The sequence below is a fragment of the Urocampus carinirostris genome, chromosome 1 (genome assembly GCF_059441175.1).
Source record: "Urocampus carinirostris isolate Australia breed hairy pipefish chromosome 1, RoL_Ucar_1.0, whole genome shotgun sequence".
In the NCBI taxonomy this organism is placed as follows: domain Eukaryota; kingdom Metazoa; phylum Chordata; class Actinopteri; order Syngnathiformes; family Syngnathidae; genus Urocampus; species Urocampus carinirostris.
Window position 1 is genome coordinate 21,120,238 of NC_142349.1, and position 57,314 is coordinate 21,177,551.

General features: G+C 40.1%; 2 protein-coding genes across 5 annotated transcripts; one reads left to right on the plus strand and one right to left on the minus strand.

The window, feature by feature from the left end:
* The first annotated feature begins 212 nt into the window (after nt 1-212).
* LOC148373873 (neurabin-1-like) lies at nt 213-15,795 on the plus strand. Of its 3 annotated transcripts, none has more exons than XM_088329795.1 (20): nt 213-374; nt 1,142-1,248; nt 1,364-2,914; nt 4,755-4,887; nt 4,955-5,075; nt 5,822-5,926; nt 6,054-6,144; nt 6,229-6,357; nt 6,514-6,567; nt 6,943-7,043; nt 9,713-9,841; nt 9,942-10,005; nt 10,067-10,127; nt 10,215-10,348; nt 10,408-10,631; nt 10,722-10,787; nt 11,757-11,952; nt 13,406-13,504; nt 13,665-13,850; nt 15,239-15,795. In XM_088329795.1, exons 3-20 carry the CDS (start codon nt 1,490-1,492, stop codon nt 15,452-15,454), a joined length of 3,534 nt encoding a protein of 1,177 aa, XP_088185921.1. In that variant the 5' UTR covers nt 213-374; nt 1,142-1,248; nt 1,364-1,489; the 3' UTR covers nt 15,455-15,795. The 3 variants fall into 3 exon arrangements, with proteins under 3 accessions (XP_088185921.1, XP_088185913.1, XP_088185929.1); XM_088329787.1 differs by lacking the exon at nt 213-374 and adding an exon at nt 791-841; XM_088329803.1 differs by lacking the exons at nt 213-374; nt 13,406-13,504 and adding an exon at nt 792-841.
* LOC148373874 (integrin alpha-6-like) lies at nt 15,697-54,282 on the minus strand. 2 transcript variants are annotated; one of them, XM_088329821.1, is made up of 26 exons: nt 54,041-54,282; nt 40,273-40,400; nt 40,116-40,195; nt 39,761-40,022; nt 39,499-39,630; nt 38,380-38,593; nt 37,090-37,283; nt 35,700-35,797; nt 35,481-35,608; nt 35,322-35,411; nt 33,158-33,219; nt 32,909-33,078; nt 31,550-31,690; nt 29,616-29,731; nt 29,386-29,542; nt 28,605-28,682; nt 28,334-28,413; nt 26,906-26,983; nt 26,717-26,819; nt 26,477-26,647; nt 23,729-23,830; nt 23,038-23,148; nt 21,148-21,246; nt 19,786-19,911; nt 19,642-19,717; nt 17,843-17,990 (listed from the first exon to the last, which is right to left on the minus strand). In XM_088329821.1, exons 1-25 carry the CDS (start codon nt 54,220-54,222, stop codon nt 19,649-19,651), a joined length of 3,171 nt encoding a protein of 1,056 aa, XP_088185947.1. In that variant the 5' UTR covers nt 54,223-54,282; the 3' UTR covers nt 17,843-17,990; nt 19,642-19,648. The 2 variants fall into 2 exon arrangements, with proteins under 2 accessions (XP_088185941.1, XP_088185947.1); XM_088329815.1 differs by lacking the exon at nt 19,642-19,717 and having other exon boundaries at nt 15,697-17,990.
* Between the last annotated feature and the right edge of the window lie 3,032 nt (nt 54,283-57,314).

Consider the following 57,314-nt stretch of genomic DNA (forward strand, 5'->3'; position numbering starts at 1 on the left):
TTCATTCATCTTTTTCATTGCCCACTATTTATATCATCTAGGTCCTATTGCCACCTGGGAGAATGCTCTCCATTTAGATCCAGGTCGCAGTGAGTGGAACCAGTCTCAGTCTGGTTGGGTCCATCAGCCACACAAATTTGCTTCACAAAGACACGAGAAGGTGTGCCAATGCACAGGTGGGTACTGACGGGGCCGGAGTGCGGTAACAGGAACGCCATCGCCGTTCTCATTCGTTTCAAGAAGCAGCTTGGTGGTGGATGCACAAACTAGCATTGATGAAAACACGTGTGTTTTCATAAAAAAGATTTCTTCTGAGAATATCAGTAAAAGAATAGAAGGTCGTCTCGACAATGGTGATGCAACATAACAATAAGGTAAGTAAAGGGACGATTGTGGAAAATGTGATGGATGGATGGGTGGGTGGATGGGTGGATGGATGGATGATTGGGCGGATGGACGGATGGCAAACTAGATGAAAGGATGCATGTCTTGACTCAAGCTCATGGATAGATAGACAGACAGACAGACAGACAGACAGACAGACAGACAGACAGACAGACAGACAGACAGACAGACAGATAGACAGATAGACAGATAGATAGATAGATAGATAGATAGATAGATAGATAGATAGATAGATAGATAGATAGATAGATAGATAGATAGATAGATAGATAGATAGATAGATAGATAGATAGACAGGCAGTTTTACTGGAGTCGTTTACACAGGATTACAAGGGATTATCCATTTACAGTCTTAAAAGGCATGAGTCGCCATCTGTCTGTCTTGGTCGTAGTGAGACGGACGCCTGCAAAGGTCTGCGGGGCAAAGGCGCTGACGGTAAGACATTAAAAAAAGTTTTTTATGTAGTTTTGAACAAAAACAGATAGATACGCACTGTATATCTAAATTTTGTTTTGGGCGTCTCTTGTGAGACGATATTGGTGATATGATGCTTTCACTGACAGTCGGAATTTCCGAAATCCTCAAATTAATGTTCGGGAATGGTTTTTGACTCTGGCTTGGAATGCATTTGGAGTTGTTAAATGTTATCTTGAACCTGCTATGCTATTCTGTGCATCGTGTATGGCATTTAAAGAAAATCAATGTTTTTGTAATTTCCTACTGTTTGGAATGCAGCATAAAAGCTAATTGCAGCAGCCGTCTACTGCCTACCTGCGTTTGGTTTGGACTTGGGAAATTTTACATATAACAAGCAAAGAAATGTTCTCGCCACCCGCTGCTTGGTGAGTCGAGTTATTCTGGCAGTTTCTCACTTTTTCTGGTTTAGTTACAAAAAACGACAACATCCTGAGTCTTATGTGCTTTTAACATGCAAATCGTTTGTGTCTGTCACTTTAGAACTAGAGCCTCTCCTACGCAGGACCTCGCGAAGAAGTTTCACCTTTTGCATATCGTTTATTACACCTGCACAATTTATGAACGCTACTTTGGAAAAATCTACTTTTAGCTGATTTTCACTCCCTCATGATGCGGAAAGACCCTAAAGCCCGAACTGCCTCTCTTCACACGATTTCATACGAGTCAGACTTCCACGCCATTAAATGCTCATTCGACAGTGGTACCGGTCCAAAGAATGCGTTGCGTTCTTCTTCAGTACAACAGGCAAGCAGCCTGTCCGACCCACTTCTGTCCATTCCCAGCAGTAGTCGAGGAAGAATTTGCAGCACCAGAGGTCCAAAAATTAGGGACAACATCTTCCTCCAAATGGACAGCCAACAGTTAAAACAAATTGGTGGTTCTGGGCAGTCCAGTTCCAGCACGCCAGAAGCTTCTCAGAATCCCAACACACCACTCCCAACATTGCCGTTTTCAATACCCAGCGGCTCAACACCTGAGACCTTTCTTCAAGATAAGCCGGGCCGATCAGACGAGATAAAGAACATTGACAGGGCCGCCCTCGCGCAAAAGTTCTCAGTGACCAAGAAGTTATTTGAGACTAAAGTGACTAGTGCCGGTAGTGAAGGGCAGGGTTTCAAATTCTTTTTCAGCAAAGATGAGAAAGCTGGCTTACGTGAAGACAAATTCCCTAAAAAACACTTCATGAATATGTCCTTGCCCAAAACCTCTTTAACGACGTGCCCCAAATCTCTTATGTCAGATATCCTCAGCAGGGAACCAACTAAATCTTCCTCTCTGGCGGCGGAGCATGGGCGCAACCCAGCGGGTGAATCAAAGGAAGATTGGGTCGAAAGAGCTGCTCTTGACTCTTGCTTGATCCCTGAGGGCCCACTCCGAGCTGAGCTTGTGCATGTGAAATCTTCAGAGAGTGATGACAGTGAAGAGAAGGATAAAGAATGGCCTGTCAATACAGAAGAAAGTCTGGCGGGCAAAGGGGAATATTTTAACGACCTAGTCGATGATGTTTTTGAGGATCCTAGTTTGGATTTGTCCCACACTTGTCTGATGGAACTCATTGCAAGAGATTGTAGCTTTATTGCGAACAAGTACGAGCAGGTGAATGAACAACGTTGGGAGGGGCTTTGCCTGCACACTGACGGCCCAAAAAAGCGGGGCTGCAACATGGGAGAGGTTGTTAAGAAAAATGTGGAAAAAGAGGACACTTGTAGGGTAAATGAAGTTGCAAGGAAAGTTTCCATGACAGCTGAGATCCAGGAACGTTCCAATTTGGAGACTCAAGTAAATGAGAGAAGAGAAGGAACCACCGAGGGACGAGTTGAGAGCAAAAAAACGCCTCTAAATGGATTTGAATCCTGCGTGGAGGGTGCAACCTTTGAAGAGGATGATTTAGAAAGTTCTTTCCACGCTAGCAATTTTCTTTCATTGGAAAATGAAGAGATTCCTGGAATTCCTCAACTGTCTGACCAGGAAAATGATGATGTCCCAGGTGGCTTAAAGAGGAAGGTCAGCTTCTCCTCAGCGCCAATCAAGGTAAACAATGCTTATTTGAAAAAAAATAACAAATCTGTTACCTTTTTTTGTGTGTGTGCTCACTACGCTGCTAAAAAAATATGACGCAACAGCCTAGTTTTTCATGCATCGATGACAAAAAGACTAGATCCCACATGCTTCACTCTGTCAAACTTCCATTTAAATGTAAGCCAGCAATGCATGTCCTTTACACCAGTGGTTCTCAAGTGGTCTTACTTGAGGACCCAGCATCTCAGCCCTCATTACAAGCAGTGAAAGAAATCAATAAAATTCCACTTCTCAAATATATTGTTTTACTGTTTAAATGAGAGATAGTAGGATATGTATATTCACATTTTAAAAAAACTAATCCCTAAATTAGCTGCATTTTTTTAAAGTAACCGTGTATTATTTCGCACCTCCTAGTGCTAAGAAAAAAACATTCCTTAAAACAACCAATGCAAATTTAAATAATAATCAAATACAGTCATAGTAAATATACATAGTTTAAATACTTGTTGGCCAGAAATTAGCATTTATTTTGCATAACAATAGCGTACCTTAAATGAGCTGACATAACTGTAAAACCTCAAAGACTGGGCCCAAAAAAAAATCGCTATTATTTGGCCAAGGGAAAGGCCTACGATCCACTTTAGGGTCCCGACCCTCCAGTTGAGAAACACTGCCTTACCAATATTGAACAGGCTTGCTGTTATAAAAGAAGCATGCTTATTGCTCGCATGTAACTTCAGGATGCGAAGAAATCAAAGGCTTAATATATTGAGATCTAATATAAATTTCAAACCACACTGGCGGCAGTTAAAAAAAAAAAAAAACAACTACTTGGTCAATCCATAGTGAGTATCTGTTTTTGTACAGATCATACTGAATTTGCTGTCAGTGAAGTGCAGTCCATATATTTGCATTTAAGGGTGCACCGATAGCAATATGGATATGTAATGAGGGCCTATCACATATCCTTAGTCTTTCCTTCCATTATCTGCACCGCTTATTCTCAGTAGGGTCAGCTATCTCCGAGCAGTGGGCAGGGGACACCCTGAACTGGTTGCCAGCCAATCGCAGGGTACACAGGGACAGACAATTCACTCACTCATTCGCACCTAGGGACAATTTGGAACGGCCAATTAACCTGACACGCATGTTTTTGGAATATGGGAGGAAACCGGAGTACCCGGAGGAAACCCACGCGCGCACGGGAGAACATGCAAACTCCGCACAGGAGAATTCGATCCCATGACCTTAGAACTGTGCCGCGGACGCGCTAACCACTCACGCACCATGCCGCTCCTTAATCTTTAAAAGAACACTGTTTTATTGACATGCAAGACAAAACCTCATAAATCTTGAACAATACATATTTCAAGCAATTAAATCAGTTTATTAAATTAGACTATGAATTGGTTATCCAAATTTATATTCAAAGTTGACACAAAAAGACGGTGGATGACATTATCACAGCAAATAAAAGGGAGATGAAAGTTGTTTGTTGAGGTAATCGACGTAGCAGACTGCCCCAAATCTGGAAAATTAGGGCTGAGAAATTGGTGCACCCCTATTTGGATTGTTATGTACAACATTAACAAGTTGACCCAAATCGCAAAGTATATCAAATCCCGTAACAAATTGCATATTTTGTGTGTTTTTGTTGGGAAAATGAGTGCAAAGAGGGTCTTGAGAAGAAATGCTAAGTGATGGGAAAAAATTACAGTAGTTTATCGCCATTCAGATCAAAATGTTCAACTAGACTAGAATTGAAAACGTAGTGAACTACAAACGTCCAATAAGCTTGCCATTTCTTTTTTCTAAAATGTTTCAATAATGTGTGCTTGTCATCTTTTAGGTTTACAGCACTTACAGTAATGCAGTGTACGACCGGCGCAATGATGACATTGACCCAGTGTCTGCCTCGGCCGAGTATGAACTGGAGAAGAGAGTGGACAAAATGGATGTTTTTGAAGTGGAGATCAATAAAGGTTTGTCTTTCTGCAGTTTTATACAGTTATGCATTTTAAAGCTTTACACTTGGTGTATTTCTTCTAGAAGACAACGGGCTGGGTATCAGTATCATTGGAATGGGAGTAGGAGCAGACCAGGGCCTGGAGAAACTTGGGATCTTTGTCAAAACAGTTACTGAAGGTGGAGCAACACAAAAAGATGGAAGGTGCAAGACTGCAAATATGGCTTTTTCCTTCACAGAAATGTCATTCAACATTGCTGGCGATCCTCCTTAATTTGGGGTGTATTTGTTTCTAAGGCACTCCCGTCCATGTTTCTGTGGTATTCTAATTGTGTGCAATGTTTTAAGTATGATAACCAATTCATGTTTGGTGGCCACCTCCAAACATGCGATGCAATATAGTTTGTTTTGTAGTTCTACACAAGATGCAACGCTAAGTCAAATGGTGATGGCTTAATTGGCTGCAGAGTAGTCCTTCTGAAGTCTGAAATGTGCAATAATTGACACTTCATCCTAAGGATTATACAACCAAACATAAATATTACTATATTAAAATTACAGTTCAAAAATGACTTTTGTTTTCATTTTTGGGGGGGAGACTGCTTGGTTTTTTATTTATTTTTGAAAGAAATGTATAATGTGTAGCACAGAAGGAAAATGCATTGAGATTATCTTTCTATCCTTCCTGTAATCGATTACGTACCATCATAGGAAAGCTCTTTTCAGAACAGAACCATGTTGTCTTTCGAATAACTTGTATCTTTTGGTTAAAAGAAAAAAGATTACTATCGGGGCTCAACACTTTCCTGTATTACAGTGGCAGAAATTTTGTGGAATCACTAAAACCTTGACTTTTTTTTAAATTACATTTAGGTTACTAGATGTATCAAATCTTAATATAATGCATTACAGCCCAAAATATAATTTGATTTGTTTGGGTTTCATTTTAGGATTCGTGTGAATGATCAGATTGTGGAGGTGGATGGTGTTAGTTTGGTGGGTGTGTCACAGCTGTTTGCTGCAACAACACTCAAAAATACATCAGGTCTGGTCAAGTAAGTTTTTTTTTTTTTTAAATTTCATCACTAGTGTGACAAAAAAAATCTACAATTGAGCAGCCACTTTGATTGGTCATTATGTTTAGCTAGATTTGTGTGCAATGAAATTTTCATCCCTCACCAGGTTTCTGATTGGCAGAGATAAAGAGGGGGTGGAGAGTGAGGTGGCGCGCTTAGTTAATGAAAGCCTGGAAATGGAAAAGGCTTCACAAAAGGTTCATAGTGGACATAAGTGAAGATCCAGAAGGTGATGTGATTGAGGAAAGTCGTTTCGAAACACTCTGATTTTTGGTTCTTAGCATCGTGTGGATTCAGAAGAGGATGTCTGTATGTCTGAGACCTTCTCCATAGAAGAAGAGGAGGAGGAAGAAGACATGTCTAGACTGACCTGTCTGGATAATGCACAATTCCACCTCATATACCATCAGGTAATAATGGAATACACCCTGAAATAGAGTTGGCTTAGAAAACTTAAAAGGTTTTGGATTACAAAATCAAAATGCCTACTCAAACTTTTCTCCTCCTTGGTATGACAAGAAATGTTTAACATTCGTTTTTTGTTTTGTTTTTTTTTGCATTTACAGCTTCGTTCAAAGTTGCAAAGAACATCAAAGGAGCTTCAAAGTTCCAGAGAGATGGTAGGTCCATTAGTGTAAGCACACTCACACATGCACAATATTCAAAAAGCATCTTTCACATTCGGAACATTCTGGCCTATTTTAACAGCCGATGGGATGGCGCTATTAGGGCAAGGGACACTTCTTGCTGCAACTTAAAAATAGGAAAGTGACTGGCTTGCGACCACTATCTCTCTGCTCGATTTTGACGGATAGCATCAAAGATTCTTTTAGTTTGTTGTTTTCCAATTTTTGAACCGGGGGGATATTGAGACAGTGTGCTCAAAATAGCACACTTTGAGCAGTGGACTGATGAAAGGATTAGCAAGTTCCTTTTTGTATTGGAGAGTGCCATATGCTGCACTCGTTACTAAATCAAGGTTGTTCTCCATGCAGTTGAAAGCACACGAGGAAGAGCAGGCGAGGTGGAAGCGCGAAAAGGCAGAACTGCAACAACAAGTGGAGGACGTAGCTGAGAAGGCTGCCAAGCTAGAAAAGTAAGGGTCAAGTCATGTTGCATTTTATTTGTATAGGCTTTGATCACAAAATGTCTCAAAGGACTGAACAGGTTACAAATACACCATCGCCTGATCTTAAACCAACATGCGGGCAAGGGAAAACTAAAACATCAGCACAAGGAAAATAGACCTTGAGAGGGGGCCTCACAAGTGGTAATCCCCCTTCAAGGATGACCAGTGTGTTATACATTTAGCATTGGGTAACGGTACACATCAATAAACTAAACCGATGAGTAATATGTTGCAATAACCCTATTCGCGTTCTTATTTATAACATGTTGATTGTGGGATGCATTTTTGCTCGACTCAATTTACAGTATTTTGAGGCTGTGCTAAAACGCAAGTTGATGACCATTTATCATTTTTATTCTAGTTATTTTTATTAGAGGGGGTAAGAAGTCACAGCCACCTGAAAATGAGACTGTGACCAATCAACTAGAGCCACTGTGGTGTCTTGTTTTTATTTATGTATTTATTAGTTATTTTTAAGCAGTAGAACTTAAAATTCCTACAGCAGATGATTTAGTCATGTCAAACATGCGCCTAGTGGGTTGAACCGGCCCGTTTGATGATTTAATGTCTCCTGCCATAAATTTCTGGGTGACAAAAAAGAAACCAGTCTCTAGGTCATTTCAAACAAGTAATTTTTTTTCTTCAATAAATGCAAACCAAATGCTCCCTCTGGCTGCTAAAGGTCAATAAAGCAGGAGTGCCTAATACGTTGATCACGATCTACTTGTAGATTGCGACAACAGTGTGGGTAGATCAAGAAGCAATGACTGATTGTTCCTTCGTTTGGTTGGAATGAAATAATAAATAATAAAGTGATCATTGCAGTCAAAACACAAAGTATGGTTCTCCAGAGAACAATACGGCTGCTGCGTGACTACAGCTGTGAAGCAATGCAAAAGCAGCGCAACGCGGAGAAACCTGGTGATTGCCCCGTCCACTTTCGTGGCAAAAACTTTACAAGTAACCGAACAGTTTACTCAAGCATTATGCGCAAAAATGCTCAATGTGTTAATGGATATGTCAACAAATATCACCTGTTCCATTCGTGTTAGATTGCTTTTTGTAAAGAAGGCTAATTGCTACACAATGATGCGAGATGGACGAGTAGAGAAATTCCTTCAAATTCAGTAGCTGCTCGACTTTTAAACAGATCTGACTAACATTCTGAAAAAAATCCCATTTCCTTTTGGGCAATTTTGCACAATTTTGACATACATTGACTACAACTTCTTCCCATTTCCTCTTAATTTGTCTTGTTGTGCATTTTCTGTTTTCAAGACACATGGCCTTTAGTGGTTTGCCTACATGTCTTCCTTGGCCTACCAATACGCTTGTCTTTAACAACCTTCCCATGCTGTTTGTACTTGGTCCAAATCTTCGATACAGCTGACTGTGAACAGCCCACATCTTTGGCAACCATACGAGTAGAGTTGCCTTCAAGAAGTTTGACTATCCTGTCTTTGGTCTTAAGGCGGCAATCCACTTAGTCCAGGTGTGATAAGTGTAATTGGGCTTGTTTTTAACTTCTGACTAACAAGCAGACTTGATCTAAACCTGGTGCCCAATTAAGGAAAGGAAATCGACTGAGTGTTTCCCTATTTTGTACTCAAAAGTAGCATTTACAAACCACCACAAAGTTTTTATTTATATATTTTACTGTTTCTGAATGCCGAGGAATTGAACTTTTTGGTGATAATTTTTTCATGCTTTTTATCTGAGTTTGTTCTGTAGAATAAAATGGTGGAGTGAGTACTTGTCCAACACTGATAATTCCATACTTTTTTGCTACAGTTTGTATATATTTAGTTTTTGAGGGCTAGCCTAATAGTTGTATTTGACGTGGTCTATTCTTATTGCCCATGCACTGCTCAGACGTTAATTTTGTTTCATTTTTATTCATTTCTAACCAGTATGACAAATAAGGCAAACATTACATTTTGTCCATAGCTCCTACTTCTGTTTGTACAGCGTGGTGAGTTGTGTCACGTGTAAAACTATTTATTTAACTGTTAACACAAGCCAGTTAACGCATTCAATGCAAAACATTAACACATTTTTTCCTGTTTATAAATCAATGTGTTATGCTAAGAAAAGATGCCTTATCATCTGTCATTATATTTTGTAGAGTAGGCCACTAAAGTAGGATGAATGATAAAGCATACTAAGACTATGGTTAGCTGAAAGTTTTAAGTTGACATTCTTTTACTGATCCGGTCCGCCTGAGAACATAGTCTGGATCCAGCTCCAGAGCCAAACTGAGTTTGACATCCCAGATGTAGATAAAGCAAAATGTTATCTTTTAGATTTGTGGACACCTAGAGTATATGATTGTGAAAACTATTTTGTTTCCTGATAACCGTAATATGGTCAGAAGCCAGTTAAATCATGTTACTTTGATTTGTAGGCTTTTTTTTTTTTTTACAAATTCACATTAGGATTTATTTTGAAAGAGAAAACGCATGCTCAAAGATGTCTTCACCAATGTTAATGAGGCTTAGCAATAATTCAACGAGGCTTTCGATCGGAAGTCAGAGCTTTAGTGATCCTTCCTACAAGCCTTTGTTAAAAGACTAGAAACTTTTACTTCAATCTAAATGACTTTCAAGGAGCAGCAGCAGCCTCTTTGTGTTTATCAGGTATTGGCAAGAGGCCCAGACGCTTTGCCAGGTGGTGAGCCAGCGGCTAGCTGAAGCCCAGAGCCAATCAGACCGCCTAGAAATCGAATGCAACAAGGCCAGGAGATTAGTCCAAGAGTATCAGAGCAGGTAATCATTTTATTCCTCTTCATTAGCCAGTTAGCAGCGCACTGCACAATATTAGGCTGGCTTCTAAACTGAGGAACTCTACTTCAAAATGTTTCCTCAGGGAGGTGAAAGCAGACGACAAAGATATGGAAGGAAAAAAACAAATTGAAAGGCTTCAACATCAGGTGAGGACTGCTGTTTTGCACTTGGCATGAATGCTAAATGTGAGCATTTCTAATATTCTAGTTGGAGGGAACAGATGCACAGATGATGGGGAAGTCTCAAGCAATGGTAGCTTTAGTTCCAGGTAGGTGCCAACTTTTGAACAAGTTTTACTAATTTCCGGTGCTGAATCTTGTTTGAAAATGCTTAATGGCTTACCTCACAATTTCAGCTCCAGAATGGTTTGTTGCCATTCCTCAAACTGAACGGCTGGACTGCAGTGCTCACATCGCTCGAGGGCAGCTGGCCCAGAAGTGCAAACGTCACCCGCCTTCACGAGAAAAACTGAGGGAAAACTTCAAAAAGGTGTGATTCCCAGTTGAACCTTGGGCTGGCATCATTGAATTAATTTTTGTTTCCTGCAGGAAGAGGATGAAAAATCAACGGATAGCGGCTCGCAGTCTGGAGGAACCATTCAGAGGAGCAGCCAAGTTGAACATTCCAGTTCTTCCTCCTTATCTGTCAACAGCCCTGCCGACTCGTCTTTCTTCACACCACCAGGCTACATTACTGACATCACTTCAGATGTCAACACCCCCACTAGCAAGTCCTCGTCCTGGAAATCTAAAAAAAAAATTCCTGACTTCAGGTGCAGGTTTTTTTTTTTTTTTTTTTTTGTTCAACTTAAGCTCATGCTCAATTTTTTTTTTGTTGCCTTCATGCTGTCGTCTCGTGCCAGTGGCCTTCGAAAATCTCTGAGCAAGAGGAAAAGTGAAAAACTGCAGAGGAGCTCCATGAACAACAGGTAGGGTACTTGTTAGCTCCTTAATCATGTCTGGCAGTAATTATGGCACATCAGCAATGTATGTTATTTTTAACCATGAATACTTTAAATGTAACGTATTTTCTAGACTATAACGCGCATCTAGAAACCCCAAATTGCCCAGAAATTTGAAAATGCACTTTATACCGCAGAATATGGTGGATAGGATTGGTAATGCTAAACACTAATCAAAGTTGTGCGTTACTGAACGATTTATAGTACATCTCTGTACCTGAGCATTGATTGATCAATCCATGTTCAACGCGTCACATGTTTGCAATTGGAATCGAACCAGAATCGTAGCGGTGAGGGCACCAACACTTTCCACTATACCATCAGTGCATAGTGAATTCTGATAGGTTAAACTGTCTCACCACTTCTATAACTGTGTGACAATAACAATGCGTAAAACAAAAACAGTCTCAATAAAATATTATAAGCATTTTTCAACATACATATACATATTAAACTGACAGGTTTGCACGCACAGGTGAAGAAGTGAAGAGACTTATCAGGATGCATCATGCAAATCAGTGTTTCTTGCACGTGCGCAAAAATAGTGTGTCAGTGACATAAGGTCTAAGGTCTTTTTGTGTGCTATGTGAATCTCTGGTAGTTGAGTGTTGATGCACTCAACACAATCTGGGATTGACTCCCGTTGCGAATATAATCAGCAAAACTTAACTGATTAATCATTGCATTTTAATTTGCCATAAGTGTATAATGTGCCCAGCGGTTCTACATCTAGTATACACTGTATGAAAATATATACATATATATGACTTAAAATACTTTTTTTTGGGGGGGGGGTGCATTTTTAATACTGTAGTTGCCTGTTTTAAAATGCTAATGTTTTTATCCAGAATTGTTCCCTTTTTGTTTTGGCTGATGCTTGACGGGAAAAAAAAATCCTCATCAGGTTTCCCAAAGATTCCTCCCATGTATGTACAGGGCGTCGTGTGGTGACCTTGTGGACCAGTCGGTGGAAGTTCCTTCGTCAGGCTCTGTCACCTGCTTGCCTTTTGCCTGGTTTGGAGAGCGAGTGCAGGACAAAGAGGAGGAGAGGCAAAGAGGTGGCATGGAGACGTTGCGCTCCACGTCCAGTAGCAGTTTGCCTTACTTGACCACCACATCTCGAACTGATCAGGTAGGAAGGAAACACTGATGGCGTGCTGGCGTATAGTGTCTGTTTCTAGGTTTTTGTTATGGCTTCCTGCATTTTGTGCTTGCTTCAGTGGTACCTCTGCTTTGAAGGCCTCCACCCCTGACCAACCTGACTCATGACCAAAATTCTTAAAAAAAATATTATTTCACTTTTGACAGAATTTCAGCTTTCAGTCAAATTTCGTATTTTCCATTAAAATGTCTCATTTATTAATCAAATGCGTTGTCTAATGTTAAATAGAAAAAAAAACGAAATTTGCTGGAAATCTGAGAGCTGCTGCGTCCATGTGCGCCGCCATCATCAAAGCCAATCTGTGTTATTTTGCCTATAATTATGCCTTTTTGTTGGGTAGTCTCAGATATGGCTATTTCTTAGACACTCTGCCTTTAGGTATTTTAGGAGTCACCTCTTCACTGTAGATGTTGACACTGATGTTTTGTGGCTACTATTTAACCAAGCTGCTAGTTGAAGACCTTTAAGGGGTCTATTGCTCAAACTAGAGACTCTGAAGAACTTGTCTGCTTTCTCGGTTGTCTCTACTGTCTTTTTACTCTGGTTAGAGCGTGTTTTTGCTCTTGCCTGAAGGGAGTAGTACACACCATTGTAGGAGAGCTCCAGTTTCTCGCATAAAATAGCTTTCATTTCTTTAAACAAGAATAGACTGTCGAGTTTCTCACTATGGTTTTTCTGGCCATCCTCAAAGTTTAATCACAGCCACAAATGATATGGTGCAGATATAAGGTCAGTGTTACAGCTTCTCTAAATAGCTAAACTGTTTTTAGCTCTGCTAACATCATTGCCCAAGCGTTTTTGAATAATCAGTTAGCCTTCTAGCACAATTACAAACACGTTAACTATTACAACACTGGAGTGCCGGTTGCTGGAAATGGGCCTCCATACGCCTATGTAGATATTGCATCAAAAACGGATATTTGCAGCTAAAATAGTCATTTACCATGTTAACAATGTACGTATTTTTGAACTGTTTCATTCTCTATTCATTGAAAAAAACAGAACTTTTCCTTCAAAAATATGGACATTTCAAAACGACCCCAAACTTTTGACCAGTAGTGCAAGTCTACATGTTTAAGACTAGATCACTTGTTACACACATTTTGTTGATCAACATTGACTTCATATGGGCCACAACTGATTAATGGACGTTTTGTGTATTGGGAAAAAAACAAAGATTAGGCACCACTCTTCTTGCATAGCCATTTTCACCCTACATTGTCATCTACAACTTGTATGAGCATAATGCATTTGTGCCACTGTTCTATGCTACTTTCGCTGTGACTGCTGCTACTTGCATAACGTCTCGGCAATTCACACATCATTGATTTATTTTATTTATTTAATTTTTTTTTCAAGATCACATCTTTACACTTTTTTTTTCTATTTATTCCAAGTGTTTGAAAGTTTGTGTTGCTTTCAGAGTCTTGGCTCTCCAGTGGATAGCTTCAGAAATGGGGGGTGTGGCTCTAATTACTCTCTCTCTGGACACTCTCACACTTTTGCCTTTTCATCCACAGAGGTAGGTCTTTCCTTGCCTTGGTTTGGTTTCCTCACTTCCTGCCCTCTGTCACATAAACTCTGTGATTACAGAGCTCACTTGCTTGTTGTCATTTCCCTGCAAAATCTTGAGACCATCTGTAACCATGGTTCCCTTTTTTTGCATTTGGGGCTATTTTTAGACTTTGGATAACGACCCTCTGCCGGTCAAACATAACCAGTGGCAAAATCGGCCCGTGTTGGAGTGGAGCAGCCAGCAGGTGTGTCTTTGGTTGGTGGCCATGAACATGGAGCAGTATATGAGCGATTTTGCAGCGAGAGGCGTCGATGGAGAAATGCTGCTTCGCATGGACTCTGACAAACTCAAGGTCAGACATTATGTAAACAAACCAAACACATAAAAAATTCTAAATGTGGTATCTCAATTGTTACTTAAGAAATGCATTTTGTTAGCCTTCATGTGTTAGCTCTGGCAACACGCCCCAACTTGGTGTGTCGGGTGACCTGTCTTAAATCAGCTGTAAAATACACTTAACACATTGTCCATTTTTTACCAACTCTTTGTTACCTTGTTAGGAAGGATAATCCTTATACATGAAAATACTGTTTGTTTGGGTTTTTTTTATTTTGGTGTGGGTCTTGTGGACTTCTTCCCCTTTTTTTCAAAAATGGGTAAAATGACCCTCAAGAGAATTATAAAGTTTTTTTCTGTTACCCGTCTGAGTTGTATTACAACACAATTGTTTTTATTTCATTTTATTTTTTTCAATACGCGCCTCGGCCGAGTCATACCTAAGACTTATAACATTGGTAAAATGGCGGCGCCCTCTGTTGGCTGCGGCTGCATCGGCTCGCTACAACGGGTCAGGTGTATCGACATTTCGTTCTGTGTACATTGTTACAAAGAATGACAATACAAAGGAAATTATTATTATTATTATAAAAACTTTTATAGTGTTAGGGTCTGTTTTGACCCCCAAATATTTACCTGAAGAACCAGGTGAATAGTTGTCTGCAAAAGAAAGTTTAATACAAATGTATAAACTAAAAAGCGGAGTAACTCCAAACAAAAAATGTGTTTTTACTGATTTTACCTTACATGTCTGGAAATGTCTTTGTTTTGTGTTTGGGCAGGTATACTGTAAAACATGGCAAAACGAGAGTCCCCTAAAGCACTGGTTCTCAACTGGTCTGATTTCAGGACCCACCATTAAAGACAAGCTATGACCCAAATGAACAAACAACTCAAGCAGAGATTGTAGAATATATTCACATTTTAATTTTTCATTTATTTATCTAAAACAAAATGACCAGCGAAACCAAAACTACTTCAAGTACCGTATATATTCCCAAATAAGCCTACAGCGCATATAAATGACCACCCTAAAACTGCTTTAAAATAGCCACATCCTAAAACACATTTAAAATAATAATAAAACGTGTGCCTAAATGCCGATACTTATTGATTTATGAAGTTATAAAGATTAATACATTGGTAAAAACTTTAAAAAAGACACCATTCCTCACAAATATGAGAAGCCTCTAAAGCAATTAATAAATGTGGTTGTTGTATGCATTCAAAATTGAAAACGGGTCGTTTGCGACCCAACACAGGTTTAATCCCTAGAAAAACACAAATACTGAGGAACCCAAAATTGAATAATGGACGCCCTCTGGTGGTAAAATGCGTGTAAAAGCAAGTTGGTGCAAACAACCTGACGTCTGAATGGGATTCTTGTTCCCTTTGTGTTATCAGGCCATGGGCGTGTGTCAAAGTGACCGCGCCTCTCTCAAGAAGAAGCTGAAAGAGATGAAGAAACGAGAGGACAAAGAGCGGGCAAGGGAGAAAAAAAGGAGAGGGGAGTCCAAGCGCAAAGACAAGTTTGGAAGTGGAAGCGTGGTGATCGAGAACGCCTCTGCTCTGCAGTTGCAACATAGCGGAAGAATGACAAGGAGCGAGTCGCTCCTCTGACAGAACTCGCCCGAAAGACTTAGAAATTACAGCAGCACGAGAAAAGGAGGATTTGTTATCATTTCCCTGAGAATGTTTTTATTGTTTGAGAGATTATCCAAAAATCTCACACACTACAGCACTTGTTGATTGTTTTATACTTTGATTTTAAAAATCCTGTTTTAATAAAATCGTCATTTTTTTTAAAAATCTATTTCATCGACTTTCATTTAAACAGAAGCACAATAAATGCCAACAACATATATATTTTTTTTCAATTTTAATCCATTTTCCAATCCTCACTTTTATATACAGCAGTCATTCCACAATGTGCTCATTAAAGAAGAAACACAAGCCTTTGACTCTTTGGTTCTCTCTATATGTAACAAAGTACCTCTTGAATGAATAAATACACATACAAAAAAGACGATCCCCTTTCCCCACTCAAGTCCGCATTGAAAGTAAAAATAAATGTACAAAAAATGATCCAGAGAAGTTCAGGACAGCCTTATGTACCACAGTCTGTGCCGATCTGGCAGACCAATTCCGACTACCCGTGGCAGCTGACGCTGCATATGTTGTAGGGTGCTCCTTACTTACAACCTTTTGTAGTCGGCGAAGGCCTGAATAGGGTGTGAAACCGTGAGAAAATGATTCATGCGAAGTTTCACGTTGATCAGACATATTTAAAATGTGCACTAACGCCATTTTTGGTATAGTCAGCATACTTGGCCCAAATTACATCTGAAACTAAAATGGAACAAAATTAGCTCCAAACACAAGTGTGATGTGCTTTTGCACCCCATGTTAGTTTTTTAAACCCACATTTCAAATGATTTTTTTTTTCAAATAAAATCCTTTTAAAATCATAACTCTGATTGCTTATATTCAGAGGCGATTTTTTTTCACCATTCAGTTGATTGGGGCCCCCACTAGATTGCGACAGTCAGAATTTGAATTGCAGTTGATGGAGAAGTTGAGTGAAGAATTAAAAACTGCGTTTTGAGACCTTCATTATAAATGGAAAAAAAAGAGAGCAACATGGTGGTAAGCCAGTAGCAGTATAATATTGAACAGAGATCAATAGTGTTTTTTCTCCAACTTTTGATAGTGATGTAGTGCAAATGGTGCCAGTCTAGTTTCACTCACGCTTGCAATAGCATGGCCATACTTTATTCGTTTTTTTAACGTCAAAAGCTATGCTATATTATCAAGTAGTCTACAGTACAATAGTACTTTTAATTAAAAAAAAAAAATAAAGCCCACTAAGGTTAATACAAGATTACTCAAAATGCTTAGGTTTTATGATTGCTATTTAGAACCAATAATATAGTCAAACCAGAAAATGTAATCATTGTTTTTAAACGTGGCATGTTATTAGTAGTTTGGAAAGGTGACAGTGAGGCCACTTGTCTTTATCATTTTACTGCTGCAACTGCAATAAATTTCTGCTTGGGGCCTTGCTAGACCCAAGAATCGCCACTGCATATATTACCAGGCCAAATTGGCCATGGCACCTCTTAGGTATGTCCAATCCATCTGAAACTTCACAAGGTGTGTTCGCTTATAGATTTCACACTAGGCCTCCGCTTGTTAAAATCCAGTGATCCCTCAGTTTTTGCGGTTATGAGGACCATAATCACCTGCTAAGTGAAAAGTAGCGCCGCACCTTCTTTTTTTTTCTTGGCGGCTTTTATAAGAGCAGACTTGAGAACAAATTGGAAACCCAGTACATATCTTAAGTGAGTCGATGTTTTTTGGGGGGGTGCGCCTTCATTAAAGAGAGAAATGGACAAAAACTATTGAAATCCAGTAAGTATATTAAAATTGGTCATTGTTTTTGCTGTGTTGGGCACCTTGATAAAAAGCCTTGAGATGCATTATTTAAAAAGCATGACAAAAGGAGCGGGACAAACTATTTTTATCGAGATTCAGAAAACGCAGAGCAGGTGTCTAGTCACAAAGAATAAAAGGCGCTAATATGAATTGGCTAATTGGCATCTTAGATCTCGTCTCGAGGTGCCGGCTAATCGGCGTAAATCTTGGCTGTCTGAAACGTTCCTCTGTGGTGAGGGAAGCGTTTGTGCTTTTTTTGTTGTATTTTTTTTAAATATTTTTTTTGCCCTGTCAAGGAGTAAACCAGCAATAACTGAAGTGCGAAGTAGCAAGGGGTCTCTGTATTCATTTTAGAAATTCTCCCTATATATAAGGACCACCCTAGTATGTAGTGGTGCACCCGCTGAGAAGCGTCTAATAAATGCAATGCATTATCATCATTACTCATTCAATATTTGCATTCAAAAATAAAAATAAGCCCCTGAAGCACATAGTAAAAAAAATGAAAATGTACAACTAAAAAAATGGTCTTGGTATTTACATTCCGCCGGGATGTGATTACTAGTTAAGATTATCTGGGGTGGTCGTGCCAGGTCGTCACCCAGGATTTTTTTTCCAGGTTTTTCCAATCGGCGCTCGTATCTCTGTCCTGACGTTTGATCCGGACCGCGCTGTAACTGGGGACCTCGTCTTCGTATTTGGCTCGCTTGAAAAAGCCACACTGTGGAAATAAATCAGATGAGATATAATGAATATGGTAACAAAAATGTGATGCAGTAAAACAGCAGCGAGAGACAAAAGCAAGTCAGAGAGATGCAGCAAATCTGGGGCTGAAGATCAAAAGCATGTCAAAATTGTGAATATGTCGGTGCTTGTTGGGCGTCATTGCCCGGGGCCATGCATGCACAGTGGTACTTTAACTTTTGAGTTCAATACCTCATAGTAGTCTTCACCACTTAAAAGGTCATTTTAATAGGATTTTTCACAATAATTGAGGATTGAAAAAATTGGTTTGTACTTGATAAAACTGAAAAAGCTGAACAAAATTCACATAGAATGCTTTTGGTATTTTTTGTTCAGTCAACTTGGCCATTCTTTCTTCACGTTTAGTGATTTCTTTTTTTAAGAATATGGGTCAAAAATTGGCCTGTTTAAATAGAAGTATAAAATAACAGTCCAAAAGGCATTTCCTATAACACTGTTTCATATTTGACCGCTAGATGCCACTGTTGCGTGGTGCAATAAAAACCGAGTCATTCAAAGCAAACTATGCAGAATGAAAGAAACCAAACCGCACTATTTATTTATTTTTTTTTGCCCAGGGTTTTTGGAGATGCTCTTTGTTGCAAGATGTCAGACAATAATTTCAGCTTCCTCTTGGTGAGCCTCGTGTTATGTAAAAGAGATGCAAATGTCATGACTTACGATTATTTTAAAACGTTTGTGGTAATTCATGCATTTTAGCTTATGATTCAAATCAATATTGTTTTTTTTTTGATGGATGGAGATTTTTTTACCAATAGGAGAAGCTAACTAATACATGTTGTCCATTTAAACTAATTAAACAATTTATTAATGTTATAAATTCTGTTTCTTCTTCTACAGAAATAACAATTACAGATATAATATAATACAGAGAAATGTAAAAGCATTTAACTTTTGCTAATCATGGTTAAATCTTAATTCTTGTCTATGGAACAAAATCAGATTATCAATTATTTGGTCGCAACTATTTCTTGTATCAAATTGTATTTATGATAAAATTATTTCAATGAAAACATATTAAGAAATTAAAGGTTCTAAAATGTAATTCATTAAGTTGTACTTCATTGTACTTCATTAAGTCAGAAACAATCCTAAAATCTTATCTATAACCCACGCCAGGCACAAACAGCCTTTTTTAAATAAAAGCCAAACAAATACTCTCTCCGGCCGCTACAGGGCATTGTTGAGCTTGTGTAGCGTGGTGAGTTGGTTCAGGTGTGACACTGCATTCACTTAACCAGTAAACACATTCAATCTTATACTAATCCAACCCATTCAGAGAACAGAAACTCTCGATTTGGCCGCCGAGCCAAACGGAGTTTGACATCCCTGCCCACGCGGTCCACAAGTTCACCGTTGTATCGCTTTGCAAAAATATACAGAAAAATGACAGGGAAGTCCGTGAACTCATAAAGCATTGTACCACTGTATATATTAATTTGATGTGACAGTCACATCAGCCCGAGTTACAGTATATTTTTCAATACTAGGATTCATAGTGAGGAAAGCCCAAATCCAAGCACCAGAAAGCAAGAGAAATGTGCACCCCATTTCCAGTGATATATGGCAGGCCCAGTAAAATCAGTCCCACGTTCTTTTTTGTTTACATTTTATTTACGCATTTGTTGTCAGCCTTTGCTTTTCGGACCGGTCCTTTTTGTTCCTTTTCCCAAAGACGCCGCACTGAGGAGAGGCGAGGGGTTAGACCGTCTTCATAGTCACCTCAAATGTGCTAGTGGATGTGTTTTTACCTTCCAGAGAAGGAAAATCAGCAAAGCCAGTAGGAGCAAGGCCAGAAGAACAGACAAGACAATGATCCACCAGGGGACACCTCCAGATTGAGCCTCGCGCCTCTCAGGGTATGCTGTTAGTTTCATCTGTAAAGGGGAAAACAATCCCATTGTTCTCTTATACAGTAATCTCATTGTATCGCGGATTCCTTTTAGGGTTTCAATACAATTTTCATAGTATATTGTGTTCTGCAGCAAACGACATACAGCAAATGAAATCACAGGGCATGTTGTGGAGGGCTGTGTGGGTGGGAGGGTTTGTCTATGTGTGCGACTGTAATAGGCTGGAGTATCCTGTCAGTCAATCGAGTGGGGGATAGGTCAAAATGTCCACCACCTAAAAACAAACAGCGAAGCACAGCGATAGCTGGTATTCTAGCGGTTCATTACATTTAAAAGAAATTCATCCATTAAATCGGATTCCGAGGAAAGTCAGAAGAGCGCAAAGAAATGTGGGTGCGTCGTGGAATGTTATCAGGTCCGGGAAGAGACTGAGGCGGCGTCAGAAGAAAAAAAAACAGGTCCGGTGTACTGCCCTGGCTACGCAACAACCCACACGAACCACCCGAGCCGAGCTGTATCTCACCAATGATCCCCATACCCATAAAACAGATGCCCTGGAGATACAACTCGTAGGAAACCGCTACAATTATAAAGGTTTTATGTTTTCTAATAATCACGGAGACCTGCCTCAACCCAAGGATCCCCAATGCGAGCTTGTAGCTAGCCAGACGCTCTGCATTGCTTTCTTACACTCCATCCATCCATTCTCTGCGCCACTTATCCTCATTAGAGTCGCGGGGGTGCTGGAGCCCACCCAAGCCACCTTCGAGCAGTGAGCAAGGGGCACCCTGAACTGGTTGCCAGCCAGTCACAGGGCACACAGAGACAGACAACTCACTCGCTCATTCACACCTAGGGACTATTTGGACCGGCCAATTAACCTGAAATGCATGTTTTTGGAATGAGGGAGGAAACCAGAGTGCCCGGTAGCTGGAATTGAAACCTGGACCTCCGCATCGTGGTGCTGCGCCCATTCACTGTGCCATCCCTAATTTTTTGTTGTATTATTGTATAATGACAGTAAATACCATTCCTTCGTTCACTCATACATTCAACTGTAACTCTCTGTTTTGTGTTTGTATTTGTTATGTTTTTGTTATTTTGATACAGTCGTATATATTTTATGTTACTGATATCTTATGAATAAATACATGTTTTCACGTAACAGGTTTTGACTATGGCGGGACTTTTTTGGAACGCGACCCCTGCGAAAAATGAGATATTACTGTACATTGAGCACGATTGTGATTAAGTGTGTACCTGGGTCTCAGCATTCTCCAGCACCATGTTTTTTCTGGTGCTCTCCACTTGCAAAGCCGCCTTGACGATCACCTCCACGTGATGCAGCTTACTGTAATCCTGTTTAGGGAAAACAACAACCCCGAGAATTTGTGAGATGTTATCAATGCATCATATATTGTCGTCTGTTATGTGAAAAACACTGATCTCCAGAATTCAGGGAGATGACAAAATACTATTGTTCCTCCATAAATCATTTTGAAACTTTTTTTCAAACTAAAACAACAATACATTCATAATGAGAGATCGAGAAAACAATCACTCTTTATCTCTATGATACATTATTGAGGTGCAATTTAGATAATGAACAAACAAAAACAAATTTTGGTTGGAGCTGGGGTTAGGTTATAGGTTGAGCTAAGTTAGGGTTTGGGCCTCGTTGGAGCTGGGGCTAGGCTTAGGATTTTGGTTGGAGCTAAAGTTAGGGTTTTGATTGGAGTTGGGTTAGGGTTTTGGTTGGCCCTGGGTTAGGGTCTTGGTTGAATCTAGGGTTAGAGTTTTGGTTGGAGCTAGGGTTAAAGGTTTTGTTGGAGCTAGGTTAAGGTCCTGGCTGCAGCTACATATTGAATCACCCACCAAAATGTACTCAATTTTGACTTCTGGGCATTCTACATCACCGGTAGCTCAAATCTTAAGTTGCTTGCCATTCACATGCAGTTTTGCGGGTTTGATTCCCAGTCAAACCAGTACAAGACTTTTGGTTACGGTTGGACCTGGGTGGCACGGCCGTTAAATGTTTAGCACGTCTGCAGCACAGTTCTGAGGTAATCGGTTTAAATCCAGCTACCAGTTTGCATGTTTTTCCCATGGCTGCATGGGTTTCCTCCCACATTCCATAAATGTGCATGTCAGTTTAATTGTCCAAATTGTCCCTAGGTGTGAATGAGTGAGTGATTTGTGCCCTGCGACTGGTTCAGGGTGTCCCATGTCCATTGCCTGAAGATAGCTGGGATGGGCTCCAGCACCCCCGCAACCCTACTGAGGATAAACGTTTAAGAGAATGGATGGATGGGTTTGACCTACGGTTGGCATTAGGGTTTTGGTTGGAGCTAGGTTTAGGGGGTTGTGGTTTTGGCCCTAAACTAGGGGGTTTATTATTTTTAGAGTTTCAAATTACCCACCAATTGAACCTAATTTTGACCTAAGGATGTTCCACATTACCAGTAGCGCAACTTGTAAGAAAAATGCCACAAACATTTGTATTTCGAAAAAACAGTTACCCTTATCACCCTCTTTAGTTATACATTTCAAAATGTTAATTTCAAAACTGTAGTAAAGAGAGTCATTTTTTCATGTTCTTGTTGAGATCATATTTTTTAATGCTCTTGTTTAAAGATTCTTTGAATAGTTGTTTTTAACATAATACAAAAAAACCTAAAAAATAAAAATAGCAGACATTTTATTTGTATAGAAAATATATCAATCTTTCACACAGGTTTGTAAGTTTGATTTCCAGTCAATTCAGTACTAATTTTAGGGTGTGGGTTGGACCTAGGGTTTGGTTGAGCGTTCATCTTGAAGCACGGGTTAGTGTTAGTGTTTATCTTGGAGCCTGTGTTACGGTTTGGGCTTTGGTTGGAGCTGGGTTAGGATTCTAGTTGGGGATAGGTTGAAGTTTTGGTTGGATCTAGGGTTAGCATTTTTTTTTTGGAGCTTCGTTTACGGTTTTGGTTGGAGTTACAGTGTGGATTTTGGTTAGTGTTCGCTAGCATAGATTCGCTTCAAGTTATTATAGTATATTGTTAGACTTTTTTAAAGGAGCAATATTATTTTTAGAATAGGCCGAAAGCCGGTGACACACCACTGGTACCGAATGTATGAGGGACTTTTGCTATATTGTGCTGCTTTTACCGCCATCAAAGTCCCGTTCCAGAGGCGGGAGTGAAGGGTGACGACTGCATTGCCGTCCAAACCTCGCAGGGGGCATTTCATCCGTACGCATTTGGCCCCGTCATCACATGACTGAAATCAGAACACCAGAGATATTGCTTACAAAAATGTAAAATTCAATTTTAAAATAGTTTTTTCTTTAGGTCATAAAAATGGTAACAGCTGAATTGGTCATGGCTTAGGCTCAGTCCCATTTCTCAATCTTCCTCTCAAATGTATCCCTTTCTATCGCAAAGTCCGTTTAAGATGGGGGTCCGAAGGTCCAAATCTTCTGCAAAGTGTTAAATACGCTGGACTAGCCAGGGACAAAAGCACTGTTTCAGAAAGTCGGCTCGGGAGTGCCCTCCCTTTTACATCGTCACACCCCATAGGTACAATATTACGGACCAGCTGGAGCCAATCGTAGTGAATTGAGTGAATATACTAAATATTTTTTATGTTTATGTTGTGTTATGTATGTTTAGTAAATTCAGAATACTTAAAGGACTCATTCCCCAAAGGGTAAGGGGCTGGAGAAAAATAAAAAAGACAAAGTGGGTAGGTGAAAGAGGAAGTAATGGGATTGAGCCTTAATGTGGATTTTCTAGTACTCAAAAAACAAGTACACATGTATGTTGAAACAAAATGGGTAGCAAAGTATTTTGTTTCGTACCAAAATTTTGGCGTTTTTCTTGTCCACCAAGCGTGAAATAATGCCTGCATCACCTTCCTGGGACTTTTTCAGAGCCCTTTTTATTCTGTGGTTGCTGACATCCTTTGAAAAAAATATAAGCAAGGTTAGATCAAGGTAAATAAACGAATGAAAAACTCTTGGTAAGATGCCAAACAAAAATGTGAGCGTATTCAACAATTGAGGGTAGGCAAATCATTTTAACTGGAATACACAAGGAGAAAAAAATGAGAATGAAAAGTGTACATTTTCAAAGCTTTCCACAAGTTCTGTAGCCCAACAGATATGGATTCGGCCAATTAAACGAACATGCATGTTTTTGGAATGTGGGAGGAAACCCCCTGCAAGCACGGGGAGAACATGCAAACTCCACACAGGAGGTTCGATCTAATGACCTCAGAACTGTGTCGCTCATGCGCTAACCACTGCGCACACCATGCTGCCATAATATCAGTTATACACTTTAAAAAGTTAACTTTTTTGTAATCTCATTCCTGCGGAAGAGTGTAGCATGGGCATCGTAGTTGGAAAACAGGTGGGGAAATAGTGTGAAGCCTTACCTGGTCCTAGGTCAAATTTGATAACAATCTAAAAAAATAAATGTTGTATTTTACATATTTTTCCAAATCTATGTCGCGGCGTTTCAAATAGTGGCCATTTGGAAACGACCAGTTTGCAACTCTAAAACCTCTGCATATGTGTAGTTTACTTCGGCCATTTTTTAGACATTGTAGTAAGAGTTATAAATATCTGACTTCACTTTCCAGAAGTCAATCACTTCCAGAAGTCAATCACACTTGTGCAGGATAATTGCACATACAGATGGATCTCAAGTTGCATAATGCACGTTTATTTTCTGCTTTAATTAGAATACAGCCAGTAAATATCCATAAATGTACATTGGTCAATCATCAGTTGAATCGGTCAGTACTGATTGAAGATTTGTGAAGCCAAAGTAAGTCAGTCATGTCCGTCAAATCATTTATTGACAATGTAAACTAGTTCTTTTATGCCTAATAATAGCACGTCCGTTTTCTCAATATATGTAAATGTTTTGCATTTATATAGCGCTTTTCAAGTCAATGAAGCCGTCCCAAAGTGCTTCACACTTTTCCCTTTTACACACTAATTAACCAATAGCAGCGTCTGCCATGCAAGACAACTACCTGCTATCGGGGGCATTAGGGATTCAGTATCTTGCCCATGGACACTTCGACATATAGCCGGGAATCGAACCTGCGAGCTCTTGCTCCCAAGACGAGCGCTTTACCTCCTGATCCAAAGCCGCCCCAATACAGGCATTCATAGGCAATAGCAGGCTAAGGATTATAAAAAAAGCTTTCAATTGTCCGAGGGTGGTGTCAATCAACAGGTCAGAGGCTAACTATCGTTTTGGAAAACAGCCCACACGTTTGTTTACTTTTAAAAGGGAATAATGGGGCAAAACAGACAGATTACAACAAGTAAGGTCAAATGTGCAGGAATGCTTTTAGGTGTATTTTTTTTTAATCAGTCGGAATCATTGTGTGTTTAGAGTAAATATTTTTCACGGTTGTATTCACTGGACTGTAATGAATGTAATAATGTATACGTAGAATTGTTTCATCAGCTGATTTTCAGAACACACTAACTTTCCAAAGACATGTGGCATGACATTTTATTAGTGACTGGTGACATTGCGAAGACGCGCCTCCGTCTGAAGACCCGCGGTGAAGGGTTTAAGAGAGTAACATTTCTGCCGACACTGCAGACTTTACTTAACGTGTTTCCATTCACATTGAGTGCGTTATTAATTTGTGTATAACGCAGTTTGTGTACTCAAAAAAGAACTCGAAATTATGTACAGTAGATAACCATATTTGAGCAAAGATTGATCGGTTGAAAAATATTGCTGATTTGTACACAACACTCAAGGCAATGGGACTCAAACCGAGATCACAGTGGTAAGAGCATCAATTCTTATCTACAAGACCAGTAGGTTATGGATGACACAGCAAATGGTTTTAGCCTTTACCTTATCATCACATTATTTTTATGGTGCCACATTGTTGAATACGTGGGACTCCGATTCAAATCATTTATTGACAATGTAAACTAGTTCTTTTATGCCTAATAATAGCATTAATAATAACAACTTTAATGATAAGCTGAAATCCACTGGGATCCAGATAACATTGGAAAAGGCATTAGTTTTGACCTCTTCATCACACTATTTTTACTCACGATACCACATTGTAGTGCTTTGGCTGAACGTATTTACAATGGAATGGAGCATTATGGGAAAGCCTTTAGCCAAAACGTTCATGATGAGATAAAAACTATTCGTTTGCTCTTACATCGACAGTTCAAGTGAACTTGTGGATAGTACCGGGTGCTCTCACTGTCGAGATAATTTTACTAATTTAATCACCACATTTTCAGCTTCATGGTACTGTAAAAATAGAATGATGATGAGATCAAATTGAATGCCTTTTCCCATGTCATATATTACCCTAGTAGTCTAGTGGTTAAGAATCAGTGCTCCCACTGCTAAAATCCGGATTTGAATCCTGTTGGGATGGATCTCGTTACACCGTTTATGACCTACAATGCTAAATTTGGGCAAACGCTAAGTGAAATAAAATGTTATACCTTTTTTATATCAAAAATAGGGGGTGTGCGTTATACACGAGTATGCGTTATACAAGGTTAAATAAGTAGTTAGTAGTTTTAGCTGGTGCCTCCACTGACCTTTTTGAGAGGATTTATCTCTGACTTGGGTGTGCACTCAATGTTTTCCACGCCGGTGGCGGTGACCTTGGTCAAGTACAGCAGCCACTTGTTGTTGTCTGTGGTCTTGGGCCAGTCGATGTGCAGGGTAGCCGTGCCCACGTCCTCCATGCGTCTTCCGTTGTTGATGATCTTAAATCAGAAGTTTTGAAACAAACGCTGCAAAGAGCTGAAGAAGCATCAACGCAATTATTTCGTTACCCTGATCTGATGTGTGATGGGGCTACCGATGTCATTTTCCATTTTCATAGCATTCTGATCTCGGACCTTTCCTGAGAATTGCACTTGTGAGGGCTGAGCTTGCCTGGGAAAACCGGAATAAACACACGGGGATGGATCTTTAATTGTATCCAGGTGAATATTTTAAAAACATGCAATGCAGATTCTTACCCAGATATGGTGAGCTGCAACGTGATGGCCACATTGGCCTTTGCTTTAACAGCAGCTAGTGATGCCTGCTCGCTGGTTCTGTACAGGTCAAACGCAACATTTGTAAAGGACAGAACATAAAACCTCCCTTTTACACTACGCAGTTTTAAATTCACTTCACGTGCAACCATTTATACCAGTAGACCAATGCTACTGGAGTTCAGTATCATTCCCAAGTTCGATTTTATGCAGTCAGGCTGAGGCTCAATCCCAAAACTTTAACATAAAATGTCAAGTCAAGTCATGGTCATTTGTATAGCCCTTAATCACAAAGACTCTTGCATACTATTATTACAGAGTATTATGACACCATCCCCTCATCCAAAACCTACATGAGGGCAAATGATACACATATTATCGACATAAAATATAGATTATTCATATGCTATAGAGTAGAAGTGTGTTTTAAGCCGCAACTTGAAATTGTGCTACTCTCTGCTACCATCTCCTGGCCTAGAGTCATGACTGCAGCATAGTCTGCTCACTCTTTAAGTCCTTATTTTTTCATCTTTTATGTTGTTTGGGTTGGCTTTTGGACTTTTTGTTCTTACTTTTACTATTTTCGGGCTACACTAACAAAAAAGAAAAAAAAACAAGCATGAAATCACTCTCCACCACTTCCCCCCCTCCCCTGTTCCTGTTTCCTAATGTGTTGCAAGTCCCGGAACAGCGGTGCTAAAAGTAAGATAAAGCGGTGGAAAACTATTGATAAAGGCTCTTTGAACTCAGTTGGGCATTTTTAGAACCTACTGAATAGAGAAAATATTCTACTTTCAACTATTAAAGACACCTCAAACTACGCACCCCACCTTTAAAGACAATGATTAACTAAACCTTAAAATAATAATAAGACAAAATTTGACAAATAATAATATTTAAAATGTAAAACCAATTGTGACAATGAATGAGAAAATGAGAAAAAACAATTAATTATATAAGAAAAAATAACATTTGTTCTATTAAAATACATTTTAAATAATGACCTAAAAACTATTATCTGAAATAATAATCTTGAGATAAATAATCTTAATCTAATTATTTGAAATAGAGTGAAAGCGAGAGAAATGTATCATTATTATTATTATTATTATTATTATTTTACTATACGAATATAAATTCAGTTTAAATGAAATAGTAGATAATTATTTGACATACCATTAAATTTCATTGAGTTACATGGCTAACTAACATAAGGCCCTTAGACGGCAGCCATTACACTGGCGAGGCTCTCAGTAAAACTAAGTTTGACACCACTGCCACCACACTTTGAGAGAAATACCCCATAGACTGTGTGACTATGTAAATTAAACATGTCAAAAATTTCCGATATAAGACAAAAAAGAATGTGTGGCGGTGAAGCAAGTAAAATTGTGAACGCGGCAAACTTACGTTTCAGGTAGAAGATCAATCTCAAAGTCTGTGGTGTTTAGCGAGATGCGGGCTGTTCCCAGGATAATGTAAAAGGTCGTCTACACACACAAAACACATACAGGAATGCTGAACTTGTTTTGCAGAATCCATTCTTGCACTTGCCTGCTAGATTTTGCAGCTTTTCAGACTACCATAGCAACAACTCTACACAAAGTGATTTGTGACAAAACTGGGATTGAATCAAAAGGAAAGAACAAAAAAAGACTGTACTCCCAAAGGCAGTACTCACCTCAGAGTCGCGTTTGAAGGGGTTCCCAAGTTCACAGGTCGCCTGGGATCCGTTCTTGTTAGCCGTGCAAGATACAACCTGCAATCGTAGATGTGATGTCACTCCCCAAAGTAGCACATAGGGGTGTGTAAAAATTAAAAAGAAAAGGATAATTCCACACTTAAATGAATGATAGGATGCCCATAGGAGTAAATACTTGATCATATACCCAAATTATTAAATTATAATTAGCGGCCAACGCTTTGTTTTTCCTTGTTTGAATAAAGTTTTGTAAAATATTAATCATACCTGCGATTGACAATGGCAATCATTAGCAAGCCATGGAAAACCAAATCTCTCCTTTTCCAACAAAAACTTTGTTTCGACTTCACCCGGGGATGGTGTGATTCACAAAGCATGAAAACCTGAACTTGACGTGTTTGGGCCAGGGTTTTTTTCCTTCCTGGAAAATTCCTCGATTTCTGACGGTTGGAAATCTCTCTGACCCGAGTGGAGAGCTGCCCAGACCAGTCGGCCAAAATCACCCATCCTTCCTTTTCTCGAGTTCTCGCAAATAAATTGTGAAAATGTAGGGGTTTTTTTCGGGCTCAGCCCCTTAAATCACGTTAATTGGCCAGGCTTGGGCTAGTTTGGGCTTTTATACCCGCGGCTCGGTCGGGCTGGACTTTTTAGGCCCGATCCTACATTCACCAATCATCAAACCTAGAACTACTTTAGTCCAGTATCTTTTCTTCCTTTTGCCTAATAACATAGGTGCTACAATTGTGTTTGCGATGCGTACGTTGGGTGGTCCACGGAAAGTAGAGTACGAGAGGGCGTTTGGGAAGTTAGCGACCACCGCTGCCTCGTGCGCATCATCTCCGTTCTGATTGGTCACCTTCACCTCCAAGGCCAGGTCCTTCTGTTCGCTAAGCGAAACCACCGGCACGCCGTTCTCCCTAAACACATAGAATAACCTTCCAAATCTGGAAAAGACCAATCACAAAGAAGATGTTCTGTTGTTTTGCTCACAAGGGTAACGGCGTGAAGGTTTTTCCGTCTGCGGCACTGTGACCATAACGATGAGCCACCTTCAGGTTACTGCGGCATATGTTGTCACTTCCACAACCCTCTTTCACAAACTGAACCTATGGGGAAAAACAGGGAGAGTGAGTTTTATTTGAACACTAGATGTCACAGTGATTGTGTAGTGCAAACAAAAAATGATTTTTATACTGTAGTACAGGGGTAAGGAACATATATGGCTCTTTTCATGAGTATATATGGCTCCGAAATAAAATATAACTATTGCACATCTCTCTGTGGCGTTCCAAAGTCAAGGGATTTCATCCCGATTTTGATCCATATAAAGCCGAAGCAACTTAATGCAGAAGTTCGATAAACCATTTAAACTGATAAATAAAAACGCTGGCAAACGACTTTGATTGGGTGAGCAGTACAGGTACAGGTGGGCGGATCCCTGCACACAGCGCAAGGCACTTCCTTCTCTCTCTCTCTCTCTCGCTCAGTGCAGTCTACACCGAAAGTGAATATGACGATATGCTTATAGTTTGCAGTAATTTGTGACACTTTTACATAAGAACTTTGCATGCACATTGTTTTGAAACCATTATTAAGGACAAATTTCATGGAAAAAATTGCCTCAACACTCTCAACAAATTGTAAATGGCCTATTTACATTGATTTGGAACACAGGGTTTGGCATTATTATCATTTCATACATTTTATGAAATCATCAAATGACACACATTGAAATAAAATGTGCGGAAGAATTAGCTGTTTTCTAGAGAGCATGTTTGGCAGTTTTTTCAATTTTGTCTGAAAATATATGATGTGGCTCTCTCAATTTCTTTTTAAAACATTTTCCGTAGTCACATTTTTGTAGTATTATTGTAGATGTATTTGTAGTAGTGTTTCTGTAGAATTTTGTAGTATTTCTGTGGGAGTATTTTTACAATATTTCTGTAGTAGTATTTATGTATTACAGTATTGAAGTAGTATACAGTATTTTTGTAGTTTTTTTTTTTTATGAATAAAGCAAGGTAATACATTAGGTGCCTGTTTTGAACCACCCTTTTTGATATATGTTTGTTGGTGATAGGAATGAGTGGAGAGGTGTTGTGAAAGGGTAGTGGGATGTTTGGACGCGTTCTAAGGGATGGGCAGGGCACCCGTATGATGCGGCAGGGGTAAACCAGTGAAAGCTGTCGGGCCCTGCTGTTGAACAGAAGAGTGTGTTGTGTCACCCTGACCCGAGTGACATGGTCGTTTTCTTGTGTCCTGTTTCATCTGGAGGGACGAAAGCATGACCAACTTGGATGCCGAGGTGCTTAACGTGTTTGTGTGTTTGGGCATTTGGGTTGGCCATGGTCCAAAAAATTTTGTGTGTGTTTTTTTGCTTCTTTTTCCCTTTTAATTTTCTTTTTTATTTCCTTTTATTTTCTTTATTTTTGTGTGTGTTGTCTTGCTGTCGGTCAGCCCTCTCGAGGGATATGACCAGGGTGGATAGTAGATAGATAGATACTTTTGTTGTAATTTTATAGTATTTCTGTAGTAGTATTTCTGTATTGTATTATATTTGTAGCATTTTTTGTAGTTTTTTTTTTTTTTTAATGTAAGAAAAAAAATATTTTAGGTCTATGTTTTTACGCAATAAATTTTAGATTTGATTACATAGTCATTTTGTAGTATTTCTGAAGTAGTAATTTTGTAGTTATACTTTTGTACGGGACACTGAGGACAAAGTTTGTACGAAAAAAACATTTGTTTTAACAGTTGTACTTTACTTAAACATTGTCATCACACTTTGACACATTTCGTCCAGCGGGCCATATAAAAAGCGTGCTGGGCCACGTGTGTCCCCCAGGGACATATGTGATAGTTTGGCCATATGTGATAGTTGTTAAGTAGTTAAGTAGTCTCTCGGAACAAGCCATCTTGCCTACCTCGCCGCGAGTTGTGACTGAGTCTTTGGCGTCCAGCACGGGCGGAATTTCAGCAGAGCTCTGTCTGCGCTTGCGATTTTTGTTCTTGATCTCCACGTCTACATCAATGGGCACGCCTCGCAGTTTGTCACGAATGTTCTCCTGTTTATGTAAGATTACGTAAACATGACATTATGGACACAAAAACGTTGTTCTCACTTTCCATTTGATAGTACAGTGGTACCTCTTCATCCGAGCGTAATTTGTTCCAGGATATAGTTCATAGCTCCAATAGCACGTGTGACAAGCGAATTTTCTCAATATGAAATCATTAAAAACTGATTCCCCGACTTCCTAAAAGAATCTATGTTGACCCCAAATAGCTATGAAACACATTTTTCTGAAAACTAAAAATACATTTAAATAGTAAATAAACATAAAATACAACAATAGTATTTGGATAGTGAAGAGATGTTTCCTAAATACAATGCAGACGGAGGTGTGCGCACGGTGTGGGAAAGAGGGGATTACGGGAGGAGTGACAGCACACAGCTTTAATGATACAAAAGCACTGTGCACATGATATCAAACTTACTGTAACTTTAAATAAAAAAAAACAATCATTTTTGCACGTTTTCTTTTTTTTTTTTTTCTTGTACTTTAATAAACCGAAGTTCTGCAAAAACTCTTCTGTGGCTTTGTAAACTGCGCTCGCTGCTTCCTCATGACAAACCATTCACCGGGCAAGTTGCCTTCTTGAATTTCTCAAACAAGCCATGGTAGACTTTGAAATCCTTTCCAGTTGTACCCAACGCTGACTTAATTTGTAGGTCTTTGTACATAAACAGCAACTCCTGCTCTCCGTGTCGCTAGCTCCTTGTCGCGTATACACAATCATAAGTGTCATGAATAGTGGTTCTCAATATTTTAAAATTGTCACACCCCTGGTTGGTTTCGTAGCCTTGATGACAACTTTCTGTTTTAATATCATACACATAGCTAGGTCACTCAAAAGAAGGCCAGGCTTATCAAAAGCGCTATATAAAAAATGCAGATCATATTTCCTGCTTCATTTCAATTGACATAATTTCCTTTTTTTTTCTCAGAAAACACCTTAGCATCTCCTTTTCCAAAACCTCTGGTTTGGGTTAAAAAAAAGAAAAAAACAATACGACAGTTTAAACTAGCGAACAGTAACAAGCGTCTTATGATGAGAAATACATGTGGCAAATCAGGCGAGCTGATGATGATGGTGAGCGGCAAGATTTTTGTTCCAAAAGACTTGTATGTCGAAATTCTCCTATTTGGAAGCACTCGTATAGAGAGGTACAACTGTCGCTGTGATATCATAGTGGAACGGGTTACAAGTTGGATGCACACCTGCATTGCCAGCTGGCGCGTGATGCACTGCTTTCTCCCTTTGGTGTCCAAGACGATAGTTCCTTTGGATTGGTAGTCACTGTCAGAGGCCGACTGTTGGGTGAAGGAAGCCCTGGGGATCAGGTTCTTCTTCCGTTGGTCGGCGTCCACTGTCAGCGTGTATGCAACAGCTGGAAGGCGACACAAACGCCGTCGTGAAAGAGTCTAAATGTGCATCCAGAGCTAAAGCGTTTCTGAGGAGGATCTTACTCAGTCGAGGGGAGTAGTTCGGAGGGTTAGCAGTGTAGGTGAAGCAAGCTTGAATGTTCATGCTGAGGGAAGAACACAATCAGAAGTCAGCCACTGACTTTGACAATTGTTTCTTTTTATCCTGAAGTTAAAACAGTTAACATGAAAAACTACTTGTGAATTGTCTTTGTGTGGGAGTTTTGGACTCTGTGGTCTATCTTTGGGAAAAGGATTTTGGTTCAGCTTGGGTCAGACTAATGAAACACTCTTCGTGACTTTGAATTGGTATTCGTGAGACTTGACAGCTCTTGATTTGTAATGTGAGTGTATAGATACAAAATCAATTGAGAAAAAAAAAAACATCTAGAAAGTAAAAGCAGAACAGAACCAGAAATTTGGCTTGAAAAGTTACTGTTTTGTTATTTGTGTATTCGTGTATAGCAGCAATCATGTTACAGAAAGTACATTCAAAATATGAAAATAAATTAACATAATAAAAGTCTCCCAACCCCCCAGAAAAAAAAGAAAAAAAAACGCTTGCTCTGTTGCCCGACAGTTTTTCTCATAATAAAATCAAATATTTTTCTTGTATTAATATATTTCTTTCTTAGTTATTTAATTAGTCTTGAGGCGTTGCAGTACCAAAAAGAACGGTAGAACCGCAAAATACTTAAATTTTCTTCTTAATTAAATGATACCTAAAATAATTCTCATCTCATCTCATCTCATTAGCTGCACCGCTTATCCTCAGTAGGGTCGCGGGGGTGCTGGAGCCCATCCCAGCAATCATCGGGCAGTGGGCAGGGGACACCCTCAACTGGTTGCCAGCCAATCACAGGGCACACAGGGACAGACAACTCGCCCGCTCATTCACACCTAGGGACAATTTGGACCGGCCAATCCACCTGAAATGCATGCCTTTGGAATGTGGGAGGAAACCGGAGTGCCCGGAGGAAACCCACGCAAGCACGGGGAGAACATACAAACTCCGCACAGGTAGGCTGGTAGCTGGATTTGAACCCACACAGGAGGTTCCCAAGACCTTAGAACTGTGCCGCACACGCGCTAACCACTGCGCCGCCGTGCTGCCCACCTAAAATAATTGTACCTGGAAAATGATACATTAACTTATTGACCAAAAAGTTTCATTTAAACAGATAATTTCTCTTATTTAAACATTTATTGATTGATTTATTTTATTTATTTGAATGAAAATGAATGAATGAATGAATGAAAACTTTATTTCGAACATAAAAATAAAAACAGGACAAAAACAATGAGTCAACAACGAAATAATGTCACACAACATGTTCGAAAAGGGGTAGTCAGAAGCAGATGCTTATTTAGTTCATAAGTAATTAGGTAAGTAAGTTCTGAGTTGGTTCGCTGGTTACTTAGCAACTTAGTGAGATTGCTGTGATTTTTGGAGCAGAAAAAAAGGTCTGTAAAATATTGTTTGAATTCCATAATTATGTTCTTCTCATATTTGTATCTTCAATCTATATCTAGCTCTCCAATGTGGTGCCTGCGAGCACCAGGGTACCCCATAAGGAGAGCTGAGATTCCACCAGCCCTGTTCTGAAATAGCTCACAGGTGGGGGGTCATTGTGATTGTCTAGTAAAATTATTTTTGGGAAGGTTGACTGAGATTATTTAACCATTATTTCAATAATTAACTTTGTATAATAAGATAGTAACAAAATAGTAATAACATGATAATGTTCTTCAAATGTCAAATGTTCTGCATTTATAGAGCGCTTTTTAAGTCAATGAAGACCTCCCAAAGCGCTTTACAATGTGCTTCACACTTTCTTTTTTACACACACTAACTAACCGAGAGCAGCGTCAGCAAGGCAACTAGCTGCTTATCGGGGTATTAGGGATTCAGTGTATTACCCAAGGACACTTCGACATATAACACAAAGGAGCCTGCAACCTCTTGATCCCAAGACGAGCGCTTTACCTCCTGAGCTACTGCCGCCCCAATAATAATGATAATGTTCTTTTAGAAATGCATATAAAACTGGGTGCCCTTTGCGCTAACTATTAATAAAAAAGCAACTCTAGGCTTGAAAAATGTTGGATACCCCTGGTCTAGATCATCAAACCACAGTACTGATCTTTGGTCGTAAAAAAACTGCACTCGTCATTTCAGATGCCACTCTTTATGTAAGATTGCACATACCAAAACTTGTTCCCACAGTTCTTCTTGGTCAAGTCGATTTCCTTTGGTGTGAAAGTGACTTCCTTTTTAATGGCAATGACTGGACGAGCTCTGAAAAAAAAACCATGAGCTTCTCCAAAGACAGGAGGCCAGATTGCAAAACAGAGAAGAGGCATTCACCTGTACACAAAGACGGAGTCTGACAGCGATCCAACAGCAAGGTCCGGGTAGGAATTCTTGTCCAGGTCCATGTTACCCGCTAAAGAATAGCCAAACATCGTCACTCCAGAGGGCTTGCCAGACAAAATCTATGGCAAAAATGTTGTCAATGTGTGTTCAGCAGAGAAAAATGAGGAAAGCTTCTTCAGATAAAATAAACCAAAACAGATTTGTATGCACCTGAGCTGCTTTCTTGGATTTGAGTCCTTTGTCTGAGCCATGGTAGATGTAGACGTTTCCTGAATTATCGTCATCATAAGGGGCACCCACTGCAAAATCTGTTTTGGTTGAAAATAATCTCCAGTTTTAATAAAATTTGTTAATGAGAACGACTGCAATTTGAACAAAAGTACAACTAATAATCCATTTGAATGGATTTGGTTTCAACAGCTGTATTTTGGGGGGTTATAAGTAGGGATTTGTGTTAGCACTTATTTCAGAATTACAGTATACCAGAATGGCAATCCACAATGTAAAAGATGCAATTGGACTAGAAAAACAACAACATCATTAGTTTGGCGTCGCGCAAAATTAAAGACTTGATAAAAGGCTTATAAGGAAGGTAACACATATTATATATATTATATAATGTATATATCTATCGTCATTGGAAAAAGTTAGGAATGTTCGTGCTATGTTTATCTGCTTACAGTAACCATTTTATTTATTGATTATTAAAATATTTTGAAATAGGTGCCAGGGAGCCACTAGGAAGCGTCAAAGAACCGCATTAGGCCCCAGAACCGCTCATTGCTGACCCTCCACTTATACTAATTAAAGTGTTGGGTAGTAATTGAAGGCAAATACCAATATAACTGTTATTTATTTTACTAACACCCATCATTTTTATCGTCATGTGTTACATTTAAATTACACGGAAATAATATCGGTTTAGGATTATTATGAATTATCAACTACTATTTTAATGTGGTACATTTTACATGACATTGATGGTAGAGTAGTCTTATTTTTAATTTACAGCTAAATCTTGTAAAAACAGCCAAAACATTGCAACTGATATTTGCAATAAAAACTGTTACAAGTATATAGACACCACAGAATGAGGCTGTAATCCTCACTGACATAGCCTACGTGGCTTTATTTTAGTCCCTTATCATATGGCCACATGTGCCATGCACAAAACTGATACCTTTATTAATTCCTGGTATGTTTTTGTTGTTGTTTCTTTTTCATAATGATGTTCAATAACACGGATACTAATACTCATTTTACTGAATGATCGATATTGGACACTGATTCCATTGGTACATGTTTTTTTTTCTGTATAGGATTTTTGAAAGTGTTCTTTTTAATTCCAGCATATTTTCCATAAAATTGTGGGAAATTACTTTGCATCGCATTTTACGTGATTTCCCCTAAAGGCCAGGCTATACTATTGTCTACGATTGTGAGTACCAAAACTTTAGAATAAGGCTGATATCAGTCCTCAACTATCCTTTCTTTTTTACATCATATGTTTATTTTTTTTCAGGTTTTATGACCCTATAACAGACGGGTTTTTGTTTTGTTTTGTTTTTTTGTTTTTAAATGATTGTGATAGATTCCTCACCATGGTAACCATCCTGGTTGATATCTCCCAAATTTTCCACAGACAGGCCAAACATGGAGTCCTCCGGTCCATCAATTCTGGTGGGAGTGATCTTGTCCCATATCCCACCTTTGTTCACAAAGACGTACGTGGCACCTCCGACTTCGCCGTCCTTCTCAAAATACTGAGGCGCTCCCACCACAATGTCATCCCAGCTGTCGGATCAAATTTTATATGTAAAGCACTTTTCAGCCAATGAATTGGCACTAAAGTTCTGTATAAAAACATTTAGTGTACAATAAGTCAATAAAATCTCCCTTTTATCCACCAACCCAACAGGAACATCAAATACACAGACACACACATGGGTAAAAATAAAATACAAATAAATAATAACAGAAACAAATTATAATTACGGCAAAGCACGAACTAACCATGTGAGGAAAGGGACCTGAGACTGGCTCATCAACACTGATAGATATGGCAGCAGATGGTCTCAGGAAAGGAGTTTCAGCCATTAAACCACACTTTACCAGTTTGAATGTCTTGTAATGAATGTCAATGATTGATATATTATCCTTGCACTAATAATCATTTTATAGTGTTCAGTTAAGGTTTAGTATGCACCTGTCCTCTTAGGCGGGACGCGTAGGGGAAAATGACGCTTCAACGAACAACGCCATACGAACTAATGCCAGCTGCTGTTAATCCCGAGGAAAGAAGGAATGCAATGGAAATGCCCCCAGATAGCACTCTCAGCATCATTTTTAAGCAGACTTGTTGAGAAACATGGCAACAAACTCAAGCATTTACGAGCACTTCACCCAAAATTCTGGCACTTTTCAATTCATGAAAACAGAAAATGAAAATTAAGGAATTTCAAGGATTTCAAGCACCCTTATGTACTCTGTAAAATAAAATATGTTACAGTAAAGAGTAGAAGGTAAATGAATCACACTTAACAAAACGGATCAAAAGCCATATTAAAAAAGTGGGTCTTGAGCCTCCTCTTTAAAGTTATCAAGTGTCCCGGCAGACCTGATGTCTTCCGGCAGACCGCTTTGTAGGCGAGGACAAAAATAGCTGAATGCTGCTTTACCATAGGTTTTTGTCCTCACCTTAGGAATAGGTAACAAACCTCTGGCAGAGGACCTCAGGGAGTGCGAGGGCTGACATAATAAAAACAAATAAGACGGATAAAATGACCCAAGACGGTTAGGACGTTTAAAAACTAGTGAAATCACCTTAAAGGTCATAATCAGCAATTTAACGCTCCACCGCCATTCAAAAACTGCAAATTCTTTGTCTTACCCGTCCCCGTTGAGATCCAGCACGGCCAGGTCGTAACCGAAGGAGGAGGCCAGGCCTTCGCCATCCAGGGTATACTCCTGCAGCAAGATGTTCCTGGTATTGGGGCCTTTCTTGAGCATCACCACTGAGCCGCTGTGGTTTGCCCTTGGAGCGCCTGCCACTACTGTCAGCTGGCCTTTCTTGGTCAGTTTTTTGCTAGAGTCCAGTGAGAAACCTAGGACCAGAGGACAAACTTGACAAATAGGTTGGACTTCTCGATATACTGTATGTCATAATCGGCATTAGCGCCCGACTAGCATTTGCTGCCGAAAATCTGCTTTTTAGAAGCCTGCAGCATACAGAAAAATATTTGGTCATTTTAACTAGTTGTAAAGGAGTAGATTCTACGAGTCATTAGGTGACCAAGCCCCTAATTCCAACCCAAAATGCCGAGCACCAAGAAGGTAGGTAATGGGTACCAATGTTGTAAGTCTTAGGTACGACTCGGCCAAGACTTGAAGCTGTGACGCTCCAATCTCGGTGCGGAGGCACAACCCAAAGGCCACTGAGCTCGCTGTGTCTTCCCTAAAACTGGGAGGTCAGCAGTTCGATCCGCGCTCATGGCGAAGACTTGCAATAATGGTGCCCATTGGCTCCATCCTTGGCACTCGGCATTAACATTTAAACGCGGGACAGTCGCAAAAATAAATAAAAACTCCTTATGGAAAAATGAAATGCGTGAGTCGCTTTGGAATACGTCAAGGCTCAACCTCTGAAATAAGTGTGCCTTTTACTGTGAATACAGCACAATATTCAGCATTTTTCTCTACTTTTTCCTCGCTGAGTAAAAGGATCACTTCACACTTATTACTCTTAAAAAAAAATATTTGTATAATAAACAGTAACTGCTTATTTTTATTTTAGCATGTTTAAATTAGGTCAAACAATATTATTGCGTCCATTGCGATTTTCTGTCTCTCAATTAAAAACTTTAGGACAAATCCTAAATTAAAGTAATACAGTTAGTGACAATACTCTTTTATTTATATTTTAGTTAAGCACATTTTTGTTTTTACTCATTCACTTTTCAGACTTGGCGAGATTGTTATGCGGGTAGCCTGTTAAAAATGAGTACATTACCGAGGTAGCTGCTAGCAGGAGCAGGGACAAGATCAGGGTTTTTTTCGTTTTCATCCCCTGCCTCAAAAGGACCATCATCATAGATGTCCATCTCAAGGAGTGTGTCATTCTTTTGTTCAATACGCACCACACCTAAGATGAGGTTATGGGGAGGAAAGATTCGAAGATTAAAAATATTTTGATCAAATTCGAAAAGAGTGTAGTTCACATCAAATGCAAAAAAAGAGAAAAAAACGTGCAGTCATCTTGTCTTATGTGTCACCTTTCCAGTTGTAAGCTCCTGGAGCCCCGAAAATAAAATAATGATAGTCTTTGTCAAAGGTGGCTGAGAGGCCCTGCTGGCAGGAGCCGAACATCTCATGACCTCGGGGCCTGCTGTCGCAGAAATGCCAGTTTCCGCCATCCTCGCTGGAAAAAGGATCGATTTGCAGATCCTGACTCAGCACGTAGCAGCGACCAATGATGTCCCGGGATTCGATGGGTGTCCTCACGTTGGTCCTGCGCTGGTAGCGATGTGCGCATGTCTGCAGTGGGAAAGGAAATCCAGTAATTTTTCTGCTTGTGACCCGCACAGAAAAACATTTGACACCTCTGATGTAACAATTTGAAAAGCTTACCACTATCTTGCCTCCTGGTCCCTGACTGTTGACCGTCACTCCCATCCACTGGTTCTGTTTGCTTTCTCTAGTGGTGTCCTCTGCAAAGTTTTTAAAGGTAATTTGTGTCAAAAGCCAATAAATCTCGGAAGTATTGCCGGAATTAGCTAAATCTCACCATCTTCATCAAAATTAACTCGCACGCAGCCTGATGAAGGTGAGCTCATGTCACAACTATAGAGGCCCCCCGTCACGGTCGCTGTTTGACCGCTGTAGCCTTTGGCTCTCGGGGCCCCCACCAACAGCCTGAGACAGAAACAAGAAAGAATATACAGTGGTTCCACTTTTGACCAGCACCTCTAAACATGAAAATTTCAGTAGACAGACGCTGCCCGACCAACGAACGAGTTATGTTCCGGACGATCGTTCATAATTTGAAATTGTCCGCAAGTTGCTTCAGTGCTATATTTTGTATGTTCATAGTTGATATAAGTATGATTAAGACTTGTATAAGTAATCTGTATTGTTTTGTACTGAAAAATAAACATTTCATAAAAATAATATGCTCTATAAAGATATATAAAGTGAGGTTTTACTCCGTGGTAAAAAGTGGCCCGAAAAAAAGCATTCTGTTCAATTTCTCAACCGCATCAAGCTTTCTTATTCCACTTCTGTTTCAAATGAAACGGCTCACCTCTTCCTTACACTTTACACCAACCATATTGACCGGATACACGAGGTGTTAAACAATAAAAACGTCAACGTTCTTAGCACGCTAGCGATACAGTACATGTCATGATTACACACAAACCAGGAAGTAGAAGCCGGATTTCTTCTTCGGTGTGGATGCTGGGTGACCTCTCACAGCGCCACGCGGCGGGAAGAAGCACTATAGTACTATTCCCTACTCGGAAAAAGGTGCACACACTACAAAATATAACTTGCATCAATGTCCATATCTGCCGGAATCCGTAAGTCGAAAGTACGTATTTCAGGAGGAGTCTGTAAGAGTTTTTCTTGGAACAAAAACCTTGCTCGCTATACGAAAAAAAATGTAGTTCACAAGCAGTCCCAGAGGTTACCACTATGGACCACTGGAGACCACTTACTGCTTGCCGCCAGCATCACCTCATTTAGTTTGCACATGCAAACTCCTACAGGCAAAAAAGACAATGTATTTTTTTTGCCGTAAAAATGGTTTGTATGTATGTTCATTAAAAGTTAGAATATATATAATTCTAAGTGTAAAGTAAGTGCTTGCGAATCACCAGCAGTCTTAATCCTGTACCGGTCAACCTCTTTGAATTGCTCCTTTTTTTTTACAGTTTTTTAACACCTAAGGACAATTTTGACTGGCCAATTAACATGACATGCATGTCTTTGGAATGTGGGAGGAAACTGGAGTGCCCAGAGGAAACCCACGCAACCACAGGGAGAACATGCAAACTCCGCACAGGATGGCCGGTAGCTGGATTTTGACCCATGACTCAGAACTGTGCCACGGACACACTAACCACTCACAGCTGTCAACTCAAACTTCAAATTTTCAAAACATTGGTCAAAATGACACATTTTGTTTGTAAAAAGCTTCAACTGGGTTAAAACATTTAACATATGCAACAAAATAATTTTTTCCTTCAAACACAAGAAATTGCAAAAAAATGTTTGAGCTCTTCCAGTCAACCAAAATGGACAACCAAATACAGCACTTAGCTGAATCAGTTCAACATAGCTGTCACTGTAGGCTATTACTGTAGGTACCTTTCATGTCAGTGCCATTTGTTGTCAAATTTGCCCTCTTGCTCCAAAATTAAAAAGCTCTGGTGCAAATTTTATTGATTTAACTGATTGTTTTTTTCCAAACTGTCACTGAAATACTGAATCTTTCACCGATTGCATGCAAATCAAAATGGAATTTATCCATCCATCCTTTATTTTTACCGCTTATCCTCAGTAGGGTCGCAGGGGGTGCAGGAGTCCATCCCAGCTATGTTCGGGCAATGGGCAGTGGATACCCTGAACCGGTTGCCAGCCAGTCACAGGGCACAGAGACACAGACAACGCACTCACTCATTCACATTTAGGGACAATTTGGATTTGGCCAATTAACCTGAAATGCAAGTTTTTGGAATGTGGAAGGAAACCGGAGAGCCCAGAGGAAACCCACGAAAGCATGGGGAGAACATGCAAACTCTGCACAGGAAGTCTGGTAGCTGGATTTGAACCCATGACATCAAAACTGTCCCGCAGACGCGCTAGCCACTTAGCCGCCATGCTGACCTATGGAATTTATTTAAGTATAAAAATATATTACTGATGGGGGCACAAAGCCTGATCCACATCTTGTTCAATATATTTTCTTCCCACAGAGGGAAAATTGTTCTTACATGCCATATCCAACTTTGATGTTCCTCTGCACCTTCTTGGCCAGCAGCAATCATTGCATTCAGCAGAGGCATCTGCTCATAGTGACAGCGATCATAAATATTCCACCCCCAAGCACTGAAGAACTCTTGTGTGAAATTCAAAAATGGGGAATAGGCTGGAAAGAACTGCATCATCACTCGAGGGTGCACTGCAAACATCTCATTGATAAGGTGAGAGTGGTGCAAGGCCACATTTTTCAGAGAATAATGAAGAACGGCATGCAGGCCTTAACAGCCCTATTTCCTCATGTCATCTGCCACCAGTGACCGAAACGATCCGGATTAGAGCCGAAACAGGAAGGACATGATCAGTCATTTTTTTCTGTCTTTCAAAGAAAAAAATCCTGTATAAAATTGTTTTATGGAATGCACAATTTGAAATGACCAAAAAACGTATAAAAGTTGAGAGCAATGCGATCTCCTCCTGCCTCCTTCACACCACACGCACACATTCATGACAGCACTCATAATGAACTCCCATTTTAATTCGTTAATATCATCTTATTGATTTCATGACTGTATTTTAGTATGTTAAATTTCTATTTGAATGTTTTAGTGCTGAGGAACAGTTCTGTAGCTATTTAGTGTTACCTTGGATGCTTTTGGGAGGATGGGACAAACCAAATACTTTTTAATCATTTCATATCCGTAAAATGTGCCCGTTATTTGAGCAATCTGGGCTACAATCACGATGACGTATGGTTCAACACTGTGCAGTCAAGAAATCTTAAAACTGTACGAGCGCTTCCTCTTGTGCCTTGTACTTGTGCACATTCCACAGTTTAACACAGCAACCAATTCAAGACGCCTTCTATCATTTCCCGCACATGCACCCACACAAGATGGCTTTGTGGATTGAGGATGGAGGCAAAGGCCAGGAGACGATTAAAGATGAGTGAGCAGCGTTACTGAATATAAAAGGCCATCTTTTGTGACATGTCTAGTTTTGATGTGGGTGCTTAATAGTTCTTAAAAGTGCTTAAAAGTCAAACAATTGTTCCACCGGCATATCATTTTGCTCAAATAATACACCTTCCCTTTAAAGATTTGTTTTAGTATTACAATGAAAATCCCCAGCACAGCGGCACAGTGGTTAGCGCGTATGCGGCACAGTTCTGAGGTCAAAAGATCGAACCTTCCTGTGCGAAGTTTGCATGTTCTCCCCATGCTTGCGTGGGTTTCCTCCGGGCAATCCAGTTTCCTCCCACATTCCAAAAAAATGCATGTCAGGTTAATAGGCCGGTCCAAATTGTTCCTAGGTGTGAATGAGCGAGTGGGTTTTCTGTCTCTGTGTTGTTGTTGGGGTTGTCCATCGATTTGATGATGACCATCTTCTTTTATTTGTGAGTCTGCTGATGTTTGAACAGTCCGATCCTGGATTGTGGTCGGAGACTCAGGTAAAAGAGGATACCTGCGCAATGATGGTTTTTAAAGTGGCGTAAGGGGTGCGCTTTCCCCAACGCCACTATCTTGATTGAAAGAAGATGGTTCCAGTGGCAAGGGAGACCCTAGACGACCGGCATCTTTCTACAACTGCAGGCGGCTAACGGGATCCAGGTCTGTAGGAAACCGCTTCAAAGCGTGCCGCCACCAGCTTTTGGGATCACTCTTAGTCTGGACTCTACCCTTCGACCTGTTCGGCTTGGGTAATCCTACCAGGAGTACGAGACTCCCGCCGACATAGCTCTAGGGGTCATGGAGACGCGCAAAGTGCCCCACCACGACAAGGTGGTGATCCGTCTGGACACTGTCTCTGTGTGCCCTGCAACTGTCTGGCAACCAGTTCGGGGTGGCCGTGTCAGAACCAGAACAAATGGTATACCCAAACGTGTAACGTTTCACACAAACCTTTATTGGGATATTGAGGAAACACACGCCAGCTATCCGGGACAGGGGGAGCAAGCAGCTCACGGGTTTGGAGCGTGATTGTAATGCGGAAGTGGTTTGCCGTAGCGGGAGATCAGCGCGTGGTCAAATGGACAGAACAAATTGATAGTCGGAGCGGGAGATCAGAGCGTGGTTGAAGGGCAAAAAAGCGTAAATACCCGGAGACAAACGGGAAATCAGGAACAGTGGGAAACGGGTGAAGATGGGAACAGATGGGAGCCAGAGTGAAAGTGCTTGCCTTGCGTATGCGGAGGGTCGCTGACGGAAACGGGAAATCAGGAACAGTGGGAAACGGATGAAGATGGGAACAGATGGGAGCCAGAGTGAAAGTGCTTGCCTTGCGTATGCGGAGGGTCGCTGACGGACTGACAAGGAGTGACTGGAGTACTGGGTATAAATAGGAGGGGAATAAATCAAGCAACTAGCAGCAGCTGGCTCCAAACGAGCGGGCACAGGAGAGTGCAATGAGTAATCATGACAGTCCCCTGCCCACTGCCTGAAGATAGCTGGGATGGGCTCCAGCACTCCCGAGATCCTTAATGAGGACAAGCGGTGCAGATAATGGATGGATGGATGGATGGATGGATGGATGAAAATCCCCTCATAAAAATCTGAACACTAAATTCACATTTCCAAACATATGGTTTTGAATATTTTTCATAAACAAAGTGCATTCGACTATAAGGTACGACAACTAAAACTACAGAAAGAGCTACCGTCTTTATTGGTGTATAACCGAAGCACCATTTATGTACTTACGGTACATATGAATGCAATGACTGATCAGTCAAACAATGTCAATGACCAAAATTGCAAAACATTGTATGTCGTGGTTCAATTCCCGGTGGTGAGAGCGCCGAAACCTGACCACAAGTGATATAGATGACATACAAAAATTCATTCGATTTTATCTCATTATCCCACTATTTTTACTCGCGCTGCCAGAAACGCATGAGAGAGAGAACGGAGAGTGCAGAAAGTCGTCCTGAAAGATATAAACGCAAAAAAAGCTCGGCAAGGGAAACAACCCTTTGATGTATTTGTACTTTGTAGTTAGTGGTTAAATGTCGGGGCTCTCACAGCCACGACCAGGGTTTGATTCCTGTTGCATACTATCTTTTGCGATTTCGGTCAGAGATGTTATTCTATCGATGAGTCATTGCGCAAATACAATATTATACTGTAAAACCTTGTGTAGTAATGCACACTTATAAATACTGTATGCATTTTCAATGCACCATACTTTGCGGTTTAGAAAACGCACCGGGTTATAAGTCGCACTTTCACATTTGAGGCCAATTTGGGGTTTTGGGTGCGCCTTATAGTCAGAAAATATGGTAATCCTAAAAATAATTGTAAAAAAAATAATAATCTGAAAGTAGGATAAATAATACTGTATTTTAAATGACCATAATTTCCTGCCAATTTGAACAAGAACATTTTACTCTATTTTTGTAGGTGGAATCTTTTTATTAAAACAATCTTCTTGACTTATTCCTCTTGATCCACAAAACCTTTCCTATCAATGAGTTTGTTTATGGCGTTTTGCATCTTTTACTGGCATTGAGAAAAGAGGATGGGATCCAGCTCAACAGGAAGCTTAATTCGAATAAGTAGTGTAGAAAATTAATGGATGGAGCATAGCGCTCACATAGATGACCAGACGCATCACTGATGGTGACCTTGCTATTAATCTTATCATTGAGCAACAGAAGAGGAAGCCACATTATAGCTTCATCCACAGGAAAAAAAACAAAGAAAAACACCAGTGTGTGTGTGTGTGAGTGCTTAACTGTAATAATTTACACACAGACACACATATATCCAGTGGTGCAAAATACCAAGGCCAGAGCAACAGTGACCATTACAGTTGTCCCTACTGAGAGTGGTGTAATTTATTTTTTATTTCCCTTTCTTTTTTTAACGCAGCAGTGCTTCCTGGGGTGCAGTCTGTTGCTTGGCAACATCTGGCAGTGCTCAGTCAGAGAGAAAGAGAGAAAGAGAGAGAAGAAAATATGGCCAATGCAACCAGATGCTAATATACCTTTATTTTTCCACAAAATGTCTGCAAAAATTCCATGTAAACTATGTTGTTATTTTTTTTCATTTTGATGCCTATTTTTTTTATATCAGAATGATATGTTTAAAGGTCAGTGATATTAGATGGATACCCTGACAAGTCAAGTCACGTTTATTTATATAGCCCTTAATCACAAAAATGTGTCAAAGGACTGCACAGGATTACAATTACACCATTACCTGATCTTGACAAACCTGACAAAACCATGAGCAAAACAAAATAATGACAGCTCTTTAGGCAGAAGAGAAGGATTATAATACAAATGTAATATTGTCCAGAGAGACTCAATTAAAATTGTAGGAGTCACATTTGACCCCAACAGGTCATCAAGAATTTGACTAGATTAGCTTTTTTATTCCTTAGCAACATTGCAAAGATTCGCCCTCTGCTGTCCCAGTTTAATGCTGAGATGATAATTTAAGCGTTTGTTACCTCATGTCTTGATTACTGTAAGGTATTACTTTCCGGTCTTCCATTGTCTAGCATCAAAAGTTTGCAGCTTGTTCAATATGCTTCAGTGAGGCTTTTAACTAGAACACAAAAAAGTTTAATCACATTACCCTAATTTTAGCTGACCTGTGTTGGTTCCCTTCAGGTTTAAGATGTATTTTTAAGGTTCTGTTGGAATTTTACAAACATTTGCATAGACTTGCCTTCTAACAAATTTCTAATTTAATTTCCCCTTATGTTCCTGCTTGGAGCCTTTGCTTAGAAAACGCTGGTCTACTAATGATTCCAAGAGCAAGAATGAAATTTCCAGGTTCGTGTGTGTTCTCCATTCAGGCCCAGGTGCTATAAAATGCTCTGCCCTCCGAGATACGATATGCAACCTGATTGGAAGTGTTTTAACTTAAGACACTCTTGTATTCTATAGGTTTTGAGTTGTGTTGACCTGGCACTCTTGTCATCTAGTCCTTTAGGAAGGAGGATAAGCCTGGTTGCTGGACGGTTGCGGACCCTTGACCTGATGTACGCCATAATCTAGAATTTGCGCCATCGGTCAAGATTTTGGCGCGGGAAGCTGTCAACTGTACATTTTGTTATTACCTATATTTAGTGTTGATGATGTGTGTATTGTTCGTTGATGACCTTGCAACATCCATTGAAGCCTGTTCATCCTGGAAGGGTCATTACCTATGTGAGGCCCCTTCTCAAATTTTCCTATTTCCTCATGCTGAGGTTTTTGAGTTTTTCTTTGCCCTCATGTAGGTTTCAGATCAGGAGGGGTTGTAATAGAGGTCTGCGCAGCCCTTTAAAGATTTTCAAAATTAAGAACTATACAAATAAACATGACTTGACTTGATTTGACTCGAAGAGAAGAGAAGAGAAGAGAAGAGAAGAGAAGAGAAGAGAAGAGAAGAGAAGAGAAGAGAAGAGAAGAGAAGAGAAGAGAAGAGAAGAGAAGAGAAGAGAAGAGAAGAGAAGAGAAGAGAAGAGAAGAGATCAGTTCCCTTGTGCTAGCAAGCAATGTGACCAATAGACTGTTATTTGAATGTACAATATGAGTTCTCTGGTGGGTTGCCATTTATACAATTATATCACATGAAAATGACTCTAAGCTAGCTTCAGCTGACAACCCATTGCTGTTCGCCTGCATTCAAAAGCAGAGCCATGATTGGTTGTGGGCTGAGGCCCCAGTGTTAGTGATGTCATATTCAATCAACAACACTCAAAATGATGCACACCAGTAGCGGTCCATGAATTTCACACCTAGGCCTTCAGTCATGGCCCCAAGTGATGTGTCGATCACTCTTGGATGTGAACGACAGAAGCCAGCTCCCTGCCAATAAAAGCCGATTTCCTTCAAGAAGCTTTTTTTTTCAGGGATTCTGTGTCGTTGACTTCATCTTTTGTAGAGAATTTATGATAAAAACAAAAACAGTCAAGCATCCAGAACAATTTGATTAGCTGAGCGGTAGGGGTAGGCAAATATCTGCACACAGCCTACTCCCCTAAACACATCCATATATTTTTCATTTGCAGTATTATATGACATATCAACAGAATAACTCTGCTGGCACATAGTTTTGAAACCATTGTTTACAACTCAAATGATGGTCAACAGGAGCCTCAACGATCTTAAGTAACTGAGGGAGACAGACAAATTTTAAGTAGTGTATTTGTCAATATGGGACAGAGGCTCTGGCATTATTGTTATTTCATAGACTTTATCGAATTATCAAACGTTACAGAGTGAAATAAAATGTGCAGAAGAATTCAAAGAATTGCCTTTAAATGTATGGCGTGGCTCTGAAAAAAAAACCTCTAAATAGTTTGCTTTCATGGGTCTTTAAGTCAAACAGTTTCCTAACCCCTGTCTTAAGCTCTCACTTTCACTTATAGGCAGCTCAGTCTGCTAATGATGACACACAGTCACTCACTTAAACGCACATATTTACAGATATACAACCATAACAGCTCCTCCTCCCCTCACCTGCAGGTACACGCACAAAAGATTGCCGCAGGGCATGAACAAACCAATGAGATACCACTACATACTTGCTGCACACGTGGCTGGGAGAAGATTGTGCCGGACTCAATGGCACAAACACAAATAATGTAATCCCATTTTTATCGCGGCAAATGGGAACAGAAAATAATTTTTTACATGCGCACTGCTGGCCCCGCTTATATTACTTGTACATCATTGATAATGGACCATGGCCGCACGGGTCCTGTTCATTTTTGGCGAAAAGAACGGAAAAAAAGACCTGCCACGCATGACACAACTTTGCTCTCCCAGCCCCCCGATCTCGTTAATAGTAATCTGGGGAATATGTATCATATCCAAAATAGTGCAGTTCAATTTAGGTGGGCCACAATGGCACCCTTCAGAGGCCCGAACCCAAAAAATGCACTCTGGCCCTTGCTCTAAGCAATAGTAGATCAGGGACAATGGAAAGCTGCCGCAACTGTACAATGTATTATATTATTATTTTATTATATCATAGAAATATAGGATAATGGATCAATGTGATAATGGATTGCTGAAATACAGTAACGATAAAAAAGGTATGCCAGTCCCTGCAAAAGTGCACTCTGCTGGTCACCGGAGAATATTTTTCAAGCCACTATTTCGCCTTGTATCACTGTACTCCAAGATACCCACATACTGTATACACTTACGAAAAGAGCTCATTCCAGTTCTGCGGGCATTCTTTGATGACAAAACAAGTAACCTGCACAAGCATGCACTCACATTTTCAGTAGTTGAATTCAATGCTGCACTTACATGTACTTTTTGTGTCTTAAGCTCATCCATCCATCCATTATTTGCCTCGCTTATCCTGAGTAGGGTCGCGGGGGTGCTGGAGCCCATCCCAGCTATCTTCAGGCAGTGGGCAGGGGACACCCTGAACTGGTTGCCAGCTAGTCACAGGGCACACAGAGACAGACAATTCACACTCTCATTCACACCTAGGGACAATTTGGACTGGCCAATTAACCTGACATGCATGTTTTTTGAGTGTGGGAGGAAACCGGAGTGCCCGGAGAAAACCCATGCAAACCAGGGGAGAACGCGCAAACTCTACACAGGGAGGTTCGATCTCATGACCTCAGAACTGTGCTGCATACGCACTGACCATTCCGCTGCCAAGCTGCTACATTTTAATTAAACCCGTTGAATTCAAACTTAATATAATGTCCTTGCATAAAACATGGCTTTCCAGATCTCAAACCTAATTTGTCAGAAAACTTGGTGCGGCTGGAAAGTCAGGGACAGAACAGAATTGGAACTTCATTTGACCTCGGTATATACAGTGCCATGAAAAAGTATTTGCCCGATTCCTGGATTATGTGTTTTTGCATATTTATCCCTCAAAAACGTTTCCCATCATCCAACCAATTATAATATTATACAGACAACCCAAGGAAATACAAAATGCAGTTTTGAAATGTTGATTCCACTTATTCAGGCACAAAATAATCTAGGCCCATCTGGCCACACAGAAAAAATACCAGTAAGGTTTTAAAGTGGCCAATGTCCGGATTTAAACCCAGTTGTGATGGTGGTGTGACCTTGAACAGGTAGTTGACGCTAGAAAACCCTTAAATATGGCAGATTTTACACAATTTTGCACAAGAGAGTGGGCCAAAATTCCTACACAGCGTTATAAAAAACACACGTTACCAATTATCATAAACTTTTGATTTCTGTTATCTCTGCAATAGGTGTCCCAATAGCTATTAGGTTTAGGGGGCTATTACTTTTTCACATAGGGCCAAATTGGTTTTGATAAAGATATTCATCCATCCACTATCTGCACTGCTTATCCTCAGTAGGGTCGCGAGGGTGCTGGAGCCCATCCCAGCCATCCTCGGGCAGTGGGCAGGGGACACCCTGAACTGGTTGCCAGCCAGTCGCAGGGCACACAGGGACAGACAATTCGCTCGCTCATTCACACCTAGGGACAATTTTGACCGGCCAATTAACCTGACACGCATGTTTTTGGAATGTGGGAAACCGGAGTGCCCGGAAGAAACCCACGCAAGTACGGGGAGAACATGCAAACTCTGCACAGGAAGGTTGGTAGCTGGATATGAACCCATGACCTCAGAACTGTGCCGCACACGCGCTAACCACTGCGCTGCCGTGCTGCTTGATAAAGATAGCTTTTGCTAAATCAACCCAACCCTTGATAACTGTATTACAGCTATAAAAACCTTTATTGCAGCTATTAAAAAAAGCATCTGTCATGGTTACCATGGCGTACAATTGGTCCCCTCCGCATAGCGCCAGGTTCTGTCACGGTTGCCACGGCGCTCAATTGGCGCCAGGTTCTGTCACGGTTGCCACGGCGCCCAATTGGCTCCGCCGTTTGGCGCCAGGTTCTGTCACGGTTGCCACGTTGCCCAATTGGCCCCGCCCATGGACACCAGCTGAAACGCGTTGACAGACTGCTGCCTGGGAGTACTTAAACGCTGTCCTTTGAGCCGTTTGTTGTCGAAGCGTCTGCGAAACTCCTGCTAAACTCTGTTGTGTTTTGCCAAGCCCTGTAAATCTCCGTTCTGCTCCTGTTTTGTTCTCGCCCTGACCTGTTTGATTTTGACCACTTCCTCGTTCCGATCAATCCACTTCCATGATCAATGATCTCCGGATCGAGGGTGCACTCATTCCTCTTCTCCCCAATAAACTGTGAGTAACGTTACGCGATTGGGTTCTGCTTCCTGTTCTGGTTCGTGACATCATCAATGATAACCTCATGAAATTTCAAAATATTCAGGAACTTAACCTGATTTTGTTCACCAAAAATCATTGTATTTGTGCACAGATCCAGCTTCCAGATTCAGTGCATTTCAGTTTCGTCAAGAAGTTCTTCTCTATCGCCGTCAAAGCTCATGCTGGAAGTAGAGCCTGTCCTGTCGTATTTTTGGCATAAGTTTTTATTCGATTTAGGGCTGAAGATGTCCGTTCGACAGAAGCAGAGTACCCAGGAATTTTTACTTTACGTTTTTGTTGTGATACAGACGCTCCCCTACTGACGAACATTCGAGGTACGAAAAACGGGAGATACGAACATTTTTTTCGGGATGTCGAAAAATACTTCAACATTGCTGTAAGTTAGATTTTGTATTGTGTGCACCTTTTTCCGAGTACAGGACATGACTGTAGTGCTTCTTTCCGCCGCTACCGGCGTGTGGTGGCGAAGTGAAAGGTCACCCAGCATCCACTCCCAAGAAAAAAAATCCACTTCTTCTTCTAATTCATGTGTAACATTCTATTATTATTATTATTTATTGTTCAATATCTCGTGCAACCATCTAATATGGTTCGTGTAAAGTGAAGAGGCGAGCCGTTTCTTTAGAAATGAAAGTGGAACATGAAAGCTTGATGCGGTTGAGAAAATGGTTGGATCACTTTTTTCTGCCACTTTCTACCACGGAGGAGGAACTCTTGAAGCCCATCTTCCAAAAGTGAGTTAAACTTTATTTATCTTTATAGACCATATTATTTTATGAAATCTTTATTTTTTAGGACAAAACAATACAGGTTACGTATACAAGCCTTAAACAGACTTATATATACCTTAAACATACAAGCTATACAAAATATAGCACTGAAGCAACTCACTAACAAATTCAACTTCAGAATGATCGTCCGGATCTCGTTTGTAAGTAAGGCAGCGTCTGTACTTCCGTTTATCTCACATAATTGAGATATATTTTTAGGCAAGCAGAGAAGGCCTTGGTGTTGTATGTTCAGCACAATGTAGCAAACTAAAAGTAACATTATGCAGCCCATTGATTCACATTCCACCACCAGAAGGGTGCAACATCCGTAACAGGAATGAACATCTATTTAGAAAACTTAGCAACTGCCAATACTTCTGCAGCCAACTTCTAGGCTTTATTTTTGTTGGTATCTTTGTTGGTAAATGTGATTATGCATCTGTGTTTGTAGGACATACTGTACATATATGAAAAACTGTAATGCTAAATAGTTTCACCCCATTTCACACGATGTTGGTTTTTCGTTTTTTTGTTCTTCAGTAACTGAGAATTCCTTTTTCTGGTGGCTTCAGGAAAACATTAAGACATTAGGGAATGAGAAACACAAAATACTGTCAAGAAAGAGACAAAGGAGGTTTTGATTCTATTCCCACTTTTTTATGTTAACTCATATCAAAATCGGCAAAAGAAGACCAGGCTTTTCATTGGGGCACACCTGAAGAACGCATTTTAACACTACGCCAGTGAACATATGTTCCTTTCTATGGATTGTAAAATGTACACTGAACGTAGCGTTACATTTTCAGAGTTAATTTTACTCCTAAAAGAGTTATTATTTTTCACTACTCCTCACAATGAGTGTTGATCAAGTTTTACACTAGGTGAAAAGTCACAGCCCTTGTGCTTTCAACGTAGAGTTAAATTTTCGGGTTACATTTTCTGAGTGATTTCTACTCTGATAAGGGTTATTATTTTACACTATACTAAGGAAGGTTTAAAAGTTTTACACCAGGTGAAAAGTCACACCCTGCGCTTTTTTAAAACACCGAAAAGCTCAGAGTTAGGAGATGAAATATTTATCACAATTTTCTTAATTTAATAAATCCAAGTGTAAAACTTATGTGAACTCTATGTCGTTTGCCTAACACTGGAGGCTATTGTGTTCCTTATACGCTGTCCATTGTTGGAAGAACACCAGAGGAGTTAAAACACTTTGACAATGAATATTTACTGTAACTCTGGTAAATTTACTGAGTAGCCTGCATTTATGATAGAGAGTAAGTTACATTATACGTACTTTATTTCTTGGAATTTTGGGTGTTTTTATAACTTTAGGCTAAAACTCAAATGTTGTTTTGCAATGTTGTTTATCGCCTGAGGCGTGTGCACGTGCAGAAATGTGCAAACGCCAGCAGGCTGTACACTTAATATTAAACTTTAACAGAAACAGTTAAGATTTCTCAAACATTAACAGAGGTTGAAAGGGGAAGCGCGTTTTAAAGCGTGAGTGTAGAAAAAACTCGCTGGAGAGAAGCATAAATGCAGCATTAGAGAGCACCAATGAGTGTATATAAGAATTGTAGGAGAGAAGTCGCTCTTACATTCTTTTATCCTCAGGGTAAAGCTGTCGATGCATGGCCATGGAAAACCCGAAGAGACTATTTGGATCTCCGTTCTTGCGCACGACGTCCTCCGTGTCCAGGTTAAAGGCTGAAGAGGTTCGAGCGCATCCCAGAAGGAAAGCGAGCAACAGCCGATGCGCACCTGACATTTTCCCCTCCATGATGACGACCCGGTCGAAAATGGGTTACAAAATGACTAATCCTCGACGTGGGAGCGCAGTGGCACTACTGAGAGAACATTGAAAGAAAGGGCTGCACGGTGTCAACTTTTCACTTGGGGTTGCCCCGCCCTCGACCACACTGACACTCAACCCCCTGCAACTTGGAACTTTCATTTTTTTTTAGGCGTGATTGAAGGTGCAGTGTGTAATAATTGACTAATAGATGTCACTGTATTGTGAAGTGCAACCTAAAACGAGTGGTTCAAATCACAAGGAAGGTTAAGAACTACGAGACTCAAAGTGACCATACCTCACTGCTGTTCTTTTCTTTGCCCAGCTTTTTTCGAAGAAAAAAGAAAGGGGGAAAAGAACAAAAGAACAAAAATACAAAAAGGGGCTAAAGAATGAAAAAAACAAACAGCGAGAAAAGGAAGTATACAACAAAAAGGTAGAAAAGAGAAAAAAGCGGGCACAGAAAGAAAAATAATGAAAAAAAGAAATTATGAAGAAAAAAAGAAGAGAGGACAAAAAGAAGAAAGCGAGAGAGAGAGAGAGAAAAAGGAAAATGTGATGGGAAAAGAAGAAAAAAGGAAATAAAGAAGGGGGAATAGACAGTGTTTTAATTTTGTTTGGTTCCCGTAGCAACAAGATGGTGTACAATCATATCCGTTCCCCTTGGGCAAGCCTCATATTAAGTAGGATAGATACAACATAAGGGTATTTTAAAAAAATGCAAGTTTATAGACAGTTAATGTTTTTTTTGTTATCCTTATAAATATTGATTTATTTATTTTTTCAACAAAGGAAGGTTTTTTGTCAACCACCGGGAAGCACTAAATAATACACACTGTCCCATTAAAGAAATAAAAACAAAAAATGGCATATAGCACATAAAATGAAAAGGAATGGGGTTGGTGAAGAAAATAAACTGGCAGAATTTTCAATTTAAATTAAGAACTATCACGATGAAATGAGCATTTTAAATTGCTCCGCTTATCATTCCGACAATAAATTGAGATTCCTGACAATAAAGTGACTTGTTTCTTGAAAGACTTTGATCTCAGAATTCTGACATTTTTTTCGCAAGAATTCTTATTTTCAAGGTACAGCGTGGATTATTTAGCGCCTCCTAGTGGTTAAAAAAGGTATTCATTTTTTTTAAAAATGAATTCAGATCTCCAACATTTTTCAAGTTGAGACGTAGTTTTTTACTTATTAGCGCAGAGGGCACCCAGTTTGATATGCATTTAAAAAATAACCACTTATCATGTTATTACTATATTGTTTTTATGTTAATACCAGGTTAACTATTAGACGTATGGTTAAATAGACCCAGTCAACTACTACAAAAGTCGTCTTAATAGAAAATCACAATGAGCTGTTTTTAGAAAAGGTCCGTGGGCACCTCTGCTGTCTTTGGGGGCCACCCTGGTACCATCAGGCACAGCGGTCAAGACCCAAGAGTCATAGCCAGAAAGAAAGTCTCATCACAAGACCACGCCTGATCAATGACCAAAAACATATCAAGATGTTGTAATTATATTGAAGTGAGGAATGAAGGCTGGACACAGACCCTGCATAGGCGAAAGCTACTCCCTGACTATCGGGCTTTTTCAAGAGACACAACCCTTGTTCTTCGCAATAGAACGTGTTGGCAGACAATTCAAGCTTTGTGTGTGTGGAAGGAAAAAGTGAGAGAAAGAAAGCGAACGCCCACATGTTGTAAAAAAATAACTGTTGATGATGGAAATGCCGAAGCAGCAAAAGGGCAAACCGGGAATATTTCTGTTCCTATACATTTAGTCAATGACACTGAAACCATCAGAATGAGCTAGTAGGTCCTAGTCTTTGAAGGCTTTGTAACATGTTGTTTAAATGTGGTTTTTAATGCCAACTGCAGGCCTTTAGTCATATTCTTCAAAGCCCTGCCCTGTGCACTTCAACAATGGCAATACAATCTTTCGTAAAGTATTGGCTAGAGCTGTTTTAGTTCCAATGAAGTTTAGCATGGGGAGAGTACCAGAGGTCAGAAACAGTAATCAGCCTTATCACGTTGAAAGAACAGTGTTCAAAGTAAGCCAGTCTGCAGTAACTCCCACTGACCTTCAAAGTACTCACACAATTGCCAGTCAACATCTTCCTTGTTCTCTTATACACCCGAACAAAGGGACTCTAGACGGGTGGCCTGCTTGGGTGTCGCTGACATTTTGGGGTTTACCAGTCATCTGTCATCTTGTGATGTGTAGCTCTTGTATGAAAACACTTTTGTCAAAGACAGTCTTCAATCTGATAAAAGAAGGATCCGTTTTGTACTTGGATGCATCAAATCTAACTTTAAAATGTATAGGTTTTGTGGCTGGGCTCTCCCTTAGAAACAAGGTGAGAAGCTCAGGTGAGGGACTCGGTGTAAGGCTGCCCTCCTCCGCATTGAGGGGAGCCAGTTGAGGTGCCTCCTGGACGCCCCCCTCGGAAGGTGTTCCAGGCATGTACCACCGGCAGGATGCCCCGGGAACAATCCAGGACATGCTGTAGAAACTACATCTTGAGGCTGGACTGGGAATGCCTTGGGATCCCTTCTGATGAGCTGGATGAAGTGGCTGGGGCTATGGAGGTCTGGACTTCCCCGCTGAGGCTGCTGCCCCCGCGATCTCTACCTGCAATTTTTTTTTAAACAAGACCATTTTTTTACTACCAAAATGCCCAATGTGACCAAATACTCATTTTTTTATTTTATAAGAAATTAAAGAAATTACACAAGTTTTCCTTTTTTCCTTTTTAAACAAAATGATGTTTAAAGGTGCTGTACGGAACTTCCTTGCGCGCTACCGCCATCACCTGGCTTGTGTCATTATTTCAGCCTCTTTCAAGCTCCTCATGTTGCGAGGGCATTTCTAAGACGTGTGAGAATAAACTCTACTTTTTTTTAAATCTTTTTTTGGGGTTTGGGTTGGTGTTTGGACTGTAATTGAAACAGGCCTTTTCTTACTTTCACAATTTTCACGCTACACTAACAAAAAAAACATTGGACGAGCATGAAATCACTCTTTACCCCCTTTACCCCCGCGTCGCCCCATTCCTTATTCCCAATGTTG

Bases quoted from the DNA above. Each gene is read 5' to 3' on its own strand.
- LOC148373873 (XM_088329795.1), top strand. From the start codon at position 1,490: ATGATGCGGAAAGACCCTAAAGCCCGAACTGCCTCTCTTCACACGATT. The intron at 6,568-6,942 runs GTAGGTCCATTA...TTCTCCATGCAG, and splicing joins TTCAAAGTTCCAGAGAGATG to TTGAAAGCACACGAGGAAGA. The intron at 9,842-9,941 runs GTAATCATTTTA...ATGTTTCCTCAG, and splicing joins GTCCAAGAGTATCAGAGCAG to GGAGGTGAAAGCAGACGACA.
- LOC148373874 (XM_088329815.1), bottom strand. From the start codon at position 54,222: ATGGAGGGGAAAATGTCAGGTGCGCATCGGCTGTTGCTCGCTTTCCTT. The intron at 35,798-37,089 runs GTGAGGAATCTA...CAACCAAAACAG, and splicing joins CAACCAGGATGGTTACCATG to ATTTTGCAGTGGGTGCCCCT. The intron at 29,543-29,615 runs GTGAGCAAAACA...CTATGTGTTTAG, and splicing joins ACCTTCACGCCGTTACCCTT to GGAGAACGGCGTGCCGGTGG.